Below are 72,089 nucleotides of genomic sequence, written 5' to 3'. Positions count from 1 at the left end.
GAGAGAAACATCAATGTGAGAGAACCTTTGGTTGTCTCCCATTTGCACCCTGACCAGGGATCGAAGATGGGGGTTGAACCCACAACCTGGGTATGTACCCTGACCAAGAACCAAACACGCTACCCTTCAGTGCATGAGCCACACCAGACAGGGCTGCTCTATTATGGTTCTCATTGTGTCAGTTATGGTTCTCACAGTGTCAGTTATGGTTCTCACTGTGTCAGTTATGGTACTCACTGTGTCAGTTATGGTACTCACTGTGTCAGTACCATCTTCTCCTAAACTCACTGCCATTTTTGCCACCTGATGTTGCCCTCATCAAGCCCCAAATCTGCTCTAGTGAATTGTCATCTTGACCACATTGTTGCTAAATTCAAAGGATTCTTTCTATCCTCTATATCCCTACAGCAGAATTTGGCAGATAGTTTGCACTCAGGAAATGTTTGTAAAGTGAATTAATCTTACTTAACATTAAAGATCATTTGCCATCCTCACTATAAAATTTTCTATTTCTTGCTTCTGTTAGCAAAGTTAACATAAACCAGGGTTATTTCCTTTTATATCTCTGTATACGCCTCCTTACTCTCTTCCCAGATTTTCTCTTTTTAAATGTATCCATTAGTATTGTTGCTTCCAAATAATTATTCTCTCTCTTTCTAACTAAACCCACACATTCCCTTATCTTCAGCTAACACCACATGCTGCCAGTTTTCTAGTCTTTATCTCCAACTCAGGTTTCTTTCCTGACATTTAAACTCATATATAAAACTGCCCATGTGGAGGTCCAACAGACAGCTTAAACTCACATGAGCTAAACTAAAGGCACAATTTCCCTCTCTGGAATTTGCTCTTCTTCCTAGGTTTTCTATTTCATTTCTCAGAGGTAGAATTCTTTTTTAAAAAAAAATTATTTTGTTTGAAGTATTACAAATAGTAGTACATATGTCTCCCTTTTTTCCCCCATTGACCTCCCCAACCCCTGGCACATGCCCTCCCCCACCCCCAATGTCTTGCGTCCATTAGTTATGCTTATATGCATGCATACAAGCCCTTCAGTTGATCTCTTACCTGCCCCAGCACCCCCACCAACCCTCCTCAGCCTTCCTGCTGTAGTTTGACAGTATGTTTGATGCTTCTTTGCCTCTGTATCTATTTTTGTTCATCAGTTTATAATGTTTTCTTATATTCCACTAATGAGTGAGATCACGTGGTATTGTTCTTTCGCTGACTGGCTTATTTCACTTAGCATAATGCTCTCCAGTTCCATCCATGCTGTTGCAAATGGTAAGAATTCCTTCTTTTTTTACAGCAGCGTAGTATTCCATTATGCAGATGTACCACAGTTTTCTAATCCACTCATCTGCTTATGGGCACTTAGGCTGTTTCCAAATCTTAGCTATTGTAAATTGTGCTGCTATGAACATAGGGGTGCATATATCCTTTCTGATTGGTGTTTCTGGTTTCTTGGGCTATATTCCTAGAAGTGGTATTACTGTGTCAAATGGAAATTCCATTTTTAATATTTGGAGGAAATACCATACTGTTTTCCACAGTGGCTGCACCAGTCTGCAATCCCACCAGCAGTGAAGGAGGGTTCCTTTTTCTCTGCATCCTCTCCAGCACTTGCCGTTTGTTGATTTGTTGATGATAGCCACTCTGACAAGTGTGAGGTGGTACCACATTGTCATTTTGATTTGCATCTCTCAGATGATTAGTGACTTTGAGCATGTTTTCATATGTCTCTTGGCCTTTGAGGTAGAATTCTTGATGTCATCCTTCACTAAGCCCTTTCCCTCACACTGCCCACCAACTCACGCTGAACTCCAAATCCTGTAGAATATGTCTCCTAAACAGTTCTTGAATCTGTCTTTTCCTTTCCATCTCTCTGACTATTGCTTAATTTAGATCCTTATCATTTTTTGCCCATATTATGGAAATGGCCTCATCTCCAACCTCAGGTCTTAATTTAGCTCCCCTATACTCTACCTTCAATCCATCCGCCACCCTCCTGACAATTTTATCTTAAAATTAAATCAGGTAATGACATTTTTAATATTTAAAATTCGTTGGTATCTTCTTTTCACTCTCAGGATGAAATCTACTCTCTTTAGTGTGGCATTCAAAGTCTCTGCTGATTTTTTTTCATACTCATAACTCAACACTTTCCCTTTACACTCTATAATACAGCCACACTGAACTATTTTCAATTCTATGAATGAGTACTTGCACTTATGCAGCATTCACTGGTTCACTAGCTTCTATTAGGTGCCATTATTATGGAGCACTCATCAGACTATTTCATAATTGCTCATAATTACAGACCCTATGTTATATAGGTATCCTTAGCAATTAATGTCACATTTAGCACACACTAGGACCTCAATAAATGTTAAATGAATGAATATAAATCTATATGTTGAGAGAACCAAGATGGCAGCATAGGTAAACATCTGTACTTGCTGCCTCCCACAACCACATCAAAATTACAACTAAAATACAGAACAGCCATCATTTGGAACCACTTGAAATTTGGCTGAATGGAAATCCTACAACTAGAGAAATAAAGAAGAAAGTACACCAATACTGGTAGGAGGGGTGGAGGTGCATAACAGGCTGGTCCAACACCCACATTTGGCATTTTTTCAATTGGGAGAGATATTTTAGCTACAGAGGTCTCCCATGAGGAGCAAGGGGTCCCAGCCCCACACCAGACCCCCAGCTGAGGATTCCAGGGCTGGGCAGAGAAGTCCCCCTAACTTTAGGCTGTAAAACCCAGCAGGGATTATGGCTGAGTAGCAGGAGGATACTGGAGACCCAGGCAGTTCCTCTTAAAGGACCAGTGCATGAACTTACATGGACTAACTCACTCTGAACTCCAGCACCAGGACAACAGCTCAGGGATATCCAGGGACATTTGGGGAGGAAGTGGATTCTCTGACATTGGAGCAAGAACTTGGGGACAGCTTTCTCTAAGACAAGGGTGCTCACAGGGGTCATTATTCTTACGCTGAGACCTCCCCTCCCCCATCACAGAGTTGACTGACAGTCATGTCTGAGTTTCCATAAGTTTGGATCACACTGTTCACTTAGCCCTGGTGATTCCCTGAGACCCCCACCCCATCCGATTTGCAGTCCCACCGAAGCTGTTTGCTGTGGCTTTTCCATATAAATGGCCTGCTCTGGCTCAGGCTTCAGACTTTTCTAAAATCTCTCAAACAAGCAGCAGCTGGCATCAGCGTGCCCCATACCTATCAATAACAGGCCCAAGACAGCCCGGCTAGCATGGCTCAGTGATTGAGCATTTACCTATGAACCAGAAGGTCATGGTTTGATTCCCGGTCAGGGAACATGCCTGGGTTACAGGCTTGATCCCCAATGTGGGGCATGTAGGAGGCAATCAATCAATGATTTCCTTTCATCATTGATGTTTCTCTCTCCCTCTCTTTCTCCCTTCCTCTCTGATGTCAATAAAAAATATATTTTAAAAAATATTAAAAAAAGAGGCCCAAGACAGCTTGGACTCACCTGGGCACTTCCAAGTCCAATAAAAGTAGCAGCCATCTGCAGATCACTATGTAGCTCCTGCCAGGTGGCCCCAAGGCAGTGGCTGACTTTGTACCTCCTGGGATGCCCCAGAGCAGTGGTTCTCAACCTTGGCTGCACATTAGAATCACCTGGGAATCTTTTTAAAATCCTGATTTCTGGGTCTCATCCTCCAGAAATTCTGTTTGTTTGTTATGAGGTGGGGCCACAACATTAGTAACAAAGAAAGAGAATTTTTGGAGGATGAGGCCCAAAAATCAGGATTTTAAAAAGATTCTCAGGTGATTCTAATGTGCAGCCAAGGTTGAGAACTACTGCCCCAGAGCCAGTGCACCTGGTGGACAATTTCAGATGATATCAGATTACAACTTTACACATCCATGAGCAACACACTCAAGAGGCAGATTCAGTAAGATCCAAAGTGCCACTGAAGCAAGTCCTACTCCACAGGGGTGTCTCCTGCACAGCAGTTTTTCCACTGTAGTTGCAGCTGATCCTCACAGCCAATTTGCCTGGAGGTCAATTCCTCCCAGTGATGCCAAGAGCAATCAAGGCTCAACTACAACAAGACTGTGCACACAGCCCACACAGGGGTGCACCCAGAGTACCCAGCTCAGGTGACTGGGGAGGCTGAGCCACTGGGTCCTAAAGGACACCTATTATACAAGGCTACTCTACCAATTCCAGGAGACATAGCAGCTCTACCTAATACACAGAAACAAACATAAGAAAGCAGCCAAAATGTGGAGACAAAGAAACATGTTACAAATGAAAGAACAGAATAAATCTCCAGAAAAAGAACTAAATGAAACGAAAGCAAGCAAATTACTAGAGATAGAGTTCAAAACAATGGTTATAAGGTTGCTTAAGGATATTAATCAAAGCTTCAAGGAACTTAGTGAGACTTTCTAGGATCTTAGTGAGAATTTCAAAGACAGGAAAAAGGACCAGGCAGCAATGAAGTACACACTAATTGAAATGAAGAATAATTTACAGGGATTCAACAGTATAAGTAGAGGATTCTGAGAATCAAATTAACAATTTGTAATATGAGGAAGCAAAAAACACCCAATCAAAAGAGAAAAAAGAAAAAGAATTAAAAAATATGAAGACAGTGTAAGGAGTCTCTAGGAGAAACTCAAGCATACCAATATTTCCATTATGTGGGGTGTTAGAAGGAAAAGAGAGAGAGGGCAAGAAATTGAAACCCTATTTGAATAAATAATGATAGAAAACTTCTTCTACCTGGTGAAGAAAAATAGACTTATAAGTCCAGGAAGCACAGAGTCCCTAACAAGAGGAACCCCAAGAGGCCCACACCAAGATACATCATAATTAAGATGCCAATGCTTAAAGACAAAGAGAGAATCTTAAAAGCTGTAAGAGAAAAATAGATAGGAAGAGGAAAATCAAGAAGAAGAAGAAGAAGACAAAGAAGAAGAAGAAGAAGAAGAAGAAGAAGAAGAAGAAGAAGAAGAAGAAGAAGAGTATAAACAATAAAATGGCAATAAATACATATCTATCAACAATTGAATCTAAAAATTGAAATAAATGATCAAAGAGTCTAATGAATAAAATAAACTGATGAATAAAATAGAACCAGAGGCATAGAAACATGGAACAGGCTGACAAATCTCAGAGGGAGGGGGAAGGGTGGGTGGGAAGAGATTAACCAAACAACTTATATGCATGGACACAGACAACAGGGTGTGAAGGCTTGGGGCAGGGTGGGAGCCAGGGGCAGGAGGGTCATGGGGGCAAAAATGGGGATATATGTAATACTCTTAACAACAGAGATTTTTTAAAAATTAAGAAAATAAATCCATATGTTAAGATATATTTTTCTTCTACTATCTACCATTTAATGGAGTTGTTACTAGTAATAATAAAAACACAAATATCTCTATCTCTATCTATCTATCATCTATCTATCATTCATCTATCTATAATTACCTGCTCTGGGTCAGGAACTATTTTAAGTGTTTTATAATATGTTGATTCAATTAATACTCAGAACAAACTTTGCATTCCCATTTTTCAGAAATCAAGGCACAGAGAGATTATGTGACTTGTTCAGGATGACATAGCTAATAAGTGGTGGAGCTGGGTTTCAAACCCAGGCAGTCTGTCTCCAGAATCCATAAAGGGCTATAAGGAGAGAATAAGAAGAGCATATTTTATGGATGATTCAAAATGCATTACCAAGACCTAAATTATTGATAGTTGAAGATTATGCCCTTGCAATTGCAATTTACATTTCATGTGACATATATCGAGCATACAACTTTAATATAAAAATTAACCTTGGTTTTGCCAACTTACGTTGTTGTTATTCTGTTCTTGAGTTTTCTTTCTCGGGCTTACGTTTTATTCTTTGGCTGCATCTGATCTTTTCCACGTGTGTCATTTCATCCACCATTTTATATATGAACCAGGTCAAGACAATTGATAATAGTTTTTAAAATTAAAAACATCTTGGCTTTCATGATTCCCAAGACTTAAGCTTACTTCAATTATTATTAAAGTGAATGTTTCTGTTTTTAGCTTTGGTATTCCTAAACTGAAAAGAAATGATTCCAAACTTGTCTTCTTTTTGTTTGTTTGCTTGTTTGAGACCTGAAGATGAAATGGAATAATGGAATAGCAAGATTAATTGCTTTTATAGGTACCTATAAAAATTGAGGTTTTCAGAAACATGTAATATTTTAATAGTGGTATTTCTCCCATGCCAAATACAAATTATGATTTTACACAAAATAAAACCAGAATTGTCATTTCTAAGAAATGTAATCTGATATGTATTAATTTTATGGTCAATGATGACATGTCTCTGAAGTATATACAGTAACTTCTGCAATGTCTTACTATTTGGAGATTAGATTGATATCTCTCACACCTATTCCTTCTCTAACACAAGTTGCCCATAGCTCAAAGTGACTGTCTACTAAAGACTTGTGTTAACAACCAGAAAGATACTATATACTTTGAAATTATGAACCTGCTGCACAGTAAAAGGCCATTAACTTTTCTCTCATAAAGCATTGCTGTGGCTTCCATTTCTGTTGTAAACACAAGACTGACTTTTATCACCAGGACACAAAATTGCAAGCCTTACATACTGATGGAGTGATTAAGTGCAATAAAAGTTCACTATCATTTGAAACACTATTAATATTTTTTCATTATATATAGTAAGCAAGTGCTATATATTACTTTGCTTTCCAGTTCTAGGCTCATAGAGATGATGTGGGGAAAGAATTGATTTTTTTTTTTCTTTTATGCTTGTAGCAGTTCTATTAAGTGTGTTGTTTATAGAATTATAACTTTTTTCATTCTTTTTCAGCTTTATCTTTTCCTTTCACTATTGACTTGGTTTGACATAAGGAGAGGTTAATGGAACACAGTTATTTCTTTGCTTTTTGTTGGTCTTTGACAATCATTGTATTTACAGTCTTCCTTCCGTCAATTTGGAAGGACTCTACCTGGTTTTGAATAATGCACTTCTATGACTGAACCTATATACTCTCCAAGACAGCAAATACATTTTCTATTGCTATGAGACCTGTGGAACTTGTGACTCTGTGGGTTCTTATTGGCAAGGGTAGCCTATGTCTTCTTTCTGCACCCACTGCCCAAAACTTTGGCGCTTGGCAAGAGCATCTGCATGCATGTGCTTACCCAAAGAAAATAGGCTCTCTCACCTAAGGAAATGACCTTGTTATTTATAGCTGCTGTCTGAATTCGATTCTTTTTTTGTAAAAGTAAAAAATAAAAAGTGTTCTTTACAGTTAAATCTAGGTTGTCATCCTCTTAGTGCTCTCTACCTCTTCTTAGGAATAAATTGCTTTGTTTTCTAATGTCATATTTTTTCTGGACCCAATTTTTTTTTCTTTTTTGAGTAATCTTTGTGGAATTATAAGTATCTCCTGACTCTCAAATATGTGCATAATTCCTCAGCCCATATCTAAAATATGAAAGAAAAATGTCATTGGACCAGTTCTTAGAATAAATAAAAACTGTACATATTTGTTGGAGAAAAAAGAGGTAATGAATTTTTTTAAAAATCCAATCTTGAAGGAGTCTTGTTATACAAATAAAATGTCCAAATGTTATTTATCATTTTGTAGTTTTGACTTCTTTGTTTTCAGGGCTTTGAAGTTCAGAGTCAGCCAAAAAAAGTTAGATAAGTCTTTGAAAATTGTTTCCAAAATCTCCCCAGGGAAGGCGTTGAGTCACAGAGAAAACACCTTTTTACCTTTTCATGAATCAGGATAAGTCAGTTTGACTAATTCACTCTCTGACCACTGGGCAAAGTATAAATCATGTCGGAAAATGTCAGTTGAAATGTTAGTGCACGTTAAGGTCATCTGTTGAATTTTCAGTGTGTATCTGTATCATCCTCAAAAATTCCTATCATTAATACAGTCATAAAGCAGTGAACATTTACTTTTCTTGTCTCCCTTTCAAAATGTGTAAGCTGCATCATATTCAAATCCACATCAGAACCAGTATAGTAAAAATTAATACATGGAACAAAGCAATGGAACTTCTTGCTATGTCTGTTAATCAGATGGAAGTTAACTTATCAAAGATAAAACATTTTTCCTATTCCCCCCAAAACAAACAAATAACAAACAAAAGAAAAAAAATTAAAAACAAAAGGCAACTACAAGGATTCTACAGACAGTGGCCAAAAAAATGTTAAAACTAACAGATATAAAAATAATGTCAGTTACTTGAGTGTTCATTTCCCCATAAGAACAGCTTAGATACTTCATTAATCTAGGACCGTGGTTGGCAAACTGCGGCTTATGAGCCACATGTGGCTCTTTGGCCCCTTGAGTTTGGCTCTTCCTAAGCCTTAGGAGTACCCTAATTAAGTTAATAACAATGTACCTTCCTATATAGTTTAAGTTTAAAAAATTTGGCTCTCAAAAGAAATTTCAATCATACTGTTGATATTTGGCTCTGTTGACTAATGAGTTTGCCAACCACTGACTAGGAGATCCATCATGTTTTCACAATTCAAAAGACAGTTTACTAAACATGTGCCGTATCCTTAGGAGATTTTGATTTCAACAATACATTATCAGACGATATTTCATTAGTGATGCTTGTACTGTATGGAAGGCAGGCTAGCACCAGAGTCTAAAATAATTTTCAAAAAAATGTCCAAAATCAAGTCTATGTTCTACTATCTTATAAATAAATATAAACATAAGGTAGAAATTATTATAGACTAGAGGCCAGATGCACAAAATTCATGCAAGGGGCTTGGCCCTCACATCCCTGGCTGCCTCAGCCAGCCCTCACAGCCTCGGTCAGCCCACTCAGCCCTGGCTTCATCCAGAAGGTTGTCTGGATGGTCGTTCTGCTGTTCAGTCTAATTAGCATATTAACTCTTTATTACATAGGACTAGAGGCCCGGTGCACAAAAATTTGTGCACTCTGGGGGGAGGAGGGGTCCCTCAGCCTGGCCTGTGCCTCTCGCAGTCTGGGACCCCTCATGAGATAACGACCTGCTGGCTTAGGCCTGCTCCCGGGTGGCAGAGGGCAGGCCCAATCCCTAGGTGCAGCCCCTGGTCGGGCTCAGAGCAGGGCTGATTGGGGAGTTGGGGCACCGCCCCCTGTCATGCACAGAGCAGGGCAGATCTGGAGGTTGCGATGCCACCCTCAGTCACTCTCAGGGTAGGGCCTATTGGGGGGTTGGGGCACTGCTCCCTGTCACACTCAAGGCAGGGTCGATGGGGAGGTTGTGGCACCACCCCCTGTCATGCACAGAGCAGGGCAGATCAGGGGGGTTGGGGCTCTGTACCCTGTCACGCACAGAGCAGGGCCGATCAGGGGGTTGAGGAGCTCCCCCCTGTCACTCACAGAGTAGGGGCGATAGGGGAGTTGGGGCACCGCCCCCTGTCACACACAGAGCAGAGCGGATCAGGGGGTTGGGGCGCCGCCCTCTATCACCCACAGAGCAGGGCCAATTAGGGGGTTGGGGCGCCGCCACTGTCACACTCAGGGCAGGGCCGATGGGGAGGTTATGGCTCTACCCCATCACACAAAGAGCAGGGCCAATCAGGGGGTTGGGGCGCTGCCCCTGTCACACACAGAGCAGGGCCGATCAGGAGGTTGGGGCGCCGCACCCTGTCATACACAGAGCCGCAGGGCGATCATGGGGTTGGGGAGCTCCCCCTATCAGGCACAGAGCAGGGCTGATCAGGGGGTTGGGGCGCCTTCCCCTGTCATGAACAGAGCAGGGCAGATAGGGAGGTTGTGGCCCCGCCCCCTGTCTCACACAGAGCCGCAGGGCAATCAGGGGGTTTGGGCACTGCCCCCTGTCACACTGATCCCGGTGCCGGGAGGCTTCCTGGTGCTGGGAGTCATATTACCCTTTTACTATATAGAATAGAGGCCTGGTGCACAGGTGGGGGCTGGCTGGTTTGCCCTGAAGGGTGTCCTGTATCAGGGTGGGGGTCCCCACTGGGGTACCTGGCCAGCCTGGATGAGGGGATGATGGCTGTTTGCAGCTGGTCACACACCCTTCAGGGTGGGGGTCCCCACTGAGGTGCCTGGCCAGTCTGGGTGAGGGGATGATGGCTGTTTTCAGGCTGGGGGTCACTGAAGCTCTCAACCGCTCCTTTTTTTCTTTTTTTTTTTTTATTCTGGGCCAGCTTTAGCTTTGAGGCTTGGCTCCAGCTCTTAGGCCTCCGCTGCTGAAAGCAGGTTTCTGGCCTTTGTTTACCTATTTGAAACAATGTTGCGATCCTGCTGGCTGAAGACCGACGGACTAAAGCAGGTTTCGGGGGTTTTGTTTAGCTTCTATATTTGTGACATAGTTGCTTAGAGTTGCAGCTCAGAGGCCAGCAAGGCAGGCGGGGAACGTTGGAGTCCTCCATCACTGAAGCAAGCCAGCCTCATGTTCACTTTAAGCTGCCTGGCTGCCTGCCGCCATCTTGGCTGGCAGTTAATTTGCATATCGCCCTGATTAGCCAATGGGAAGGGTAGCAGTCGTACGCTAATTACCATGTTTCTCTTTTATTAGATAAGATGGTAGTAAGTACACAAAGTAACAACTCAATGTGGTAAAAGAAAATAGTGGCAATTATTATGACTAACATTGTGGAAAATTGTTAGTGTGGCACTGCCTAACATTTTCTACCACAGCAAATTTAAGGGTCAATTTTAATAATTTATCAAGCATTTATTGGACCAATGTATACAATATACCATGCATTGTTAAATGTCATTAAAATGTAGCAGTTCAAAATATTTGGGCCTTTACAAAGATCCCGACTCTAAAAATACATTAAAGTAGCAGTATAAATCAATCCTATATTATAAAAAGCTAATATTGTCCCCTCGGCCAGGATTTCTACAGGAAGTTCAACTGGGAGTTTGACCAAGGGGCAGGAGCAGCCAGCCAACCACCTACGGCCCCTCCCCCTTGCCCAGCTCAATCGAGCCCAATCGGGGCAGGCTGGCCAGACCCCACCTGTGCACGAATTTGTGCATGGGGCCTCTAGTTATAAAATAGTTGACTATTATTTTGAAGTCATTAAGGTAGAAAATCTAGTCTTGTGAAGATAAGAAGTGAACCACTGATATTCATTGACTATTGCTACCACTTAAATACAACCTCCACTAGGAGGGGGACTTTGTGGTATTTACCACTGTAGCCTCAACATCTAGAGGAGTATCTGACACACCAGAAACACACAACCAGTAGGTGCTGAATGAAGGTATACATCTAGACTTGGCAACCAAATAAAATGAACTTTTATTCAACTCTGAAATAGGTCATTGTTAAAGGAAACACTTTGAAAGACACTGAGATGAAAATGAAACATATCTTGATCTAGAAATACTTCACAAAGTACTATATTTCTAAACCCTCATATATGATACTTATACTTTACACACAAACTAATAAACAGATGGTTAGCAGCACATGATAGATTGCCAGAGCTGCTGTAAAGTATCACAGACTAGGTGGTTTAAGCAAAGGAAAATTATTTCCTCACAGCTCTGAAGGCTAGAAGTTTAATATCAAGATGTCAGCAGAGATGGTTTCTTCTTGGGCCTCTTGCCTTGCCTTATATATTGCCTTTTTCTTCCTGTGTCTTCACATGCTTATCCTTCTGTACATGTCTTTATCCTAATCTCCTCTTTTTATAATGACACAAGTCACACTGGAGTAGGGTCTTCCCTAATGTCTTCACATGAACTTAATTGCTGCTTTAAAGATCCTGTGTGCAGATGCAGTCACATTTTGAAGCACTGCTGCTTAGTACTTCAACATATGAATTTGGGGTGGGGGTGACACTATTCAGCCATAACACTATATGACACACTAGCTGGAGTATGAGTTACATGACAAGTGAATAATATATAAAAAATCTTAAAATAGAATTTAAGGGGTGAATCATTTACTCAAATTTTCAGTTGCCATAAGATAAATAGAAAGATAACAAAAGGTAATATACAGTACAGAGTAGCAGAATGAATTATATTCACAAATGTTGAGGGAACTTGGGGGAGGAAGACATATTCAACATAGATATGAGGGAACATTTCCTGGAGTTGGTGTCTTTTGTTGTTGTTATTTTGTTTGTTTTTTAGGTCTATAATATCTTAATAAGGGTTCCAAAGGTCTGAAAGAGTTAATATTTCTATAATAATTAGTCAATTTATTTATTCTCAATCAAGACTTATCTACTTTATATTATTTATTCCCATGGAGTCATATCTATAATAATTGATATAACAGATGGCTAATATAGGAGAAACTCACAGTAGTAGCATATTAGGATTTTAAGAAATAGGTGGGTTTATTTTGGATCCCCTAATAATTTGGTACTTAATTTCATACAATAGAGCCTCATTACAAACTTGTGTTATAATGATTCTCTAGTATATGAAGTAAGTAGTTAATAAATGTAAGGGGGGAATAAAGCTAATCCTATATAATAAAAGGGTAATATGCAAATTGACCCTAATACTGGAACAACTGGGAATGACCGGTCGCTACGATGCACACTGACCACCAGGGTGCAGATGCTCAACACAGGAGCTTCCCCCTGGAGCGCACTGGTGGGTGGTAAGTGCGCTCCCACAGGGGGATCTCCGCTCAGCCATAAGCCAGGCTCATGACTGCGAGCCCAGTGGTGGTGGTGGGAGCCTCTCCCTCCTCCTCGACACACTAAGGATGTCTGACTGCGGCTTAGGCCCATACCAAGTCATATCATAATTAAAATGCCAAGGGTTAAAGACAAAGAGAGAATCTTAAAAGCAGCAAGGGAAAAGCAGCTAGTTACCTACAAGGGAGTGCCCATATGAATATCAGCTGGTTTCTCAACAGAAACTTTGCAGTGAGTGGCAAGGAATATTCAAAGTGATGAATAATAAGGACCTACAACCAAGATTACTCTACCCAGCAAAGCTCTCATTTAGAATTGAGGGTCAGATAAAGAGCTTCGCATACTAGAAAAAGCTAAATGAGTTCATCACCACCAAACCAGTATTACATGACATGTTGAAGGGTATTCAGAAGAAGAAGAAGAAGAAGAAGAAGAAGAAGAAGAAGAAGAAGAAGAAGAAGAAGAAGAAGAAGAAGAAGAAGAAGAAGAAGAAATAAAAATATGAACAAAAAAATGGCAACAAATACATATCTATCAACAATTGAATTTAAAAATCAAAATAAATGAACAAGAAATCTAATGAGCATAATAAACTGGTGAATAAAATAGAATCAGAGGCATGGAAGCATTGAACAAAGTGATGAATCTCAGAGGGAAGGGGATAGGAGGGTCAGGAAGAGATTAAACAAAGATCTTACCTATGGACACAGACAGTAGGGTGGTGAAGGCCTGGGGTGGGATGGGAACCAGGTGAAAGGCAGCAGTGGGGAAAAATGGTGGACAGCTGTAATACAATGAGTTATCACTTCACACCTGTCAGGTAAATCATCAATAAATCAGCAAACGATAAGTGTTGGTGAGGATGTGGAGAAAAGGGGACCCTTGTGCACTGCTGGTGAAAATGCACATTTGTGAAGCCACTATGGAAAACAATATGGAGATTCCTCAAAAAATTAAAAATGGAACTGCCTTATGACCCAGCAATTCCACTTCTGGGTGTATATATATGAATAAATCCAAAACAATAATTCGAAAGAATATATGCACCTCCCTATGTTCACTGCAGCATTATTTACAGTAGCCAAGTTATGTGAGAAATTCAAGTCCCCATCAATAGACAAGTGGATAATAAAGTTGAGGTACATATATACAATTTAATATTACTTGGCCATAAAAAGAGTGAAATCTTACCATTTTTGACAGCATGGATGGACCTAGAGAGTACTATGCTAAATGAAATATCAGCCCCAAAAGATAAATATCATATTATTTCACTTATATGTGGAATCCAAAGAACAAGATAAATGAACCAACAAAATAAAAGCAGATTCAGAGATACAGAGACTAGACTGATGATTACCAGAGGGAAGGGATGTTGAGGGAATGGGTGAAAAAGGTGAAGGGATTAAAAACTACAAATTGGTAGTTACAAAATACTCATTGGGATGTAAAGTACAACATATGGAATATAGTCAATAATATTATAATACTATATATGGTGCTAAGTAGGTACTGAAATGTCAGGGGGACCCCTTTATAGAGTATATGATTGTCTAATTATTATTCTGTATACTTGAAACTAATACAAAATAATATTGAATACAAACTCTATTTAAAATATGTCCAGTCGTATGGATGCATGGAACAGAATAACAGATCTCAATGGCAAGTGGAGGTTGGAGGGGAGGAGACAGGAAGAGATTAACCAAAGAACATATATGCATAACCCAGGGACACAGACAATAATATGTGGAAGGCCTGGGGTGGAGCAGGGGTTAGGTAGAGGGAAGCAAAAAGGGAGAAAATGGGAGATATCTATAATATTGTCAGTAATAATTATAATAATAAGCAAAACCCCCACAGAAATATAATTTAAAATGGGTTAAGATAAATGAGGATTAACTTTTCCTACCACTTATAACAGCTTGGACTTGCCTTTTGAGCTCTTTTTAAGAACTCAAATTTAGCCCTAGCCAGTTTTGCTCAGTGGATAGAGCATCAGCCATCAGACTGAAGGGCCCCGAGTTTGATTCTGATCAAGGGCACATACCTAGGTTGCAGGCTTGATCCAAGCCCTGGTCTGGGCGCATGCGGGGGGCAACCAATCCATGTATCCATGTGTCTCCCTCACATGGATGTTTCTCTCTCTCTGTCTCTCCCCTTCCCTTCCACTCTCCTTAAAAGTCAATGGAAAAATATCCTCAGGTGAGACTTAACAACAAAAATAAGTTAAATTTAATCCTTATATACCTAAGAGAGTTCAAAGCCATAGTAATTTTGAGTCCAAACAAAAGCAAGCTGTTACGGTAGGGCATGGAACCAAGCTTTTCACAAGCAGTTCAGCTTGCAGCATAAAGAAAGATTTCCTAGGAAGTGACTTAATAGGCCTTAATCCTTGATTAAACCTCAACCCAGTAAATCAACTATCTCCACATCCCTTGGCTGCTTAAACTAGGGCCAGTCCAAAACAATAACTTAAAAACAAAACTATACAAAAATAACATGTATTCATTAATCAGTTTGTTAGTTGGGAGCATTGAAACCTCGATTGAATGGCACATAAAACCAGTAAGCTTTAATGGGAGACCGTGATGGGGGTGGAGACCTTAGAGTATCTTTGACTCTTCTTTTTCTCTCACATTGCAAGTCTAATTCATTAGGAAATATTGTTGGTCTACTTTCAAAATGTATCTGGAACCTGACCACTTTTCACCACATCCAGTGCTACCACCCTGGTCTTTGCCACCATCATGTGCCACTCCCAACTGGTATTCCTGCTCTGTCCCTTTCCCCCCATAGTCTATTTTCAACTAAGAAATCAAAGTGATTCTATAAAAATAAAAATCTGACCACATCAGTTGTGAGTGCCAAACATTTCCCTTTCAACGAGAGTTAAAGCCAAAGTGCTCACAATAGCTCATGAGGTCCTAGGTTAGTGGTCGGCAAACTCATTAGTCAACAGAGCCAAACATCAACAGTACAACGATTGAAATTTCTTTTGAGAGCCAAATTTTTTAAACTTAAACTATATCGGTAGGTACATTGTTATTAACTTCATTAGGGTACTCCTAAGGCTTAGGAAAAGCCACACTCAAGGGGCCAAAGAGCCGCATGTGGCTCGTGAGCCGCAGTTTGCCGACCACGGTCCTAAGTGACTGAGTCCCCATGAGCTCTCTGACCTCTTCTTTTATTATTTTCCTACCCATTCTCTCAGCTGCAGGCACACTGGCCTCCCTGCCAAGCATGCTATCCCCTTAGGAGTCTGTTCCTTCTGCTTGGAGTTTTCTTTGCCCAATATCCATTTGTTTAATTCACTCATTTCCTTCAAATCTTTCCTCAAATGTTTTTCTCATTGAAGCTTGCCTTGATTATTGCAAGCCCCACCCTGCCTTGGCTCTTGTAACTCTCCTTATTCTGCTCTACGTTTTTTCCTTGATAGTGCTTATCATTTTCTGTGTACTGTGTATTATACTCATTTATATTCTTTACTAGAGGCTCAATGCAGGGAATTCGTGCAAGAGCCTTGGCCCTGGCCCCTGTCCGCCACCACTCTGGCCCCTTGCCCAACTCTGCCACAGCCAGGGACCTCTGCCTCGGCCCCTGCCCACTGCGGCTTTGTCCGGAAGGACATCTAGTCTAATTAGCATATTACACTTCTATTATTATAGATTGTTTGTGTCCCCCTACGCGATCGTAAGCTCTTCAAGGATAGTAATCTTTCTTTGCTTTGATTACCTTGATCAACGTCTTGCAGAGAGTAGACACTCAAGAAATATTGTTGAATGACTAATTGAAGAAAAAAAATAAATTATTCTGATGGAGATGGTAAATCCATGTGACATGGGGATCGTTCTAGTGAAGCATGAAGTCACTGAAGCACAACAAACCTGCAAGGTGGGTAGTAGACTCATTTTATAGAATACTCCAGAGAGATTAAGTGACTTAATCAAGGTCACTCTGCTAATTATATGCCAGAATAGAAATTTCATGTATGTCAGTAAGACTCCAAGTCAGATTGCTACGTGTCAGACGGAGCTAGAAAAAGTTATTTAAGATAACCCAGAGGAGGTGATATGACCAAGCACCTAAGATACTATTCTAATTAAAAGTAAGACCCCAAACAAATGAACAAAAGTAAGAAGAGAAAACAGCTGTCAGGCTAAAGGAAAGAGATCCTGGAAGGGAGATTTTTAGGCTTCCTGCCCATTGGTTAGAAATCCGGGGAGTCCACAGGGGAGGCGATGTCTCGGGGATCCTTGAGGAGGAGCTTTACTTCACCCTGTTTTGCCTCGACTGACCAAATTCCTTTGGAGAGCCTGAAAGTTGAAACACCGCCCTCCCCCACAATTCCCTAATGGCCCCAATAAAAGGCAGACAGAATAGCATGCCAGGATTTATCCTTCACTCAGGGAAGAGAATGTTCAGCACATCTTTAATGGAATTTGAGGTTCTTTAAGCCCTGTTAAACTACTCAGAATACATTCCCATGAAAACAGGTATTACATTTCCCCTACAATATAACTTGGAACAACTTTCTAAATCCAGTTCATCAGTATCAGATTCAAAGAATTTGGGGGGGGGGGATATATTAAAATGCTTAGACTAATATTTGACATTTAGTAAATATTCAATTACTGTCAGTTATTACATATTTTTAAATTATGCGGTAGTGTACATAGGTAGAAATATGACATAAATAAATTAAAACTAAAAATTAAGCCCTCTTCAGAGTTCCTGGGCATTTATATTTTTTGTTAAAAATTAAAACCAGAAGTGAAGTAATTTTATTCCAACCTCATTCTTATTTTATTTTCTTTACCAGTGAGACTGAGGCTCTTTTTTTATTATATATTTTTATTGATTTTAGAGAGGAACAGAGAGGGAGATAGAAACACCAATGATGAGAGAGAATGATTCATTAGCTTCCTCCCGCTCACCCCACACTGGGGATCAAGCCTGCAACCCCTGCATGTGCCCTGACTGAGAATCAAACCATGACCTCCTGGTTCATAAGTCAAGGCTCAACCAGTGAGCCACACTGGCTAGGGCCTCATTTTTATTTTCAGTGATAAAAGGATAAATGACAATTTGTTTTTATTTGTACAATATTTAGTATTTCTTAAGAATTTAATTAATAATAATCACTAAACATTTTTAAATAATGAGCTACCCATGAACATATAAAAATGAGAGAGAATTTGATAGTCAAGAGTGAAAGAATCAATTCAATACATTTCTAGAGAGAAAAAGGAGTGCACCTATAAGTTATGATACCTGAATTCTGCTCTTTTATCATGACCTTCAGAGTACCTAACATTTGGGTCTTTTGTTATAATGTAGTGTGGTTTTGAAAGGACTGAAAATATGTTTTTATTTTTTCTTAACTTTAGACAGTTTATTTTTAAAGCAATGCTACACTTTTTGTGTTTAGACATTTGTGCATAACTGAAATGTTCCCAGTTTTACTTAATTTTCACTTAGAGTAAAAATAAATGTAAAGTAAAGCTTTGTATTAAGAAAAGGGAAAACAGGTATTACGTCATGTCTGTACCCTCAATTACTTTTGGATGTATTGTTAAATGTGACTTCATGTGTTTGGGCTCCCTCATAATCACACTGTAGCTGTGGGAGCCAGTATTGCTCTGTCCCTATTTCACAGGCCATCCCATTCAAGGATTTTCACACACACGTGCTAGCATTGACTAGGTGTAACACTAGGGAGCATTCCTCCCCCCTCTAATACCCGACCATTATCCCCACAACCTCCCAGAACATGGAGGGTTGGTGACCTATAAAAATGTGATAGACTATTACAGAGGTATACAATTTGTGGAACATGAGTCATGATTCTGTTTGCTTTATGATGGGGTGGAAAATCATATATTTTTATCAAACTGGAAAAGGAAAGCAAAAAAATAAAAAGATGGTGTTAGGTTTTGCTGTATAACAAGCTGTCCTGAGACTTAGTGGCTTATATTTCTGTGGGTCAGAAATTTGGACTGGACTTAGCTGGGCTAGCTTGTCAATGCTAGGCTTCTCTTTTCATGTGTCATTCATCTGTGAGATGGCTAAAGTGGGCTTTTAAAAAAAAACAATGCTATTGATTTTGGAGGGAGACAGAGAAAGGGAGGAAAAAGAAAGAGAGAGAGAGAGAGAGAGAGAGAGAGAGAGAGAGAGAGAGAGAGAGAGAGAGAGAGATTGTTCCACTTATTTATGCATTCATTGGTTGATTCTTGTTTGTTCCCTGACTGGGGATCAAACCCTAAACCAGGGCCTAGAGCAGGCTTCTTCATGTAGCAGACACAGGCTTCCCAGAGAGCAAGAGCAGAAGAAGTTGCAAGGCTTCTGGAGGCCTAGGCTCAGAATTCACACACTCTGACATCTCTAATATTCTAGTGATGAGAGAAGTTGCAAGACCAACTCATATTCACAGGATAGGGAAATAGACTCCACTTTTTATTAGGAAGACCTAAAAAAATGCCCGTTTCAATCTAACACAAGTACCTGCCTTATTGTACTTAAACCTCAGAGGTAATAAACCAAAGTCAGACCAGGCAGGAGCTGATAAACTATATTAAGAAATGTGAACTTGACCCTGAGGGGAAAGGGAAAACATTGGAATGTTTTGAGTAGGAAATTTATATGATGAAATGTATGTACTAGAAATACCGGAACCTCTCCCGCTGCAACCAGGCCGCCCTGTGCACAGGTACCTCCTCTCCCGGGGAGCGGACAGGGGGGCGGCCAACGACGACGGCGACCTGCCCGCCGACCTCATCGACCCCGAAGCCAAGGACTTGGTGGAGCTCTTCCAGGGCCCCGGGCTGGGCTGAGCCGGCCGCTCCGCGACCATCCACGCGCGCCATATCCACGCGCGCCATATCCACGCGCGCCATATCCACGCGCCCCATCCACGTGCGCCCGCCCTTGCGCGCACCTCCCGCCCGCGGGGCCAGCCAGGCCCCCGCTCCTGGGACACCCCCCGCCCCGCGCCCCTGGCCGCCTCCTCTCCGGTGCCTTTTGTATGGTGACACTTTGTACTTTTTCAATAAACATGAGCTGAGCCAAAAAAAAAAAAAAAAAAAAAATACCACATTGACTGAAGACTAGAGAATGAATTAGAAGAGATTAAAGAAGCGCAAGTATGAAAGCAGTAGCACAGTTTGGAATTTTCTTGTTATGATTCAAGCGAAAGGTGACTTGGATTCAGTGTAGTGACTGTGAGAATGGAGGGCGATGCACAAAATTGGAAAGCTATTCGGGAGATAGAAACCGTTAGGATTCAATGAACATGAGTAAGTAAATCAAAGGGTAATAATGGAAGTTAAAATATTAATTTGGGGTTACAACTTGAGCTTGTTTGCATCTTGATTTATTTCGGACCCTATACTCATATTTGAACTGTACAGGTGGTTTCCTATTATTAAGAAACATTGCCTTGTTCAATTACAACATTTGTATCATTGCACAGTGACGGGGTCACTAATGTAGTGGGTGCTTAAAATAAAATCTTATAGCATAATATGGGTAATGTATAGCTTCTTGCTCATGTAGAAGCACAAAACAGGTATGTACTCTACTTGTTAGTATTTTCAATTAAATAGAACATTCAGGGTTTCATTAATGAGCCAACAACTAGAATTCTTCTAAAGTTTCAACTTCTCAATAAGTTAACAATATTCATCAACACAATTCAATGGTTCTGGTGCACCTATTTTCCACGGCTGTTACAATTAACATTCTGCATCCTGTTAACCTCCTGATGAAGTATATTTAGGCTCCACAACCAAGACAATGCAATTTCATTTGGAGTCACTAATTTCATCGTTTTTAGTAGTTGTAGTGTGGCGTTCTGCATAATGGTTTCTGCCAGTTCTCTTACAAGGTTTTCTGCCGTACTATAGTTTCAGAAGATAACACCAATTTATTCTGAAACCAGAGGATGACATTTTACTCTCCTCAAGGTCTTTTTCTCCCTCTTCTGTGCTTCATCTTTGCCCAAGGGAAAAACATGCATAAATGAAAGCAACTTCCACACATTAGGTATTTATTGAACAGCCCTACCTTCTGTCAGAGCATTTAGCTAAGATGTAAATCTAAGAGCAAGGTGAATACTGTATTTTGTTATGCAGTCGCCATCTAATTTCCACATAGACAGTTTTCAAGTCTAAGTAATATTCATATCACCTTTGCTTTTATTCACATTTATCATTATAAAAGGGAAGTAGGGGTTTGAAGATGTTGGTTTCAGGGAGGGAGGAGGTGTTGTGAAGCCTTATTATCTTTATATGTGCTAATATATCACTTTCCTCCATCCGAAATGTAAAAAAAATACAAAAGTAATGTCTCCTAAAGTTGAGTGGAGACTAAAGTTTCACCTTCAAACAATAATTTTATCTCATCCTAAACTTGAAATAAATCTTAGTAATGCCCTGAGTCCCTCCGACAAATTAGCTCACATTACAAAGCCAGCTAAATATAAAACAGCTGTGTGCACATCATTCTGCTTGATTGTACATTTCAGTCCGTAATATGAGTAGCCTTGTATGCATACTGAGTAATCCATACCCAGAGGGTTGTTTGGATGGTAGCTGATAGATTTATATTCTATTGATTGAGAAAGTTTGAGAAAAGTAGCTCCCCAAACTACAGTAATGAGAAACAACCATAATGTTGTACATCAATGATTATTTAGCTACAAAAGAAATATGACTTCCCAGACCTGATTTACCCTGGTACTAAAATGTATGTTTATTTCAAATGGACAAATTAAGGTTTTAGGATAAGGCTGCAAATTATTTCTTTGAGGATCAGAGGGAAATATTTCTGAATGCAACTTTATTTTTAAAATAAACTGGTATTTCTGGGCTGCCATCTTGATCTCTGTGGAATGGAAAGTTTGGAAGTCTATTGTACTTGATTTTAGCCCTTGATGTTTTTTTATTATTTTTATTTTTTTCTGTTCAGGAAACATTTTATTGTTGCTCTAAGTTTAAGAATTTTTACTGACAGAAAAATCAACACTTCCAGAAAACCTCCCACATAACTTTGCTCAGATTCTGAATCTTGGTTTCTGCAGACATAGCAACATATTTCTCCCCAATACGGACAATCATTCCACCCATGATTGACCAATCTTTTCTTCTGTTGTTGATAATTCTCACCCAAGGTTATTTTTCTCCCCCTTGATTTTTAGAGAGAGTGGAAGGGAGGGGGAGAGACAGAGCAAGAGAAACATCAATGTGTATCAATTGGTTGCCTCCTGCACACACCCTGACCAGGACTGTGGATCAGGCCTGCAACTGAGGTACATGCCCTTGACCGGGAATTGACCCTGGGACCCTTCAGTCCATGGGCCAACTCTCTATACACTGAGTCAAACCAGCCAGGGCTGACTGGTCACTCTTAACTTCCAATTGCAATATTTGGCTTTTATTAGAAAGCTATCAGGACCATTTTTAATTCAGAGAGAGTGGCTTCATCTAAAGGAGATGCAGTGGTCACTGCGCATGGGCCTTCGCCCACAGTAGACACTCATCGTGGTAGGAAAGGCAGAAATGACGCAGGGGGTATTGGTTCGGTGGCCATTTTCAGCAAACAAATTGACCATTGATCAGGTTGGACGTGAGGGGAGAAGAGCTCTCACAGTCATGCCATTCAGGCTTTGCACTTTAACGGAATGTTTTGCAAAGGGATTAAAAATCAAGCAACCATTTTGGATTCCTTCAAGATTCGTGCTACTCTCAGCAATTCTTTTTCTACTTGTTCCAGTTTATTCTGTTTAGATGCAACAGAATAAAGAGCAGTGGCATAGTGACGTTTGATACCATGTACCTGAACAGGTGGCCACACAAGCTTGGCAAACGGCCTGGCTATAGATGTGCTGAGGCATCGCACCTGCTGGGATAGCCCAAAACTGCTGGGGAGGTGATCTCCTCCCGCGGGCTGTAGGTCAAACCTGAGTTAGCAGAGAGTAGCCCTTGATTTTAGCAGTCACATCACACTTAAGTAGCAGGTTGTGAGAGGGGCTGTTTATTTATAGAGCTCGGTAATTTTGACTTTTCAACCTAGCATCTATCATAGTGTTTGGTATAGAGTAGGAGATCAAGAATTACTCATTTTATTGATCAAGCAATCCATCAATATCAGAAGATACTGGGATTTACAAAACACACAATGCCTTTGAGGAATGGTTACACCTAGCAGAAGAATTCTGCAGGTGAAGCACTGGGTAGTTAAACAAACAAAACAAATTGAAAATCAAGGCAAGACAGTGCTTTAGTAGTTAGAGCAGTGGTTCTCAACCTTTCTAATGCCACGACCCTTTAATACAGTTCCCCATGTTGTGGTGACCCCCAATTTCATCGTTACAAATTGAACATAATTAAAGCATAGTGATTAATCACAAAAACAATATGTAATTATATATGTGTTTTCCGATGGTCTTAGGCGACCCCTGTGAAAGGGTTGTTCGACCCCCAAAAGGGTCGTGACCCACAGGTTGAGAACTGCTGAGTTAGAGGATTATAATATAACTAGAGGCCTGGTGCACAAATTTGTGCACAGGTGAGGTTCCTTTGGCCTGGCGGGCAATGGAGCCCATCAGGGCTGACTGGGGGGAAGAACCGTGGAAGGTTGGCCAGGCACCGGAAGTTGGCTGTGGGGGCGCACTGACCACCAAGGGGAAGCTCCTGCATTGAGCATCTGCCCCTGGTGGTTAGTGCATGCCATAGCAACCGGTCGACCAGTAGTAATGGCCGCTTAGGTTTTTATATAGAGAGATATAGATAGTTATATAGGGCAAGTAACCTCTTTGTGCTTCAGTTTCTTCATCTGTGAAATAGAGCTGTTAATACATGAAAGGCACTTAGAATAATATTTGACATAAGTAAGCATTACATTGATATCAGTTATTATTATTATGATGATGATGCATAAATATCTCATTCTAAACTCTTGTATTAACCAGAATCTGATCAGGAAGACAGAAACAACTCAGTACTTAAAACACAGGGGATTTAATGCAGAAAAGTGTTGCACAGGTTATGGAAAGTCTCTGAGAGGACAAAAGGGAATGGGTAAGCAATTGGGAGTTTAGCAAAAGCAGGGATTTGCAACAGTGCTGCAGTAGAAGGCCAACGGGAGGAGCAGATGTGACCAGAGGCAGAACCACAGTTCAGGGCCACTAAGAGGAGCCTGGAACCATGGCAGGTTTCTGCAACTGGAGCTGGAGCCACAACGCCAAGAAGGAGGGAAACAATATTTTGGCTTCACTTTCCTATCCTCCGATATCTTACCAGTGGCTTTCATTGCTCAAACCCATGTAAAAGCTATTTGACAAAAGAACCTTAGAAATGCCACCTGTAGGGGTCACCCCTGGCAATACAGAGCAGAGCAGGGAAGTGTAAGGAATGGATTTGAGAGCCAATGGATCAAGGACTTGTGCAATCCCACGTTTCTTGTTCCCTTGACTTACTGCTTTACAAATCATCTTTCTCACGAGACTATAAATATCTTTGGCAATAGAGCCAGAGTATCATACCTTTTTGTATTTCTGACCTCCTTCCCCTGTCAATACTATGCTTGCACATTGTAGGTGTTGTTCCGTTGTAAGGATTGGCAGAAACAGATCTGAATCTCTTGACTTTCAGTACAATTAAATTTTCCCTTATGTAAACAGAGGATATTAATCGATCATGTCTGCCTTTCTCAGGTAAAGCATGCTTTTTTACTACGATGCAGAGGTGACTGCACGCTACCATAAGTGCATATCTGCGCTAAGAATGAGCACGATATGCAGACTGGCTGCCTGAAGCCCCTTGCTTAGAAACCCCACTTATTTATTGATCTCCCCAATTTACTCCAGGAAGCGAAAGGCTCCTTTACTTCGGAAATAAAGCCAATGAATGTCATAATTGATATGTTCAAGGCAGAAATTCAATGCCATAGCTTTCACACCTTCTTTACAATCAACAGTAAAATAATAATAATAATAATAATAATAATAATAATAATAACTTTATATAGTGACTCAGCACACAGCTATACATACAACTGAAACAAAAGTTTGAAAATGTACAATATACTCTATTCTAAATTTTTTAAATGCTGGTCAAACTCATTAAATTGATTTCAGAACCCACCAATAGGTTGCAATCCATAACTTGCAAAGTACGAGTTTAATAGGATTATACCCTTGTCAAAGCTTGGAAGTCTATGTCATCATAGACTTCCAGGTCCCCAGCCTCTCCATTGGTAGGGATAATAAAAGGGGCCAGAGCTTCTTCCATCTTCAGATGGAACCTGAAGAGCTAGCACACCAAGGCCCAGAGTCAGGACAACAGCTCCTCCCCTCCCCACCATCTGCCCCAAACAGCAGCTCTAAGCAGAGGGAAGAAAACACTGAAAATAACACTTAGTTATGTTTGAGACATTACATTTCTTAGGGTCTAAATCACTTTAACCAGTCTCTGTGGATCCTAAAATTTTATTTTTGTGATAAACACAACAAAGCACAGTTTGGGCTAGATTGGAGACGCATTCTTTATTCTGTCAGATCCTGGAACACAAAATGAAGGGACTAACTAGAAGTCATAAGGGAAAATGAGCTCAATACAAGGTGGCAACGTATTATTATGGAAAATCAACAAAGCATCTATTATGGTGAAATTAGGAATTCTTCCTTTGTGACTATCACCTCAGTTTCCTGGTGCTTCAAAGAAAAACCCCCATGTTTAAGTTCTGTTTTCTCACAAACTTTAGGATTTCTATCAAGCTGTCTGAAAACAAAATATTGTTGTTCCTTAAACACAGCTGGCAGGTTTGTGAGTGTTGTACACAATTGGCCATATGTCAAACAATACATAGAGTATAACACATCAGCATCATATATGGCTTTAAAATAGGATACTTAAATAAATGAAGAATCTAGCAATAGTCAGGAATATGAATGTAACTGCATAATCTTTTGGAAACTACCTCATGAATTCTCGGGGAAATTTTGTAATGGATTTTTAGTGCTGGAGCACACGTACCCACTCCTTATTGCCACCCCAGTCCACAGAATAAATATAGTCATTCTAACCACAGTGTTGGGATGAGCTACAATTCACAGTAGACAAATTCATCCCATTGGCACATGCTTACTACTTCAGCGACCTTTACATGAGTATAAAAGTTGACATACCATCTTTCAAGACAAAGTCAACTCCTGAAATAGTTATGCTTATGGAAAGAATGGATAGAGGGCATGTAGATGATCTTTAAAGATCATTTATTTCTAGCTTTGTGATACAATTAAAAGATATGTAAAAAATAAAATGCATAGCCATAGGTAGCAGCACTACATAGCTTGAGGTCTGGAGTTTGGTTCTAATTCTGGCTCTATCATTCAATCACGAACCTTTTGGAAGTTACTTAACTTCTCCGACCCTCGTTTTCCTCTATCAGTAATAATACAGTATAACTACAGAGCTATTGCAAAGATTAGATGAGATTGTATTTGGAACAGGGCATAATTCAGTGCCTAGAACATGGAAAGTACCAATAGATAGTGTCAACAGTAATAAATCTATGTGCTGTAATTAGGATGATGATCACGAATTCATGTCTCCTAACTGGGCCTTGAGCTTTTTGTCCCATCGCATGAATGTTGGTAGCCTGAGATTCTGCATCTAGATGAGGCAGTGGCATATTAATAAGAATCAAGTGTATACGCAGGTTTATATAGGATCGAGATGCCACTGTATCATTCATAGAAATTCATCCTGAAAATCTCACCTTCACCAAATAGCTACTCCCATTTTTGAGAGTAGCTTCATGGTGCAGCTGAATGACAAAGGAATGGTACATGCACTTTATTCTCTATTCATCCTTACTTGATGGGCTCAGTTCTCCAGTGCCACTCTGTGTGTACCCTGTCACATCAGGAGCCATGGAGCATGAGGACACGGCTCCTGTGGGGAAAGGCCAGTGGCGATAATGCTGAAGTGCCATATGTGAAGATGATATAAAATCAAATTTAGGAAGAACAAAGCAAACTGTGATTGTCACCTCACGCAGTGCAGTAAATGAAAACACCATTAAAATCTATAAATTAGTCCCTAAACTCCCACACTATGCAGATTAAATAAATTTCCTTACCGAGAGAGCAAATCCAAGTTTGTTGACCCAAACACAGAAGTGTGCTTCTAGATCCTTGATCCTTACAGCAGTTCAATGTTAGAGGGAATGGCACTTGAATAACGATTCTTCAGAGGCGGATAGCTAAATGATATATCCACTACTCTATGTGCTTCTACATACAAGCAAATGGAAATAACCTGGAAGTAGCGACAAAGCATCTTATCTGCAAATCACTTACAGTAGTTTTGAGAACAAAGAAACATTCCTGTATCTTGACAAGGAAAAGTCTCCACCATACACAGAGCTGTGACAGGACATTCCATCTCTGTTTTGTGTGCAGTTATCAGAGGGAAATGTTGAAGCCACATGATTTCCTCACATTTCACTTGCATTGTAGTGTTTCTTAATATAGAATCAATCTTGCTGATATTTATTGCAAAATTCCTTTGCTTTGAGTAAACAGAAGGTCATTTGAAGGGCCTAAACATTATATTTTAAGTTGCTTTCACAATATCTTGAGTTTGGGCATAACTTAAACTTTGCTATGAATGGAAATGATTTATATTTTCTACATTAGTACCCAAAGCACAGTTCTCTATATGTTCAATGGCTGAAAAGTAAATAGGAAATTACAAGGTTTAGCAAATAGATTCATGCTGAAAATAACTATTCCTAAAAATCATTAAATTTCTCAATAGCATCCCTAAAATAGACATCACAACTGTACTGGTAATATAACACATATGGAAAAAACAATATCGTTGTGATGATAAACAATAAATTGTTTGACAATTTATTAAGTGGTAAACTCTACTATGTAAATTAATGTGAGTCATCTGCTTATTAAATATTTGTATAATTCATTTCAGATTTTAATATTTATGTTTTATAATTAACAAGGTATTAATTATTCTTATACAATATATAAGTAGACCAGATATAATTTTTTTAAAAAAATAAGATAATTGCCATAGCTGGTGCCTCAGTGGATAGAGCATCAGCCTGTGAACTGAAGGGTCCTGGGTTTGATTCCAGTCAAGGGCACCTGCCTGGGTTGCCGGTTCAGCCTCCCAGTAGGGTTTGTGCAGGAGGCAGCCGATCAATGATTCTCTCTCATCACTGATATTTCTATCTCTCTTTTCCCTCTCCCTCTCTGAAATCAATAAAAATATATATTTAAAAAATTAGGATAATTATCTTGCCCCAGTTCACATTGATTTTGTAAAGTTATTTTCTTTGAGTGTTTCTAAAACTCACTCATGGCCCTTTATCCTCCCAATCTCATTTCAAAAATTAGAAGTTTTCTTCCTTAGTGCATATGCTCTTACCATGCCCTACTACATTTTGCCTTAATGCTTATCTCTGGTTTAATATGAGAATTATATTTACCATTGATAGTGTAATTCAGTATCTGTGACAATACCATCTGTTAGAATTTGAATTGAAACTCTAATTTACTTCTATTATACTGAAATGAACACCTGTCCATTAGGTTCTAGACTTGAGACCAGGGATTCATTCTGAATCATCATTGCACAGCTCTCCAATGATAGCAAACAGACCATGTTTATTGGAAAAACTAATGGCAAGCCCCCATTACCAATTCCCCAATGTGATCAACTCCCTTTTAAAATGGATAGCTAATTTTTTCATCTTGTAATGTAACCAAAGTGATTATTTTTCGAGAAATTTGAAGGATACTAAAATTATTGAGTTTGATGAGCTGCCATTGGAAATTGAGGCCAAATTATTTTAAAACATAGATTGGGGAAAGCGCAATTCTTTCTGGACACCTTCATTCCCTACGCATGTGTCTGCCTGGGCTGCCCTTAAAATGCAGGTCAGGGAACTGAGTATCAGTTACCTTTCCAGGCTTTGTCAAGCATTACATCACCTACACCAGTGGTTGGCAAATTGTGGCTCGCAAACCACATGCGGCTCTTTGGCCCCTTGAGTGTGGCTCTTCCTAAGCCTTAGGAGTACCCTAATGAAGTTAATAACAATGTACCTACCTATATAGTTTAAGTTTAAAAATTTTGGCTCTCCAAAGAAATTTCAACCGTTGTACTATTGATATTTGGCTCTGTTGCCTAATGAGTTTGCCGACCACTGAGTCCTACAGCAACTGGGCCCTTGGATACTAGTAAGAAATCTCATTCCTCACCCTCCCTGGACCAGGGACTCTACATTTGCAAATGTTAACGCCCCAACTATCAAGTGTTTAATTCTGTTCCTTCAATCAGTAGTTTACCCATTTCTCATTCCCTAAGAAAGAGGAAGAGACTTCCTTCTCCAGCAAGCCTTTATTATACCCTCTGACCAAGTAATTACTGCCAGTTTCTTCAACCTTCCAGGTGACAATTCCGACATAGAATGGGACAATATATTTATTTAAACAGTAAAACTCAAGTATTAACTCATATTTTGTACAAGGTATTTTATTTTTAAAATTCTGGTCATACAATTTTTCAAGGTAATTTGGGACATATGACTTCCTTCTAATAACATGGTAGCTCAGTATCAGTGCTCATAAACTATTTCAAAAGAAAAAAAAATTCAAGCAAGTTCTACTTGAGATTAGAAAGGGGAAATTTGTGTAAAATAAAAATGTGAAGTTAAGTCTGTTCCTAAAAACAGACTTTAAGGTTTGAAGATGGTAGTACTTTAAAGCTTAACCTTCAAAATTCTTCCATCTGCTAGATTAAAAAAAAAAAAAGCTTAAAGAAAAATAACCTGAAAGAAGTAGCACTTTTTTGCCAAGATCATTTGCGTTTTTTTTTAAATATCAAAATAATTAAAATGTTTTTTTTCTGTTCCACAGGATGCTTATTTTGACATAACAATATTTTGTGGTTTGGAATCATTTACTTAAAAAAAAAACAGTCACTTTTTAAAATACCATATTTTTCTGATAATTAATTTAGTTCAGTTTTTTGTAATGCTGATGATTAAGAACAAATGGAAAGATTAGGGACTAAGAAGTCTATTTTGAATCTTACATAACTAACTTTTAATTGATGCTTCAAGCAAGTTGGACATGGAATTTGGTCTTTTAAACCCCACTTAAAACTCACTTAAAATTTTTTTCTGCATCCTCCTTTTGGTTTTCCTTTCTCTAAAAACAAAAACAAAAACAAAAAACAAAACAAAACAAACAACAAAACAAAACCAACCCAAACCAAAAAAACAAAAAACACTTTACTATCAGGTACTTATGTCTAGAAAACATTGAACCATTAATCCCTTTTTCCCCCTCTTCAATGAAGTGACCTAAATTACCTATGTAAAAGGAAAGCTTTCTTTTTCTAGAAGTATGAAATTATTTATGTATACAATTATTATTTTTCATGATTTTACCATTTAACTATGAAGTATTTGGTTTATCTTTTACAATAGTCCTAAGACCTTTAAGTCTCAGATAGTACAAAACCCTCTATATACTATGTTTTTTCCTATCCATACATACCTATAATAAAGTTTAATTTATAAAGTAGGTACAGTAAGAGATTAACAAGCATAGCTAATAATAAAATAGAACAATTCTAAGAATATACTGTTAGAAAGTTATGTGTGCTCTATCATATCGTACAACACTCAACCTTTCACTTAAAGGAAGCGCTTTACAGCTTCTCTTAGGCACACCCCAATTGCCAGCATCACTACTTTTGCTCTTTGGGATCATTATTAAGTAAAATGAGGGTTATTTGAACACAAACACTTCAATACAGCAACAGTTGATCTGATAACTGAGACAGCTACTAAGTCAGTAACTCTCGTGTAGGTGTAGTTCATTTACAGCATGGATGTGCTGGACAAAGGGATGATTCACACAGGGGCAGAGTGAGATGGTGTGAGATTTCATTATTTGCATTCCCCATGAGCTGATCCTCAACAATGTGATGAGCTGATACTCAGAATAGTGTGCAATTTAAACTTTATGAATTGTTTATGTCAGAAATTTTCCCTTTAATATTTTTGGACCGCACGTAACTGAAACCATGGAAAAGGGAAGACAACTGTCTTTTGCTTTCATCTATCTCCCACATTGTGTCTTGTCCTTGCTACTTCATGTATTCTTTTCATTCTCTCCCTTTCATCTGGCTAATTCAGCAGCAAGTTTATGAAAGTACATTTTCCTGAGTCACAAATAAACAAATGGCTTGCAAATAGGTAGGTTGTGGTTGGGACATTGGGTACAGTTAATGTATAAACAAAATAGAAATATGAGTGGGAAGGGGCAATGAGGAAGCGGTAGCATCCATTAATCTTTAAATAGTTTACCTTTTAACTGGGTCCGTGAATATATGACCAAGACAGAAGATGTGGCACTGCATACAGCCTTTATATGGAACCTACACAGAGTAGGAGAAGCGATCCCAATGTAAGGAAGCCCAATTATTAATGCATCACACAATAGGTTTTTGGTATCTAAAGGTGAGAGCTTAGAACTTGTTGCTATTTTTCCTGGGATCCTGCTATGAGATTTCTTGGGACAGCAAAAAGAGGCAAAGGTTTAATTCATTTGCTTCCATCTGTGCTGTCTCAGAGGCAGTGCTGTTAAACTTCCTGAGGTGGGCCATGCAAGATATCAGTAAGCTGCTTCTAGGATACTGCATATCAATTCATATGCAATGCTGGCTGTGGCTGCCTCAAGGGTTTAGGGGAGGATCTAGGAAAATTTTGTTTGACTCACTGCTGCCCACAGCTGACCCAGGGGACTTTAAAATGCATAAGAAGGAGGAAACCTGCTTGAGATATCCATGTCTTTAATTACAAGGGTCCCACTTTACTTAGATGCTCCCTGGAGAGACTGGCAGAGAATTCAGTATCATGTCCTGTCAGGTCCACTTTGGCAGGCATGGGGCTCCTGGAGAAGGCTTCCTGGTGGTGGCAGGGGCCTGATCCTTCTGTAAGTCTCCACCTGCTCTCCTAAATTTCTGTTACTGCTCTAGATTTTGGCACATAGGCTCCTGAAACAGCAATGAAGTGGGTGATGCACGATAATGAAAGTGAGGACGGCAGCATGAAAACCAAAGAAGCAACGAGAGGCATTTGCATTCCTCATGAGCTGATCCTCATCGATGTATTTCTCAATGTTACTTCTTCAAGTGGTGTGGACCCAGAGACTAAAGAACTTTACCTCCTGTGGGATGAAAAGTCAAAGATGCAAATGTCATAGTTTCACTTTCAGAACACTGTGCTGGCTGGATCCTTAAAAACATGTTAAAGGCCTAGTGATGTTTCTCTGTTTACTCTGTCAACCAGTATTCCATGCAGACCCACACATCATGCTCTAGTACAAAGGACCACAGATCAATGATTCTCTATTATTTATTCTAAATCCACAGAGACCCAGCTCAAGATATAAAGACTAGAATAAGAGCGGCTTGATTTTCCATCCACAATGTAGAGTATTAACAAGAAAATTACCCACATTTTCTGAGTATCTTTCAAGGTGCAATAATTCTGCATTTAGTCAAGGCCATCATCCTGTTCCAGATCACCAGGTTTAAGTAGCCCCCAATGGCAGAACTTCTGCATTTTTCTAATAAAGCAGAACTTTTATTTTATCTGAGTCACATTTATTTTCCATTTGCGTTGCTGTAACTAAGAGAAAACACACTGGGCTGCCGAAGTTCACTGGCCTCTTCCTAATACTAGCCCTTGATTTCTGTCCACTTCTCACATGAAATGACTTTTGAGCTGGCCTATGAGAGGCTGTAACTTCTTAGTTTGTATTTCTTTTGATTCTTCTCATTCTAATAACTCATGTCTGGATTTTATACAATAAAGCCAAACTGCTTCATTGGCACATCCTAGAGGAAGAATACCATCAGTCCAGTATCCGCTTCACTTGAATGAAGCATTCATTCTGCTGGTTTAGTTATTCAGCTCGCCACAAATTTCTCAAGTGCCGCTATGTACTTAGTATCCTTAGGATAACCTGTTAATATTAACTAGCATATTCAGTACCTAGGGTTCACTTAGTTCTAGTAAATTTTTAAATTAAGTTTTAAATAACGAATTTATGACCATGTTTTGTTTTTTTTTAAATAAAAACACTTATTCTTTGATAACATGTTTGTTCTTATATTATCTGATTTTTTAGCAATTGGAATATTAAGTTCTTTTTTGTTACTGTTACTGATTTGTCATAGTGTAATGAAATGATATGAATTTAAGATAAAGAAATCAATTTATTAATAAATTCTCACTCATTAATTGAACAAGTATTTATTGACCTACCATATACCAGAAACGTATTGAATAAGGTACTAGGAATATAGTATTTCCTGCCCTGTTTGAGCTTTTAGGCACTGAGGAATGCGGAAGAGTAAACAGATAGTTGCAACATAATGAAGTCCATGAAGAGGAAAAAAGTCTCTATAAGAGTACACAGGGTGGACCTCTCACTTACCCACAAGACAGTCAGAGATGATTTCCTGCAGGAATCTAAATGATATAAAAACTGAGACCTGAAGAATGATTATGAGACGTTGGGTCAAAGGGGTATTATTCTAAGCAGAAAAATAGTAGTGTGCTGAGGGAATTTTGCAAACCAATTATTAAGCCATTTTTAGCGTAGTGCAGGCCATGGTAGTAGTTATCCGCAGAAATCAAAAAATGCTACAAATAAGGGCCTTCCCTCCTATATCTCTACCCCCACCTCCCAGCTAATTTACTAGCACTTCACAGGAAGTGAGTAAGAGCATAGTAAATTAAGGGACTGAAAATAGTCTGCATTGCTGGAGTGGTAAAAAAAGGATGTTGGAAAAGTAAGGAGGAGCCAGATCTTAAAGCACTTTGTAATCCATAATAAGGAGTTTTGAATTTTTTAGGATGAGGAAGGGAAAGAAATGAAGACATTTAAAGAGAGGAAGTCTTTATTGTGTTTTTATTTTTAAATGCAAAATGTGATAGTATTATGGAGAATATACTGGACAAATACCATGTGTACTTTCTCAGAAACAAAATGAAGGACATCCGGTGGTTTGAAAAATATAGGAAAAGTTTTCTCACTATGACAAGAGTACATTGAAGTCAGATTTCCTGCCATAGCATATTGTGATAGTGTGTGATAGTGTGTGCTCTAACAGGTGAGAAAAGAAGGTAAAATAGATTATGACAACTATTTCAACTGCTTTCAAATGTAAGACAAAAGCCATAAATGGAAGTTATGTTGCACTTGTAGGGGAACAGAATTTGTCACCCCAACATATGTCTTAGACATAAAGATTAATTTAAGCTGCTTATTTTTAATAAACAGCAAACCAGGGAGAAGCTCTGAAAACCAAGTAGAAGTTACCCCTTGTGACAGATATTTACATTGTAAAGGAAATCTTCAGTTGTGAGGGTGTATCTCTAGAAACCTTAACAATGGAGAAGGCCATGAGGTAAATCTGCACAACCTGACCCTTATTTATGACTTTTCCCTGGTAACTTCCCATAACTGATTTTCTTGACCCCCAACATCTGATTTTAGATGAGGACAGTATTTAAAGCGCTGGCTTTAGCCATTTTGAAGAGATACTCAGTTTTCCTGGCTTTCTCCCATGTATACAGAAAGTATACATGTTATTGAATTTTGTTTGTTTTTCTCCTATCAATCTTTTACTACAGGGATTTCTCAGCTAAGAACCCAGAAGGGTAAAAGGAAAATTATTCTTTTACACCCTGCACATTAACCACAATATCAGTTTGCACGTTGAGGTCAAAGAGAAAACCAGCCAAAACATCATCCATTCACCTTGTGTGTGAAAAAAGGGGTTCTGTAATAAAACTGCCAAGTCCAGTAAGAGTAAGTAATCTACACGGTAATCTGGTCATGAATTCTTAACTGGGCAGATCATGGTAGGTAATCACATTCTAGGGCTTATAACTTTTTTTAAAAGATTTATCTTTGCCTTAAGCAGGCCATGTCCACTGCTCATGTGCATCTAGGTTACCCACCTTTGAAGTGACAGAGTAGTGTGTTTTTTTTCCCAGACCCCTGGGAGGTGTAACTGTTAGCGCTGAAATGGCATCAGAATATTACCAACAATTGAACCTCAGTTTAGCAATTTTGGTACATGAGTTCTGACTAAGAAAGAATTCAGAGGCAAGACTCAGATACAAGCAAAAGTTTATTTAGAAAATCACAGAGGTAGAAGAAGTGAGCTGTGGAAGAAGTGAGCCAGCTGGGTTGTATGGGCTCTTGAAACAAGTTACAGAGCCAAAGAAAGGGACCTTGGAGCTTAGGAGAAAGAAAGCAAAGACACGCTTAAAGGAGAAGATGAGAGAGAGAGAGAGAGAGAGAGAGAGAGAGAGAGAGAGAGAGAGAGCTGAGTCCTTTGTCTTAAGAGGTATTATCTCCTCTCTAAAGGTGGGGAATCTTAGGGGAGGTCCCAGGGGAGGATCTCAATAGAATATTCATCAGCTTTCAGGGTCATAGTCTATAGTGATTTCTCTATGGCAGGGCAGGGGTTCACTAGTCATCAAAGCTGGTCTAAATATCACCCATTGTGTCACCCCACTTGACCTTGCTGCTTTTCTGGGCCTGAAGCTGAAACACAACTGAGGCCTAGATGTTATCTCTAGTTTGACCAAAACCCTGTCTCTGTGGTCAACAGACCTGAGGTTTTGATCCAAAGGTTACTTTTATTTGGCTCAGAACCTCATTGTCTTGAGGACTTAATACTTAAGGGAGTGGTCATGCAAGGGCTGGTATGAGAGTCATATGAGGCTATTCTCCAGCCCCCTTGTTTGTCTTCTAAGGGGGTCTACCACATACTACTGACATACCAGGGGAGCAAAGTTCAGGAAAGGGTCCAACAGCATGGCCAGCCATATGAAAGGTCAAAGGAAAGGTCACCCTAATGGCGAGGTCTTTGTTTTGCCTGCTTCTAGGTACCCAGAGTTTTCTGCCCTGGTGATATTCCATACTTGGCCTAGTGTTCCTACTCTAGTCATGTCTGTCTAGCTGCTTATTATAACCACCCTCAAAGGATCACATAATCTTGTTAATTGTTCTGTACCTTGCTTTTACCCACATTCATATAATATTCCTTACCCTCCCTCCTTAACTTCAAATGTATGAAAGAAACTGCAAAACTCATTCTTGGGAGCATTTGAGATCTTGTATCTCAGAAATTGTCAGTTTGACTCAAATAAATTCTTACGAAAATTATAAGTTTGGACGTTTCTTACACCAGCAACCTACTGTGAATATAATTCATTAACAATTACTAATTAACTGGCAAACACACCTATAAAGTTAATTTGAGAAGCCTTTATTGGTAGTATTTGACAATAAAATTTGAAATAATGTTCAAAACAATGTGAATCATTTCACTGTAATTATTTATGATTTTGATTTACAGTATTTATGATTTAGTAACTTTCCTGGCTAAAAAGGAAAATGTATGACTGATTTTAGAATAGAGCCTTAGCATTTACAAATTTAACATGTCCATTATCTAGAGTCATTTAAAATTTTGCTAAAGCCCAAATATGAAATGCACATAATGCTGAGCTGGTTTCGATGTTGGAATCAGTCATTTACCTAGTGATTTAGCCCCACATCTGCATCTCAGTAAAGTTTTCTTGTTGGTCACTTTGCCACTGACAGACTTAACAGAAGAATTAAATAAATGGAAGGCACCGTATTCTTGGCTAAGAAGTCTCAACATTTTAAAGATATCAGTGCTCTAAAAATGAATCTATAAATTCCCAATAAAATTTTTTCAAACTAGATATGCTTACTCAAAACTATATATGGAGAAATAAATGTGTAAGAAGAGGCAGGGAAATTCTTTTTAAAATATGATGAATGAGTGGAATCTAGCACCATCAAATAATACTACATCTTAAGAGATGGATTAATGAAACAGAATAGAGAAGCTCGAAATAGACCAGCCGTGGGCAAACTATGGCCCGCGGGCCGGATCCGGCCCGTTTGAAATGAATAAAACTAAAAAAAAAAAAAGACCGTACCCTTTTATGTAATGATGTTTACTTTGAATTTATATTAGTTCACACAAACATTCCGTCCATGCTTTTGTTCCGGCCCTCCGGTCCAGTTTAAGAACCCATTGTGGCCCTCGAGTCAAAAAGTTTGCCCACCCCTGAAATAGAGTACACTAGGAAATTTAGTATGCACTAAGGTAACATTGCAAATTGTAGATAAAAATATTTAACATTAAAATAAAGCCATATTTTTAAAAATAAAATAAAGCCAAAAAAGTAGTAGGAGAGAATATGGTACAATTTTAAAAATAATAGGTATAAGGAAGGACTTTAGAAACACAACACAGAATATAAAAACCACAGGAAATAAAACATGCAAACTTGAATGGCTACAACAAAATTTTTCTACAAGATAAAGCATCTAAATAATGTAGAAAACAAATAAATATGCTGGTAATAAAATATTTGTGACATGAAAAAGGGAATTTTTTATTACTATATAAAGAACAAATCAATAGAAAAAATAACAACAATCCAATAGAAAGTAGGCAAAGATCATAAAGGCAGACATCACAGAAGAGGAATAAAAATGTCTTTTAAAGATGTGAAAAGATACTCAACTTTATTCATTACAAATAAATGCAAATTTAAACTTCAAAGAGATAGAAATTTTCACCTTCAGATTGGCATAGTATCAGTGTATGACACTCATATATTTGGTATGAGGGTAAATTGGTATGATTTTTTTACAATGCCATTTGACAATTTATATCCAAATTTTAAATGTAGATATATTTTCACCCATCAGTTCTACTTTGAATAATTCACTCCTCACACACAATTGTTCAGATAAACACTAAAATATTTATTGTATCATTACTTTCAATAGCAAAATAATTTAAAACAAATTGAATGTTTATTAGTAGAAAATTAAGTTATTGTGCATCCATGTAATGGCACACTGTGACACCATCATTTAGAAGTAAAGCATATATGTCAGGACTGAATAGAAGAGTGGCCAAGATATAGTATTAAAAGTATAGGAAGATATAGAATTAAAGGAATAAAGCGGTACAGAATAGTCTGTACATTGTATTACTATTTTGTGAAAGGCACATATGCACAGAAATATACATGCAGGTATATGTATAGAACACATCTGAAAGGACACAATAAAGGAGTAGGGACAGATCAGATAAATAAAGGACAGCTTTATTGTTTATTTTAAATATATACCTTTTATAGTATTTATGAGGGGATCAAAGTCAGGTCTGGCTGGAATCAATTACAGAAAGATTATGAGAAGATTTTAGGGAGTGCTTTAGCAAATGCAAAATGTGTTCATTTAGTGAAAGATACAACTTAAATAAAAGTTGGAAAGACTTTCAATATAGTACATTTCATCATCTTCATTTATGATATATCTACTGGACAATAGTATATTAGTCATAGGGTTCTCTAGAGAAACAGAACCAGTAGGATATAACCCAATGTAGAGAAAGACATATCATGTGCCAGTTAGAAGCCCAGGAAACCAATGGTGTAGCTTCAGTCCAAACTCAAAGGCCTGAGGACCAAGGAGCCAATGATTTAAGTCATAATCAGAGTCTAAAGACCCAAGGAATGGGGGCCAAAGATCTAAGTCCCAGTCCAAGCTGAAAGGTCTGAGAACCAGAGCTTTTATTTATGAGGGCAGGAGATGGATGTTCCAGCTCAGCAAGAGAGCAAATTCTCCCATCCTCTGCCTTTTTGTTCTATTCAGGCCCTGAAGGGATTAAATGATGCCCACCAGCACCGGTGAGGGTGATCTTCCCAGCCTACAGGCTTCAATGATAATCTTTTCTGGAGACATCCTCACAAACATATCCAGAAATAATGTTTTACCCACTGTCTGGACATTTTTTAGCCCCATCAAGCTGACAATAAAATGAACCATCACAGGCAGGAATCATCATTATTTAGAGCTATCACTATGAGTGCCTTCTATGAGGGCTAGGACCACATCCTATCTTCATCTCCATTTAATTCATTGAGATAGTCACAATGCCTAGCACATAGTAAGCACTCAATAAGTATCTATGGAATGAACCTATGAAAATTACGTTAGAGTTATATGACATAATAGATACCTTTTCTTTTAAAGGCACAACTTCTATTTTTAGTTTTATAAATAACTTTGCTCATATTTTCTTGACATTATATGTAGAGTTGACCCTTGAACAATGCTAAGGTTAGGGGAGCCCTCTGCACAGTTGAAAATATAGGTAGAGTTTTTGACTCTCTCTCAAAACTTAACTACTAACAACCAACTCTTGACCAGAAGCCTTACCAATAACATATACGGTCAATTAATCCATGTTTTATATATTATATATTGCATTCTTACAATAAAGTAAGCTAGAGAAAAGAAAACATTATTAAAATCATAAGGGAAACACATTTACAGTACTGTATATATTTATTGGGAAAAAAAAATCCATGTATAAGGGGACTTGCACAGTTCAAATCCATGTTGTTCAAGGGTCAACTGTATATAGTCAGTTTCCTTGTTTTCAGTTAGCCTTATAATGTAGTCCAAAAGAGAAAATATCATAATATTCAGATATCTATGTATTTATGATAATCTTAATATGGTTCCCTTTAGCCAGTCAAGGCTGTTCTATAGTGCTTACCCTAGATGGTTCAGAGACCACCTGAGATGCTTGCTTAAGATGCTAGACTCTACTCTGAGAGAGCCTGATATAGTAGGCCTGATTGATGCTAAAGGATATTTTAAAATTTTCTCTATGCCTAAGGATATTTTAAAATTTTCTCAGGTAATTTTTATGGCCATTAAAATTGGAAAATCATCAGTTATCTTTTTTTTTTTTTACTTAGGGACCTGATAAAAAAGACTTTTGGTAGAACAACATATTCAGTGTATTTTTAAAAAACTTATTTAATAAGGATTCCTAATTTTCTTACCTTGTACCAGTCATTGACCAAGTATTTTACAAACTCATTTATCTCCTCAACAATACTTTGAAGTAGGTACTATTTATCTTTTCATTTTACAGAGGAGATAGCCGAGTCATAGAGATGCTTAAACAAAAAAATAAGATAAAAACAGAAAAAAACTTGCCCAAGTTCATATAGCTAGTAAACCAGGTCTAAGAAACCCCAGTCTGTATTTACTGCTTTCTTCTACAAACACCTTATGACACCTAAATTCTTCCAATATTGTTTGGCCCTCTAATAAATATACATTCAGTGACATTGGATCACTCATAAAACAAAACAAAAATTTAAAACTAACATCAAAATAAGAATTAGAAATTGGGCACTGAAAATATTCAGCCAGAAGTTTTTAGATTAAGTTTCATAGTTGGTTCTCTTCTCTTCAAATATGACATGTCCTAATTCAGCATCACAGATTTTGTTCAGACATAATAATTCTTGAGAAATGAACTGGCAAAGTTGAGCAATACATAGCAAGATCAAAGAAAAATAAGACACCTGTTTTTCAAATAAAAATTCAAATAGATTCTGGCCATATTTCCATGGCCTGTATTTGGACATTTAGGACTGTGGCCTTTCAAACTTTAATAATAATCCTTGTCTTAGTGTTTGTCTGTGTGCAGTGGCCAGATATGTGAAATCCAGAGTTTAAATGCTATTGTGCTTCTGCTGTCATGCCTGATGATACAACAATTGATCATCCAACTCAAAGAATAAGAAAAAGGCCTGATGCCTATAGAGATCAAAACAACTACCATCAAAAGCACGTTACATCATCATGACCCGACAAATAGTGGTACAGATCTGGATTGATCAAGTCCCCAGAAGATAATGGTTTGTCCTTCAGTTTCGGTTGAAGAATGACCAGAGAAGGGTGGGAAGAGGAGATCATTAAAATGAAAAATGGTCCTGCTAGCTGCTAGGCTATGAGGGGTAACTGAAAAATAAAAGACAGAAAACACACCTGAAAAACTATACAATGACTCACAAAACAAACTCTTCCCAACCAAACCATAATCACAAACTAGTGAAGCATTAACAAGAGCTCTTTCAAACCCATGTTTTCTAGGGGAGACCACAGATAAACCAATGTAACATGAACAGATGTGTATGCTCTAAAGATAAGTTCACTGACTGTTGCAACTACACTTTAGTTTATAGATTTGGTCCAATTCGTGCCAAAATCATCCTTTTCCTAACTTCAGCCTTCAAAAGCCACTAAGTCCTCCTCCCTAAATCCTTTCTTTCAAGACACCCATGGTGCCCTTTTATGTACTCTCTCTTGCTGAAGAGCCTAATATACCTGAATTTGACTACTGTTGTGCTCCTGATAGTCTTTGGCAAGCTGTATTTAACACATTTGTTAACAGAAAATAAGATGCTCTCTGACAGAAAGGGGTCCTCCAGTCATTCTCATTTGTGGAAGCTACAGAGAGGGATGTGCATTATATTATCCAAGTACATTTTGTACTCCTGTACTAACTACTCTACTAATGGTACTATTCTATGGTACTGACTTGATTGCTACTAAAGTGGTGATTATATGTTTCTACACATTATACAAATTAGCATAGTTAATATGCCTTTTATGGGGATGCGAGTTTGACCACATTCTTTAATATTATTAGTATATTACTATTGAGTCAGACACTCTATACTCAACAATGACTAATCCATCATTTTTCAGAATGTTTTAAGTACTTAGAGATCTATAACTGCGCAGCACCTTGCATGAGAAATGTGCAGTCTCTTTGCCTTACCTCACTAGACAGTCACTGATAGAGAACTTCAGTGTCCAGTGCTGTCATTTTGATATCTTCCCTCAGAGCTAAATTAACTTTTAATAACAAAACTGTAAGAAATAATTCTTCAAAGTTTATGTAACAGGACTTCCAGTCCAGATGAAGTACGTAAGTGTGATACTTGCATCCTACCACAACTACATAAAAATTATGACTAAACTATAGAACAACCATCATTCAGAATCACCTGAAATCTAGCTGAACAGAAGTCTGAAAACTAAGGATATAAAGAAGAAGCCACATTAAGACTGGTAGGAGGGACGGAGATGTGGAATGAGCTGGTCCCACACCTACATTTGTCAGTTAAAAATTGGAAAGGTTATCTTGGCTGCAGAGGTATTCCCTGAGAAGCGAGAGGTTCCAGCCCCACACCAGGCCTCAAGCCCAAAATTCCAGTGCTGGGAAAAAGAGAATTTCCCATAATTTCTAGCTGTGAAACTTAGCAGGGATTGTGGCTCAGTGAGATGGAAGGCTTCTGGTGTCCCAGACATTTTCCTTAAAGGGCCCACAACTTACTCAGACTCACTCATTCTGATCTCCAGCAGCATGAAAGGTGCCAGAGACATATGGGGAGGAATTGAATTGTCTATCATTATGACGAGGGCTGGTAGGGCAACTTTCTCTCAGACAGAAGTGACGGCAGAGGCCATTGCTCCCTTGTTGAGCCTTCACCCCTCAAATCCAGCAGGCAAATACTATATCTGAGTCTCTATCAACCTGTCTAACACTGTTCACCCTGCTCTGACAATTCCCTGAGACCCAGTCTCACCCAAGTTGCTGGCCATCCCAAGTCGTTTCCAGTAGTTTTTGTTGTTGTTGTTTTGGTTTTTTGTTTGTTTTGTTTGTTTGTTTTTAATACAAATGGCCTGTCTTGTCGCATATTTCAACTTTGCTAAAATCTTTCAAATAACCAGCATTGACTTAAGCGTGCCCCCTACCTCTTGTTAAGTGGCCTCAGGCCCAACACTAGAAGCAGTCAGCTTTGGTTTAGTTTGGCTTCTCCACAGCACCTTTAAGCCTAGTACAAGTAGAATCTATTGGCAGATTGCTTTGTAGCTCATTCAGGTGGCCCTGGGCTGGGTGGAGACAGCTGATAACCTTAGTCTTCCAGGAGGTCACAGAACCAGTGAACTGGATGGAAAGCTTCAGACTATGCCAAAGCACCACCCAACCATCTCCACAAGTGACACACTCAAGGGATAACTCATCAGGTACCAGAGCCCTACTGAAGCAAGTCCTGCTCCCTGGGGTCAGCCCCTGCACAACAGATCCTCCATGGTGGTCTCAGTAAGTCCTCACTCCCTATTGGCCTGCATGCATATCACTCCCCTTGACATGCACACAGCCCACATGGGGGGCACACCTAGAGCACCCAGATGCAATGACCAGGAAGGCTGTGCTCCTAGACCTTACAAAACACCTATTACATAAGGCCATTCTACCAAGACCAGGAGACATAGCAGTTTTACCTAATATGTGGAAACAAACACAGGGAAGTAGCCAAAATAAGACAAAGAAACATATTTCAAATGAAAGAGAAGGACAAAAATCCAGAAAAAGAAAACTAAACAAAATGGAAACAAGCAATCTATCTGATGCAGAGTTCAAAACACTGTTTATAAGGATGCTCAGTGAGCTAAGTGAGAACTTCAACAAAGAGAAAGAAAAAAATTAAATTGGAGATGGAAAAAAATCTGTCAGAAATGAAAAATACAATAATTGAAATGAAGAATAATTTACAGGGACTCAATAGTAGAGTATATCAGTGATTTGAAATATAAGGAAGCAAAAAAACACCCAATCAGAACTGCAAAAAGAAAAAAAGAATCCAAACAAGTGAGGGTAGCTTAAGGAACCTCTGGGATAACTTTAAGCCTACCAATATTCACATCATGGGGATGCCAAAAGGAATAGAGAGAGATCAAGGAATTGAAAACCTATTTGAAAAAAATGGCAGAAAACTTCCCCAACCTGGTGAAGGAAATAGACAGACAAGTCTAGGAAGTGCAGAGAGTCTGAAACAAAGAGGCCCACACCAAGACACATAATTAAAATGTAAAAGGCTAAAGATATAGAGACAATCTTAAAAGCAGAAAGAGAAAAGGACGTAGTTACTACAAGGGAGCTCCCATTGGACTGTCAGCTAATTTTTCAACAGAAGCTTTGCAGACCAGAAGAGAGTGGTATGAAATATTCAAAGTAGTGAAAAGCAAGGGCCAACAACCAAGATTACCCAGCAAAGCCATCATTTAGAATCAAAGGACATATATTAGTGACTTTACCATATAGTCAGGAAAGGAAGGCTTTAGTTCCCCCAAAATGCTCAATAAAAATACCAGTAGCAATTCAAGAAATTACTCAATGTTTAACAAAGCAAACATGAAGAACAAACATGCCATCCTATCTAATAAAAGAGAAACATGGTAATTAGCTGTACCTCCGCTACTCTTCCCATTGGCTAATCAGGGTGATATGCAAATTAACTGTCAGCCAAGATGGCGGCCAGCAGCCAGGCAGCTTGAAGCGAACATGAGGCTTGCTTGCTTCAGTGATGGAGGACTCCAACGTTCCCCACCTGCCGCTGCTGGGCTCTGAGCTTGCAGTTTGAAACATTGTTATAATATAGAAGCTAAACAAAACCCCAGAAACCTGCTTTCAGCCAGCCAGGATCTCAGAGCTGGAGTTGAAACAGTGTTTTGATTATAGAACCCAAACAAACCAGATACCTGCTTTTAGCAGCCAAGGCCTAAGAGCTGGAGCCAAGCCTCAGAGCTAAAGCTGGCCCAGAATTAAAAAAAAAAAAAGAAAAAAAGGAGCGGTTGGGAGCTTCAGTCACCCGCCAGCCTGAAAACGGCCCTCAGCCCCTCACCCAGACTGGCCAGGCACCCCAGTGGGAACCTCCACCCTGAAGGGTGTGTGACCAGCTGCAAACAGCCATCATCCCCTCATCCAGGCTGGCCAGGCACCCCAGTGGGGACCCCCACCCTGATCCAGGACACACTTCAGGGCAAACCAGCCTGCCCCCACCCGTGCACCAGGCCTCTATCCTATATAGTAAAAGGGTAATATGCCTCCCGGCACCAGGATCAGCATGACAGGGGGCAGCGCCCAAACCCCCTGATCGCCCTGCGGCTCTGTGTGTGACAGGGGGCGGGGCCACAACCTCCCTATCCGCCCTGCTCTGTTCGTGACAGGGGAAGGCTCCCCAACCCACCCCCCACGGGCCCGGCTCTGTGCCTGATAGGGGGGAGCTCCCCAACACCCTAATCGGCCTGCAGCTATGTGTGTGACAGGGTGTGGCGCCCCAACCCCCCTGATTGGCCCTGCTCTGTGTGTGACAGGGTGTGGTGCCCCAACCCCGCCCCCCACGGGCCCTGCTCTGTGTGTGATGGGGTAGAGCCATAACCTCCCCATTGGCCCTTCCCTGAGTGTGACAATGGTGGTGCCCCAACCCCCTGATTGGCCCTGCTCTGTGGGTGATAGAGCTCGGCTCCCTAACAGCCCCCCACGGTCCCTGCTCTGTGTGTGACGGGGTAGAGCCATAACCTCCCCATCGGCCCTTCCCTGAGTGTGACAATGGTGGTGCCCCAACCCCCTGATTGGCCCTGCTCTGTGGGTGATAGAGGTCAGCTCCCTAACAGCCCCCCATGGTCCCTGCTCTGTGTGTGACGGGGTAGAGCCATAACCTCCCCATCGGCCCTGCCCTGAGTGTGACAGGGTGCGGCGCCCTAGCCCCCTGATCCGCCCTGCTCTGTGTGTGACAGGGGGCGGTGCCCCAACTTCCCTATCGGCCCTACTCTGTGAGTGACAGGGGGTGGCCCCGCAACCTCCCCATCGACCCTGCCTTGAGTGTGACAGGGGGCGGCGCCCCAACCCTCCAATCGGCCCTACCCTGAGCGTTACTGAGAGTGGCATCGCAACCTCCAGATCTGCCCTGCTCTGTGCATGACAGGGGGCAGCGCCCCAACTCCCCAATCGGCCTGCTCTGAGCCCAACCAGGGGCTGCACCTAGGGATTGGGCCTGCCCTCTGCCACCCGGGAGCAGGCCTAAGCCAGCAGGTTGTTATCTCATGAGCGGTCCCAGACTGCGAGAGGCACAGGCCAGGCTGAGGGACCCTCCCCCCCCCCCCCGAGTACCCAAATTTTTGTGCACCGGGCCTCTAGTCCTATATAATAAAAGTCCAGCAACCATAATGGTAGAATTGCCAGAACAACCGGCAAACCAGTCACTATGATGCACACTGACCACCAGGGGCCAGATGCTCAAAGCAAGACGAGGGGGAGCGGGGTGCATTAAGGCCTGGAGGCACATGCTATGGCCCAGGGATTCCACGAACCACAAGCCCAGAGCTTCCTTTCCAATAAAAAATAAATTGGAGCGGGGGCAGTGGAAGCAGCTGACTCTGCCACTCTGGGAAGAATGGCTCCAGGAGGGAAAGTCCTCCCAGGCCCTGCCTGGCCCAGCTGGCACGCCTTGGACTCACGGGGACTCACCAGAGATGTGCAGGAAGCACAGCCCCTCTGACTCCAAAGCTGGTTGCACCGACATCTGCTCCCCATCCAGTTCCATGGCAGATGCAGCGCTGCCAGGCCACCTCAGCTCCGGCTTCCAGCTTTTGGCTTCCTGCCTACTTCTTAGCATACTATGTGCACTTAGGGACATGGCTTGGCCCCCCCTCCCCGCCCCCCCCCCCCCAGCCAATAGTGCCACAGCACAGCCAGAGAGTGGCAGGACACAGCCACCAGGGCTGGCTGGGCATTGATTTGGCCATGTGACTGACATCCATGTGCAGTTACACGGCATGTTTACATTTGTAGGGAAGTAGAGAAGCCTGCTCCTGACGCCCGTGTCACATTCTAGGCTAAGAAAGGCCTGTTGATCTCCATGTTCCTCCTCCGTCTGGAATGAAAACCTCTTGGGGATGAATAATTCCAGCAATGGCCCCAACACATGCTCGGTGTCACTGTCACAGAAATTCTGTCATTACATCCCGTCCCTCAGCCCGCAGTGCCCTGCTCCACCCACTGCCACTCCTCACCTGTAACCCCCTGAGGACCACCTTATGTTATCCTATCTGAAATGTGAGCAAGATCTCAAATGCCCCCCTGTCAATAGCTCTCTTGCCTTACCTTTCTTCCTCTAAAATCCTTGCATTTTAAAAATATATATTTGATTGATTTTGGAGAGGGAAATAGAGATAGAAATATCAATGATGATAGAGCATCATTGATTGGCTGCCTCCTGCACATTCCAAACTGAGGATCAAAACCTCCCCAGCCCCTCCCTTCATCCCTCCCCCAGCCAGCAGGCCCCCAGTGGCAGCGCAGAACTGAGGGAAGGACGGGGGGAGGCGGGGAACAGTGGGGTGGTGGGGCACTGAGGGTAGTGTTGGTGTATGGTTTCTGTTCTTTCCTCACCCAGCCCAGCCACTGTCATCTCCTCTCCCGACCCCGCTGGGCCTTCAGGCCCTGATCAGCCTGGCACTGATTGGCCCTGATCGTCCACAAGGCCTATGGACCCCACCTGTGCATGAATTTCATGCACTTGGCCTCTAGTCTATAATAATAAAAGGGTAATATTCTAATTAGACTGGATATACCAGACATCTTCCAGACGTCATTCCGAACATCCTTCCTGACAAAGCCAGGGCCCGGGCAAAGCCTCCCAGGATCCCAGGTGCCTGCGACTCACCAGAGGGAGGGAAGCCTGGGTCCCTGGTGTGGGGGCCGAGGTAGAGGTGGTTAGGGATATGCAGGCAAGCAGTTAGGGGCGATCAGGTGAGCAGGCAAGCAGTTAAGGGTGATCAGGCAGGCAGGTGAGTGGTTAGGGGTAATCAGGCAGGCAGGCAGGTGAGCGGTTAGGAGCCAGCAGTTCCGGATTTGTGAGAGGGATGTCTGACTGCCAGCAATCAGACATCCTCCAAGGGGTCCTGGATTGTGAAAGGGTGCAGACCAGGCTGAGGGATGCCCACCCCCCCCCAGTACATGAATTTTGTGCACCAGGCCTCTAGTTTTTTATAAAAGATAAACAAAGCATATAACTAGTCTTCTTGAAGAAGAAGTAAAAAGAAAGATAAAAAACATGAATAATAAAATGGCAATAAATACATATTTATCAAAAATTGAACCTAAAAATAATAATAAACTAACCAGGAATCTAATAAACAAAATAAACTAATGAATAAAATAGAACCAGAGGCTTGGAAACATGGAACAGACTGAAAAATCTCAGAGGGAAGGGGGAGGAGGATTGGAAGAGATTAACCAAAGAACATATTCATATATGCATAACCCATTGATACAGACAATAGCGGGTGAAGGCCTGGTGTGGGGTGGGACACAGGTGGAGAGGGGAAGTGAGGGGGAAAAGAGGGATACCTGTAATACAACAATAAAGATTATTTAAAAATAAAAAATAAAATTAAAATTAAAAAAAAATACTCTAGCCTAATTTCAAGGGGCATTGATATGGTTTAAAACCAATATTTGGGAGGATTGATGGGAAATGGCTGGATCAGTTTTCCATTAATGATTGATTAAAAACATGTACTTATATGTTTATTTGACAAACAAGTAAGAAATGTTTACTATAGTCTAAGAACAGTGGCACTAGAGATGCAAAATATGTTTCCTGACCTAGAGATGCATATAGACAACCTGGAGAATTTGTCTCCCAAGTGGAATGCACAACACGTAGAAGGGACAGTGTTAGCAATAAAGGCAGGGTTCTTAGGGGCAGCAAAGGCCTTATAAAAGTATGACCAATTAGGCCTTTTTGACAGAAACTATAGTCCTTATATATTTTTAATTATTAAAGCATGCTTTTGAGATAGAACTTATCCTCATTTTATAGGAAAGAAGTTTAGAGTCAAATTACTTGCCTCAGGTCACTGAATTTGTAAATACTCAATTATGAATTTGATCCATGCACTCCTATTTCTAAAACCTAGCTATTTCTCTCAGTCCTACATGGCATCCCTTCAAGCTGTTTATAATCAAGTTATGCTATTATCCAGTGTCTTATTTACCCCCACCATCGCATGTAAGTTCAAGAATAGGAATGTCTTACTCATTGCTGTATCTCCAGTGTCTAGATGAGTCTATAACATGCAGTTGAAATTAACATTTGTTGAATTAATGTAATTTATACATTAAAACTTATTTTATTATCATTGTTATTATTATAAGCTAGTTCAAAGAGGGGTACACATACTCAGCAAGGGCTATGGAAAAGAATCCATTAGGTTGCAAGAAAAAAAGACTTAGAAGCTTCATTTATATTTCATTTATCTTTCTATAATTCTATTTTTGTGTTTTATAGGTGCATAAAATATTGGCATAGTAATACCCTGTGAACCCTGAGGGCTAAGAAAGACTCCTGGTGCTCAAAAAGAAAAAGAAAAAGCAGAGGCTAGCAGCCATTTCTGCACAGGGGCCTCTCATGCAAACTTAATGGAGAAGCCTCAGTGCTACACTGCCTGCTTGCACTATTTCTTCCATCGGTGCCAACTACTTATAAAGGAGTTCCAAGAATTCTATTTCAACCAATAGGACTGAGACTTTCACCACCCAATCACAACTGCACAGCCCCAACCAATCAGAGCAGCCCTTTTCTGACCAATCAGGGGACAGGGGGCGGGGACTTTCATCTATATAAGCCAGCTCCCCTGTGGCTACAGAGCTGCAGTTTCCTGAAAGACTGGGTTTCCCTGGCTGAAGCACTGAAGACGTTGTTCTGGAGTCGAAAGGAGCAGCGTGGACTAGACTGGACCCAAGCAGAGCTGCCTAGCTGAAGAGGTGCCTTGGAAGCAGCAGAGGCAGCGGAGGCAGACCTACCGCCAAGGTGTCCTCAACCAGGCCCTGCTGTTTCCACAGCAACTGCTCAAGCACCAAGGAGCTGTAATGCGGCCGTTTTTATTTTTCTCTTACCGAACCAGCCATGTTTTCATGGCAGCCGTTCTTAAGCACTAAGGGGCTGTACGCCGGCCATGCTGTGCTCAAGCACTACTACGGCGCTTTAAGGCAACCATGTTTTTGTAGGTTTTTTTTGGTCATGGTGTTTTCATAGCAGCCCTGCTCAAGTATTACGGTGTCCTGGCTGAGGACACCTTGGCGGTAGACTCATCCGCTGCCTGTGCGGCCTGCGCTGCCTCCGCTCCGCCGCCTCTTCAGCTAGGCAGCTCTGCTCAAGTCCGGTCAGGTCCCATCTGGTCCCATGCAGTTCTTATTTTTAATTTTTTTTTTTTTTTTCAGGCCAGCCATGCTGGTTTTTGTTGACAGTATTGCAAAAGTTCCCCCATTTTCTCTGTGTGTTTTATAGGTACATAAAGTATTGGCACAGTAGTACTTTGTGGACCTTGAGGGCTAAGAAGAGCTCCTGCTGGCTAATAGGGCTCAAAAAGATTTAAAAAATAAAAAGCCTCTCAGCTTTTTCTGCACAGGGTCCTCTCTTAATGGAGAAGCCTCTGCTAAACTGCCTGCCTGCACTGTGTTTCTGCTCTCTGTGCCAAACCTTATAAAGGAGTTCCTAGAATTCTATTGCAACCAATAGGACTGAAGCTTTCCCATCCAATCACAACTGCACAGCTCTGACCAATCAGAGTGGTCCTTTTCTGACCAATCAGGGACCAGGGGCGGGGACTTTGGTCTATATAAGCCAGCTCCCTTCTAGCCCAGGAGCTGCGGTTTCCCTGAAGACTGAGTTTTTGCACCTGAAGCTGAAGCACTGAAGACGTTGTTCCAGAGCAGGTTGTGGACCATCTGGGACCTGACTGGACTTGAGCAGAGCTGCCTAGCTGAGGAGGCAGAGGAAGAGGAGGCAGCACAGGCCATACAGGCAGCGGAGCGTCTACCGCCAAGGTGTCCTCAGCCAGGTCATGCTGTTTTCACAGCATCTGTGCTCAAGCACTAAGGAGCTGTAATGCGGCCATTTTTTTCTCTTACCGAGCCAGCCATGTTGTTTTCATGGCAGAGGTGCTCAAGCACCAAGGGGCTGTACGCCGGCCATGCTGTGCTCAAGCACTACCATGCTCATCTCAGGCAGCCTTGTGTTTTTTTTATTTTTTGTTTTGTCTTGTTTTGTTTTTCTTGGTCATGGTGTTTTCATACCAGCTATGCTCAGGCATTAGGGTGGCCGTGCAGGTCTTTTTTTTTTTTCCCTTCATGCCAGCTATGCTGGATTTTGTTGGCAGTATTGCAGAAGTTCCCCCATTTTATCTTTTTGTTTTATATGTACATAAACTATTGGCACTGCCTCCTCTCCTCTCTGCTCCGCCATTGGCGAGTAGTACTTTGTGGACCCTGAGGGCTAAAAAGAGCTCCTGCTGGCTAATAGGGCTCAAAAAGATAAAAAAAATAAAAAGCCTCTCAGCGTTTTCTGCACAGGGTCCTCTCTTAACTTAATGGAGAAGCCTCTGTGCTAAACTGCCTGCCTGCACTGTGTTTCTGCTCTCTGTGCCAAACCTTATAAAGGAGTCCCAAGAATGCTATTGCAACCAATAGGACTGAAGCTTTCCCCATCCAATCACAACTGCACAGCCCTGGCCAATCAGAGAGGACCATTTCTGACCAATCAGGGACCAGGGGCGGGGACTTTGGTCTATATAAGCCAGCTCCCTTCCAGCTCACAGGCTGCCGTTTCCCTGAAGACCGAATTTCTGAAGCTAAAGTACTGAAGACGTTGTTCCAGAGCAGACTGTGGACCAGCTGGGACCTGACTGTACTTGAGCGGAGCTGCCTAGCTAAGGAGGCAGCGGAGAGCGGAAGCAGCGTCTACCTTCAAGGTGTCCTCAGCCAGCTCGTGCCGTTTTCACGGCAGCCGAGCTCAAGCTCTAAGGAGCTATGAGGTGGCCATTTTTTTTTTCTTTCCCAAGCCTCATGGCAGCTGGGCTCAAGCAGTATGGAGCTGACCTGGCTGGCCATGCTGGGTTTTGTTTTGTTTTGTTTTCCAGGCCAGCCTTGCTGTTTTTATGTTCTTGAGAGAATTGCAGGTCTCCCATTTTCTCTTAGTCCCCTTCTACTCACCCTCTCCCCACCCCAGGTTTTCGTGCTGTCGTCCGTTTCCAGGGGTTATGCATGTATGTTTTATGGTTAATCTCTTCCTCTCCCCACCCCACTAAGGTCTGTTACTCCGCTCCGTGCCTCCGTGCTGTTTTCACAGCAGCCGATCTGGAGCACTGTGGAGCTGTTCCACAGCAGTGGTATTTCCATGACCATGCAGCGTTATCATGAAGCTGTTTGCACTAAAGTTTCCTCCTTCACTGCACCTCAGGTTGGAGATTCCTGTTTGAATTGGCGCCAATGACCATTGGTTGACAACCTCTATGCAGTTTGTGTATCAACAAATATATATACATTTGGGGCACGTGATTTAAAATCATTACTGGTAGGTGTGTGTTAACAAAATGTTTGGAGAAACATCCAAAGGAAAAAGTAGCACTGGCGGGGTAGCTCAGATGCTTAGAACATCTTCCTGATACACCAGTGTTGCAGGTTGATCCCTGGTCAGGGCACACACAAGAAGCAACCATTGAGTTAAAGGTCAGATAATGAGCTTCCCAGACAAAAGGCAAAAGGAGTTCACCACCAAAGCAGTATTAGATGACATAGTGAAGGGTGTTCTTGAAGAAAAAATATTAAAAATAGTGGACAATAAAATGGCAATAAATAACATCAACAATTGAATCTAAAAATAAGGAACCTAATGAACAAAAACTGATGAATAAAATAGAAGCAGAGGCATGGAAACATGAAACAGACTGATGAGTCGCAGAGATCAGTGTGGAAGGGGCTGATAAAGATTAACCAAAGAACTTATATGCATTACCTATGGAGATAAACAATAGGGTGGTGAAGACCTGGTGTGGGGGCAGGAACCAAATGGGGGGAATAATGGGGGACAAGGGACATCTGTAATAATCTTAACAATATAGATTGAATAAATAAAATTTAAAAATGAATGGGAGAAAATATCCACATATCATTTAGCTGATACGAGAATTGTATCCAGATTATAAGAACTCTTGCAATTCAGAAACTTAAAGGTGAATGACTCAATTTTAAAATTGGCAAAGAAGCTGAATAGACATTTCTTCAAAGAAGATAATTAAATAACCAATAAACACATGAAAAGATGCTCAATATCATTATGGTAACTGTATGTTTTAACTTTAACCAGTAGGGGGTGAGCAGGAGGCAGCTAATCAATGTTTCTCTCTATCCCTCTCCCTTCCTCTCTGTAAAAAATAAATTTAAAAAATCAATTATATATATATATATTTTTTAAAAAAAAACATATGTGCAAAACAAAAACATGTATACAAATGTCACAATAGTATTATTCATAATAGCCCCAAAGTAAAAACAATTCAAATGTCCATCAATGGATGAATGAACAAAAATGGGTATATCCGTAAATGGAATAATATTCTGCAATAAAAGATATGAAATATTTATATATGTTAGTACATGGATGAGCCTTAAACATATTATACTAACTGAAAGAAGCCAGGCCTAAAAGTTCCCATATTACATACTTTTATTTATATAAAATGTCCAGGGCCCTGGCTGGTATAGCTCAATGGATAGAGTATCAGCCTGCGGACTGAAGGGTCTTGAGTTCAATTCCAGCCAGGGGCACATGCCCGGGTTGGGGACTCGATCCCCAGTAGGGGGCGTGCAGGAGGCAGCCAATCAATGATTCTCTCTCGTCATTAATGTTTCTCTCTCTCTCCCTCTCCCTTCCTCTCTGAAATCAATAAAAAATATATTTAAAATTTTTTTAAAAAATAAAATTTCCACGATAGGCAAATCTATAATAACAGGAAGTAAATTAGTGGTTGCCTAGTGATGAGAGAAGAGAGAGGAAAATGTTGAGTAGGAGTTTATTTTTTGGTGATGAAACTGTTCCGATATTGATTCGGTAATGCTTGCACAACTGTGAGCATATACTAAATACTATACACATGAAATGGGTGAATTGTATGGTATGTGAAGTATATATCTATAAAGCAGCTATTAAAAATATAATAATTAACTTGCATAAGCCATTCTTAAGTTATATTGAACTAAACTTTCTTGGCACTCCGAGACTTCATTCAATTGGGTATATGCACATTTATTGAATGCTTCTGTTATAAGGTCTACAAAGATGAATAAGTCCCAGTCTTTGTCCTTAGGGTAATCTTAATCTAATAGTGAGACAAATAAATATTTATAATATAACACAATATATGGTATATTAGTTAGGGTCATACTAACTGCTTTAACAAATACATTCCACTATTTCCTTGGCTTTACAAAATTATGTCTGCTTATATAATAATCCAGTGCAGGTATTGGCCTTCCATAGGACAATTCAAGTGCTCTGCAACCTTTCACTTTGTGGTTCTATTATCTTCTAGGGCCCCAGAATCATCTGTATCCAGCTGACAAAAGGTAAGAGCGAACAAGCAGAGAAGGCATTTCTGTTTTTTTTTCACTGCTTTGGCCCTGCTTCATTCCTTCCATTAACAATAACTGGTCCCAAGACCCCATCTAGGTGCTGGAGTAGCCTGGGAATATAGTTTCTAAATGGGCAGTCACTCCCAAGTTATAATTGTATGCAATGTAAAAGTTTAATCCTGCTGAGATTAAAAAGGGTATTTACTGGCCTATATAATAAAAATGTATTAGAATAAACCTCACTTCAGGCATGGCTGGATCCCAGGTGCTCCAGCAATAAATCAAGACTCAATGTCTATCTTTTCCTTCTCTGATTAACTCTGCATTAGATTCATTTTGAGGTAGATTTTCTTCGCAATATGGCAAAGATGTTCTCTTGCAGCTCCTGACTTAACATCTTTTATAATACCATCATTGAAAGCTAGAGATCCATTTTAGAGCCCTGTTTTCTGTCAAAATTCATATTAATCCCTATAAATGATGCTGATTGGCTTGGTTTGCATCACATGAACCAATCTTGAATTAATTACCTTTTCTGTGGTAAGAAATGATCTGATTGGCCAGGTCTGGCTCATGTGTGCACCCCCATGGCAGGAAGGGGGAAAATAAAAATACTAAAATAAATTCCCGTATTGACAATTCTACCAGTGAACTTTTTATGAATTTTCATTCCTAAAAATAAAAGAGGTCCATTACCAAGAAAAAGGGGAAAAACATGTGGGCAGATAAAATTATGTATCCACTTTAGGTAGATATTCTGAAACTGTATGTGAGGTCCTTGGCAGGATTAACTGGAATCTATCTTTTAAAGCCAAGTAAAACATGAAGATATAACTTTCAACGTGTAGAGACTTACAAAGCAGACCATGAAAAAGTTTTAAAGTTTTCAAAAGACAAAGACCACCCGGGCTAGTTTTTTAAATTGGCTTTAAAGAGAGGAAGAGAGAAGGAAAGAGAGAGAGAGAAAAAAAAATGTCCATCAGTTGCCTCCCACAACAGGGAATCAAACCCACGACCCTGTGGTCCAGCAGGCAACACTCCAACCAACTGAGCCACACTGGCTAGGGCCATTTAGACTAACACTAAAGACATTACTATGTTATCTGGCTCAGAGAGAACAGTCATTGACTTTTCTACATAACAGCGGCCTTCAAAGTGCTGTGTAAAATAATCCTCTGGGATGTGAGAAGAAAAATCATTTGCTTATAATTTATAGGATGTCATCAACGTAGTTTTACAAAAACCAGACCATTAACTAATGGAATCTCTAAAATATAGATATGGAGAGTGACTCAGAAACTATTGTGTATTTTACAGAGGTTCTTTTATTATCTTGTGACAAAGTACTTAAGGACTTGTAGAACTTGAAGATACATTAGATATTATTATTATTATTTTTTACTAAAAGGTAAGTGTTCCAAGTGTGCCAACCTTTATTCTGATGACAAAAGGCTCTCAGTAATGTGTTACCTAGAATGTACTTTAAAAATAATAAACACTTCATCAACACCTTCAAAGGAAAAGTGGTATTTTAACAACAATGAAAAGGGCATCTTATTCTCAAAAGAAACTCACACTATGGGGAGATAATCATCTTAAAAAGAAATGTTTGGAAATATCTTCAACATTATGTGACTTTATGGCTGAAACTATGTACAGCACCTATAAAAGCAAACAAAACATATATATTTGTGCCCTTTAAAATTTGAAAACATGATAGAAAAATAAAAGACAAACTCTTCACAGAAGAAGAAAAACAAATGGTCTTAAAATGTGTAAAAAAAGTTCTCTTATATTTAATAAGGTATTAAAATTAAAACAACACTGAGATAATATTTCTCATATATGCTGACAACTAAAGGTGTTAGCTTAGTACGGAGAAACAGGGACTCAAATGTCTACTTTCAGGTGGGTACTGGAAATATCGGGTGGGGGGGACACTTTGTAAAGTATGTGATTATATAACCACTGTGATGTACACCTGAAACTAATACAAAATAATGTTGAATGTAAACTGTAATTAAAAAACAAAAATAATAAAATAAATTCCCTGGTGACTGCGAAATGTCACAACACCCAAGGAGGGTTATTTGGCAATATCTAGTGAAATTATTGTACATATTTTTATTTTTTGATTCAGCTATTCAACTTCTACAAATCTACTCTGAAGATATAATTCCAACAATAGAAAACATATGCACAAGGTTATTCATTGCAGCATTCTTTGTAATTATTTTTAAAAGGAAACAACCTAGCTATCCATTCATAGGACACTGGTTGAATAATCTATACATTCACCACAATAAGGTACATGCAATCTTCAACATAAAGGGAGGTGGGTTTACTCTTTTTTGCAAAAACAAATATGAGAACGATGAAAAGATTAACTAGAAACTTATCTCAAGCTTTAAAAAAAGTGGGTGGGGGAGAATGAGGTGGAGGTAATAAAGATAATTGTAAGTCTTCTTGAGTATATTTTTTATATAGTGTTTGCTTTTTGGCATGCAAATGTTAATAAAATTGAATCAAAAGAATAAAACATAAACCTTCAAACAAAATAGAAACAAATGAGCATAAATGTGTATCAAACATAATCATACAGAGAAAATGATTATTTAAAGTATTTTTAACAGTACTCTGACTTTACATCTTTAATTATATGTATTCCAAAAACAAAAAGAACTTCAAAGAAAGCCCAGTAGGTTTCTTATTATATTAATTGTTATTTTAAAACTCATTTAGGTATATTATAGAATAAAGTAAATAAGTGTACATGCATGTATAGATGTGGTTAGGCATCAATATCTTCAGAATAAGGAAAAGAGATGCAAGAGAAAACTACAATATAATAAAATGAACTGAAAGCTGCTATGGAAAAACAGTATGGTGGTTCCTCAAAAAACTAAACATAGAATTACTATATGATCCAGCAATCTCACTTCCGGGTATATATCCAAAAGAATTGAAAGCAGGATCTCAAAGACAATTCATGTTCATAGCAGCATTATTCACAGTAGCCAAGATGTAAAAACAATGCAAATGTTGATCAGCAGATGAATGGATAAAGGAAATGTGGTATATCCATACAATGGAATATTATTCAGCCTTAAAAAGAAGTAAATCCTGTCACCCTATAAGATGGATGAAGCTTGAGGACAATAAGCCAGACACAAAAGGACAAATACTGTATGGTTCCATTTACATGAAATATCTATAGTAGTGAAAATCACAGAAATAGAAAGGAGAATGGTGGTTGCCATGGGCTGCAGAGTGGAAAACCAGGAGAAGTTTTTCAATGGGTGTAGTAGAGTTTCAGTTTTGCAAGATGAAAAAGTTTTAGAGGTCTGTTACACAACAATGTAAATACAGCTAATGCAACTGAACTGTGCAATTAAAAATGAGTCAAAGGGTAAATTTTATGGTTTTTATCACAAATTTTTGTAATAAAATGAAATGAAAATATCACTATGAACCATAATTTTAAAAGTCATTCTCCCTAGCTCTGACTATAAATAAATAGTACTAGAAGCAATGACCCACAGAAGCATTAATACACCTACCGCACTACTAAATTCAATTCCTCCATAAAAGGAACCAGGGCTTCTTTGAGAAATGGTGATTGCAGATTTGATGCAGGGGAAGTACAAGGAGAGACTGAGGCATCTTATGCCATAGAGAGCAAGGATGTGCTCTAAATCTAATAGGGACATGTTGCCTCACAAGGTTACAAGATCCAGCTTGAATAAGCTCCCACCCACTGGCCACATTTTAAACAATTTGAGCTTTCAAAAGAATAACTGGAACACACTAAGTTCAAATTCATTAGTCTGCCCCCCTACACACACACACAAAAAGAAAAAGTTGAATAAAAGGACAACTCCTCTTTATAGAATGTCAGTTAAATTAAACATAAAATAAAAACCACTACTTGGTAACCTCCAAAGTAATAATTAGCTAAGGCAAGGATCACTGATGAATGTTAAAGTGATTAGGTGAAAGGTTGTTGTAGAAAAGAATACTGGCCCTGTGGAAGTGCACCTAGGAGAAAGTACATTTACCATGGCAGGACTTGAAGGTCACCACCTTAAGTACCTGATCCAACTTAGTATAAATGCAGCCAGACCTAACATGTCTTGCAATATCATGCAAATAGAAATGAACAATATTACCTTTGAAACATCCTGCCAAAATATTTTCTCTTAATTTAATTGAGCCGATAGAGCCCTTACTTGTAGTTTATAAGAAATATATGAGATTTTTAGCAGGAGGAAACCATCAGACAAATCCAGAATTCAAGGACATTCTACAGGACAAATAGTCCTAAGCTCTTGAAAAAAAGTAAATGTCATAAAAAAAATTTGAGATAAGAAAGAGGTAGTCTTTCTTATAAGAGGCTTAAGAAACTCACAAAAATTGGAATATATGAACCTAGTTTGCACATTAGTTTAAAAAAAACCATACAATACATTCTTGGGGAAAATGAGAAAAAAATTAATATGGACTACATATTAGATGATATTAAGGAATTATTGCCATTTTTCTTAGGTGTGATAGTATAGTGAGATGCAAACTGAGCATATAAGAACAATGCACTATGATGTCTATAATTTACTTCCAAATACTTAAAAACAAAAATAAATGTACCAAACTAATTCAACAAAAACCTTTAAGAAACTGGTGGTTGGAACTCAGTACTGAGTATCAGTATTTAGTAAATGCAACCAACAGTTCACTCTTTTCATTTGTATCTGTATATTTTTGTCAAATACATTTTCAACTGTGACAACCATTGAAACCAGGTATGAAAAAACACTGAATTTAGAACCAGACCATTAAATCATTGTATCATAAACTATTAAACCAAGAATTTAAAGTAATGAACTAAATCCAGTGACATTTCTCTCACTAAAACATAATTATGTGTAACATTTATAATAACATATGAGTGAGAACAAAAGGCGTTTTGTAACATTCAAAATAAAATATAGAGTATTTTCAAGTATTTTTATTTCAACTTTATCCCTGTTTTCATTTTTATTTGGAGAGTATGCATTAGAATATGCATAAATTGTTATTAAACTAGTACATATACATTCCTGAGAATCATTCCAATAAAAACCCATCTAATCTATTAATGATTTTTATTTTTCTTGAAGGTTTGACTGGCTTGAGTAGTGAATATGAGTCAATGTGTAAAGAAGGCTTAGCCCTTTGTGTGAACACATCTTGAAACATAAAGTTTTGAGAAACTTTGGTGGCTTAATACAGTAGAAACTCATTATTTCACAGTTCTGGAGGTTAGAAATCCAAAATCAAGGTGTCAGCAGGTATGTTTCCTTACAAGGGCACTGAGGGAAAATCTGTTCCATGCCTCTATCCTCTCTTCTGATCATGGTGGGCAATCCTGAACTCGTGGCATTCCTTCGTTTGTAGATGCATCATTCCAATCTCTGTGTCTGTCTTCACGTGGTTTCTCTTTAGGTGTCTGTATCCCATCTCCTCTTTTCATAAGGACACCAATCATGTTGGATTAAAGGCCTGGCCTAATCCAGTATGAACTCATCTACACTAATAAAAGAGAAACATGCAAATTAACCATCACTCTGCCACTCTGCTACACCCACCAGCCAATCAGGAGTGAGTATGCAAATTAACCCAACTAGAATGGCAGCGGCCATGGAGCTGGAGTGAGCAGGAGGCTTGGTTGCCCCTGGCAATGGAGGAAGCCAATTTTCCTGCCTTCCCTGGCCGGCCCTGGGCTCCGCTCAAGGCTACAAAGTTTTGCCCTAACCAGTTTGGCTCAGGGGATAGAGCATTGGCATACGAACTGAAGGGTCCCAGGTTTGATTCTGGTCAAGGGCATGTACCTTGGTTGCAAGCACATCCCCAGTAAGGGGTGTTCAGGAGGCAGCTGATCAATGTCTCTCTCTCATCGATGTTTCTGACTCTCTATCCCTCTCCCTTCCTCTCTGTAAAAAAATCAATAAAAAAAATAAAATGAAAAAAGGTTACAAAGCTTCAATTATAGAAGATAAATAAATCCCAGGTACTTGCTTCCAGCCTGCCCTAGCCTCCCCTCAAGGAGGCGCTGAAAAAAAAAAGAAAGAAAAAAAGGAGAGGCTGGGAGCTCGGTTCGCCGGGGGGTGTGGCCAGCAGGACCCTCCACCCTGAAGAGGGTGTGGCCAGCCTGAAAACTGCCCTCAGCCCCTCACCCAGACTGGCTAGGCACCCCAGCGGGGACCTGAAGGGGGTGAGGGACCCCGCTGGGGGGTTTGGCCAGATTGCAAAGAGCCATCAGCCCCTCACACAGGCTGGCCAGGCACCCCAGTGGGGACCCCCACCCTGAAGGGGGTGTGGCCATCCTGAAAACGGCCCTCAGCCCCTCACCCAGGCAGGCCAGGCACCCCAGAGGGACCCCCACCCTGATCCAGGACACCCTTCAGGGCAAACCAGCTGGCCTCCACCCATGCAGCAGGCCTCTATCTATACTAATAAAAGGATAATATGCTAATTAACTGGGAGACCTTCCAGGAGACCTTCCAGTCATTCTTCTGGACAAAGTCATGGTGGCGGGGCTGAGGTAGAGGTGGTTAGAGTCCAAGAGAGGAGGGCAGTTGTGGGTGATCAGGCTGATGGGGGCGGGGCCGTTAGGGGTAAGCAGACCAACAGGGGTGCCAGTTTGGAGCGAGCAGGCCATCAGTGGGGGCCAGTCGGAGGTGATCAGGACAGCAGAGAGGGGCAATTTGGAGTGAGCAGGCCAGCAGGGGGGCAGTTGGGGGCGAGCAGGCCAGTAGGAAGGGAAGGTGGGGGAAAACAGGCCAGCAGGGGGGGCAGTTGAGGGTGAGCACACTGGCACGGGGGACAGTTAAGGATGATCAGGCTGGTGGGGGGGGCATTTGGGGGCAAGCAGGCCGGTGGCAGGGGGCAGTTTGGGGTGAGCAGGCCAGCAGGCACAGTGGTTAGGGGCAATCAGGCAGGCAGGCAGGCAGGTGAGTAGTTAGGAGCCAGCAGTCCCGGATTGTGAGAGGGATGTCCGACTGCCGGTTTAGGCCCAATCCCTGTAAACCGGCAGTAGGACATCCATACGAGGGGTCCCAGATTGGAGAGGGTGCAGGCCAGGCTGAGGGACACCCCCCGCCCCAGCACATGAATTTCATGCACCAGGCCACTAGTCTTTAATAATAAAAGCACAATATGCTAATTAGACCAGACATCCTTCCAGATGACCTTCTGGATGAAGCCAGGGCTGGGAGGGAAGCCCGAGTCCCGGGTGCCAGAGGGAAGCTGGTGCTGGCAGCTGCGGGGAGGAAGGCCTACTCTTGTACAAATTTTGTGCATCAGGCCTCTAGTCTTAAATAATTTTATCCTGCAACAAACCTATTTCATTTTTTTAAACCTTTATATTTTATCTTATTTTATTTTAATTAGATCCTATAACAAACCTATTTCTAAATAGGTTTCTGAAGTGCTAAAAGTTAGGGCTTCAGCATATCTTTGGGGAGGGCAGCACAATTCAACTGTAACAGAACACAATTGATGATTTCCCCATCTTGTTCTATGTGGTGATTCTCTTAGTCCTGTCTTCCATAAATTTTGCATCCACACATTTGATAGAGATCAGAGGAGAAAGGGTTGTGTGTGTGTGTGGGGGGGGGGGGATATGTTTAATGACATATTTTGTGTTGTGATTCACTTGAAAATATTTAAACTAGAAATGATTATTTTGAGATTGCTAGAATTATCATATCATGAGATAGATTTTTCTTTTATATATATATATATATATATATATATATATATATATATTTATTGATTTTTTACAGAGAGGAAGGAAGAGAGATAGTTAGAAACACTGATGAGAGAGAAACATCGATCAGCTGCCTCCTGCACATCTCCTACTGGGGAAGTGCCCGCAACCCAGGTACATGCCCTTGACCGGAATCGAACCTAGGACCTTTCAGTCCGCAGGCTGACGCTCTATCCACTGAGCCAAACCGGTTTCGGCTAGATTTTTCTTCTTCCAAATAACAGAAATAAGGGCTATGAGTTCTAACCTTGCAGTTTTCCTAATCCATATTATAAAGCATGATTCTTTTTTATTAAATTTCTTGTAGTCTTTAAATTCTCAGCTCCCCCCCTTTCACACTATTATAATTTGTGTTCTCTTCCAGTGACCTGATCCAACATGTACAGTGTCTCTTTAAAATGACTTTTCGGCAGATTATTACCATCAAGGTCTGATTTATCTTCCTTTAAACTATGGGTCCTACTTCCTTTGACATGATATGTTCCTACATTTCACTTCTAACCAATAAATCTTAAGGCTCATCAGTGAGTTTAATTGATTGGATGCATTTATAACTGCATTCCTAATAGATACATTAGGCTCAAGCTAAAGGGAGGAAATGTTTGGTTTGTTGTCCTCGGTTTTTCTAAATGCAAAAATGTGGGCATTGATTCCTATACCCTAGTCTGCTTCAAGTTGTTTCTGTTGTTTAATACAGTTTCAATTTGATAGGCAGCAGGAAAATCCTATTTAGCACACAAATGTAAGGAAGAAAAATCACTACTGTGGCTACCTAATAAATATTAAATAATAACAGCAGTACTCATGGGGGAAATAGCACAAAATAGTCTCTTATTGTTGGACCAGAAAAGCAATCACACTTTTTAAAGGCCAGATGACTTGGGAAAGTATGCTATATTTATAAACCGTTGAATAAGCATTTATCCTATTTATCGAAATTCCCCTTTTAAGGTGTAAAGAATACTGTATTTAGAAAGTTCTATTTTCTATTCCCAAGGTGAGTGTGCTGTGTCAATTCCACAAGTACACATTACATTTCCAAGATTTCTGCTCACTAATTCAGGCTTCAGAGAATGTGGAAAGTGTAACTGGTCTTACAGCTATTCTTCTCCCTTTTTCTTTCTTCCTGCTTCCTTTCCTGCTCTTAGGCTCTCTCCCTTTAGCCCCCATAATCTGCCCTCAGGAAATTATCTGTAAATTTGTTTACAGTAAACCAGTGATTCTCAAAAAAAAGTGTGATCCCCAGGCCAGAAACATCAGCAAAGCTGAGAACTTGTTAGGGATGCACATTCTCAGGCCCCTCCCCAGACCAATTGAACCAACTCTGAGAGTGCAGCCCTGGAGTCAAGTTTGTAACATGACCTCCAGGCCATATTAATGCACCCTGATGTTTGAGAACCACTGCATTTAACCATAAACAACTGAATGGTTTTTTTAAAAAATTCTTTATTGTTTAAAGTATTACATATGTCTCATTTTTCCCCCATTGACCTCTCCCTATTTGTTCCCACACCCCTCCTCCAGCACATGCCCTCACCCCCCTAGTGTCTGTCTCTCCATGGGTTGTGCTTATATGCATGCATACAAGTCCTTTGGTTGATCTCTCACCCCCCACCACCCACCCCACCTTCCCTCTGAGGCTGGATGATCTGTTCAATGCTTTTCTGTCTCTGGCTCTATTTTAGTTCATCAGTTTATGTTGTTCATTATATTCCACATGAGTGAGATCATGTGATATTTATCTTTCTCTGACTGGCTTATTTTGCTTAGCATAATGCTCTCTAGGTCCATCCATGCTGTTGCAAATGGTAAGACCGACTGCTTTTTATATGCTAGCCACACCAACAATACCTGAATTATTTACTTATTTTTTAAGGGAGAGAACAGCATTTCTAATTAAGGAATTTTAGTCACTAGCTGTCTTAGTCTGTTTGAGCTGCTATAACAAACTACTATAGACTGGGCGGTTTATAAACAATAGAAATTTATTTCTCACAGCCCCGGAAGCTAGAAGTCTGGTGAAGTTTGGGTGAGGACCCTCTTACAGGTTGTAGGCTGCCCAGTTTGCATTGTATCCTAACATGACAGAGAGCAGAGAAGGGAAGCAAGTTCTCTTGTGACTCTTAAAAGGGCACAAATCCTATTCATAAGAGCTAATGACCTCATCTAATTCTAATTACCTCCTAAAACTATCTCATTGAGGGGTAGGGTGTCAACTTATGAATTTAGGGGGAAACAAACATTTAGTCCATAACACCAGCCAATCCGTGGGGAAGGTAAAGTTTAAAAAAAGTTTTGCCTGGTTCTCTGGCACCATCTTGATTCCTTTTTCTTTTTAAATGTATCTTTATTGCTGAAAGTATTACAGATATACCCTATTTTTTCCCATTGACCCCGTCCACCCCACACCCACTCCTCCCAGTTCTTCACTACACTGTCTGTGTCGATGGGCTATGCATATATACATATAAGTTCCCCGATTATTCTCTCCCCACCCCCCACTCCCATCTTCCCTCTGAGATTCATCAGTTTGTTCCATGCTTCTATGTCTTTGGATCTATTTTATTCATCAATTTATGTTGTTCATTAGACTCCACATAGAGTGAGATCATGTGATATTTATCTTTCTCTGACTGGCTTGCATAATACTCTCCATGCTGCCTCAAATGGTAGGAGATCCTTCTTTTTTATAGCTGCATAGTATTCTATGGTGTAAATGTACCACAGCTTTTTTATCCACTCGTCTACTGATGGGCACTAGGGCTGTTTTCAAATCTTAGCTATTGTAAATTGTGCTGCTATGAACATAGGGGTGCATATATTCTTTTTGATTGATGATTCGGGTTTCTTAGAATATATTCCTAGAAGTGGGATCACTGGGTCAAATGGCAGTTCCATTTTTAATTTTTTTAGGAAAGTCCATACTGTTTTCCTTAGTGGCTGCACCAGTCTTAAGGCAGCTCTGCATAACATTTGCAAATTGTTCATTCATGTAGCCATTAAATATACTTAAGGATTTAGCCAGACATTATTTTAGTTACTTGGGAAATAAGGACTCAGCCTTTCCCTTCAAGACATATCTCACTTAATGGCAGAAATTGGCAATTAGATCATCAGAATGCAAAAATATAAGTGCACTTATAGTGGTATATGCATGGTACTATGCACACCTCCAGTTACTCTCACGTGGGAGAGCAGAGTTTGAACACATGAATTTGGGAGTACACATTTAGTCCATAACACCAGGCAATCTGTAGGGAAGGCAAAGTTTGCCTCCATCAGGGGTGATCAGGGAGGGGTGCACTGAAGGCCAATGACAGTAACACTTTGTTGACAGCCCTGCTGCCTACCTGACTACATTACAGTTGCCCATTCCCAGGATTCTCTACTGGGCTTGCCAGGGCCCCTGGGTCAAGTGATCCTGAAATTAGCAAATGTCACATGAGAATTTATGATTTTTTAATGTTTTATTTTGATGAAGTGGTGAGGATTATCCCAGATAACCCAGAAGAGCAATCCTTAAAGTGATCAGGATTGTTTAGACTCAAATACAGGAGTTTTCTAAGAAATACTATACTTTTTTGTTGGCTTCCTCTACATTGCTGTTTATATTATTTGTACGTATCGTGCTAGAACTCCACTAATTTCTGTTAGAGAGTTACATTTGTCTTTTGTGCCATTAGAATTAATGTTTTAACAGCAAGAGCAAATTCCCTGGGCCCATAAACCATTTCACCATAATAGTAAAATTAATCAGGAGCGTTTTCTATTCTGAGTGGTTGATTTAATCTTGAGACCATGATTCTATAACATGTAAATTATGAAGTAAACATTTGTTCCCATTCATGGATTGAAACAACAACAAACAAAAAAATTTAATAAATACAACAATATTTTAAAGGCTTTAAAATATCTGTTATTATCAACTTTCATTGACTTTATGGTGCCTTAAGCTTTCTTGTGGATTATAAATATTACACCTATGAATCTTATAGACCTTTATATTCACCATGAGGTACTTTTAAATATAAACATAGTATTTACTTTTTACTTATGGGCTTATTCATTTCAATAGAGACCAGTAAATACATCAATTATGATTAATGCTCATTCAACAAATATTTGAAGGCATACTATGTGTACTTACTGTATTCCATATTCTCTATGAATGCAGGCACCATCTTCCTTTCGTTTGTTGCTGTTGCATAAATAAATGACTGGATGAAGGAATAAAGGCTAGGAGCTGTGGATATAGAAAGGTAAGTGCCAAGTGGTCCCTGTCCTCAAGAGGTGTATAGGCTTATTATGAAGTAGGTGAAACATGGCTCATTAACCACAAAGTAATAATCACTATGAGAAAAAGAAATAATTTCAATTAGATTTCTGAGGACTGAGAGATTACATTAGGCTAAGGAATCAGAAAAGTCTTCCTGGAGGAGATGAGTTTGCCTTTGGACTTGAAGAATAAGACTATGTGCAAGTGGGATACACAGGCATCTGGGGCAAAGGAAGCAATTTAGACAAAGCAACTGAAGCAGGAAATGCAAAGTATGTGTGGAATGCAGGGTGTTAAGAAGGGAACAGTGAGAAATAAAAGTGAAAGGGTTGGCTGCAGTCAAGCAAAGTACTTTAAATGCTTTCAATCATCAGCAGGAAGCAGGTGAAGTTATCTGACCAGAAAATGGGAACTATTACAATAACCTGATGAGAGATAATGTCCCAGACTAGAATGAAAATGGAAAAAGAAAAACAACAAAAAAAGACTGATTGTATTAATTTTTCTCTGATGAAGATTTTGCAAGGTCCTCGTGCCCCTACATTGTCAACTAGCTTTCTACTAAAGCCAGGCTTTTGAGGATTAAAATGTACAGAGAACACTGCAACCAAATGCACACATAACTCCTATTCAGAGTTTTCACCCCAAAACTCCTTCCCTGGTGTCAGGAATGAGCCGTATGTGAATCTTAAATGGTTTGGTACGTGTATTATGAGCACTCTTTATGAGACAGAATCAGCAATAAAATGTTCCAAAGATGGTTAAAACATGGAAACAAACTTAGGTACACTACAAGAAAAAAGAAACATAAGCAAACAATCTATCCTATCTAATAAAAGAGAAACATGGTAATTAGCCGTACATCCGCTACCCTTCCCATTGGCTAATCAGGGTGATATGCAAATTAACTGCCAGCGAAGATGGCTGCCGGCAGCCAGGCTACTAACACAAACATGAGGCTTGCTTGCTTCAGTGACGGAGGACTCCAACGTTCCCCGCCTGCCGCTGCTGGGCTCTGAGCTGCTAAGAAACATTGTTACAAATATAGAAGCTAAACAAAACCCCAGAAACCTGTTTTCAGTCAGCCAGGATCTCAGAGCTGGAGTCGCAACAAAGTTTCAAATACAGAAAGTAAACAAAGCCAGAAACCTGCTTTCAGTAGTGAGGTCTCACAGCTAAAGCCGGCTCTCAGCTCCAGTGACAGCCATAAATCTAAGAATAAAAAAAAAAAAAGAAAAAAGGAGCAGTTGGGAGCTTCAGTCACCCACCAGCCTGAAAACGGCCCTCAGCCCCTCATCCAGGCTGGCCAGGCACCTCAGTGAGGACCCCCACCCTGATCCAGGACACCCTTCAGGGCAAACCAGCTGGCCCCCACCAGTGCACCAGGCCCCTATCCTATATAGTAAAAGGGTAATATGCCTCCCGGCACCGGGATCAGCATGACAGGGGGCAGCGCCCAAACCCCCTGATCGCCCTGCGGCTCTGTGTGTGACAGGGGGCGGGGCCACAACCTCCCTATCTGCCCTGCTCTGTTCATGACAGGGGAAGGTGCCCCAACACCCTGATCAGCCCTGCTCTGTGCCTGATAGGGGGGAGCTCCCCAACCCCCTGATCGCCCTGCGGCTCTGTGTGACAGGGTGCGGTGCCCCAAGCCCCTGATCGGCCCTGCTCTGTGTGTGACAGGGTGCGGCCCCCCAACCCCTCCATGGGCCCTGCTCTGTGTGTGACAGGGGGGAGCTCCCCAACCCCCTGATCTTCCCTGCTCTGTGCGTGACAGGGGCTGGCGCCACAACCTCCCCATCGACCCTGCCTTGAGTGTGACAGGGGGCGGCGCCCCAACTCCCCAATTGGTCCTGCTCTGAGCCCGACCAGGGGCTGCGGGGCAGGCACCTAGGGATTGGCCTTGCCCTCTGCCACCCGGGAGTGGGCCTAAGCCAGCAGGTCGTTATCTCCTGAGGGGTCCCAGACTGCGAGAGGGCACAGGCCGGGCTGAGGGACCCCCCCCCCAAGTGCACAAATATTTCTGCACCGGGCCTCTAGTATATATATAAAAAGCCAGCATCCATAATGACTGATGGATGCCCACTGTGGCCAGCAAACTAGCCTGATTAGAGGGTGGGGCCCACCAGCCAGCCTCCTGCAGCCCCTCCCCCCAGCTGGCCACCCCTGACCAGCTGCCCCACCACAGTAGGCCCTCAGCCCCTCCCCCAAGCCAGCCCCACCCCTAATTGCACCCACCACCCAAATAGGGGGCGGGATTGGCCGGCCAACCTCCATTAGCCCCTCCCCCGGCCATCCTGCCCCTATGTGCCCTCACCACCCTGATTGGCCCGTAGCCCCTTCCCCTGGCCGCCCCCCCACCCCCGCTGATAGCCTCCCCCACCCCAATAGGGGCTTGGATGGCCGCCAACCTCCTGCAGCCCCTCCCCCCACCTCAAATCAGCCCCCCACCCCGATCAGGGGCAGGGTCGACTGGCTAACTACCCATGGCCCCTCCCCAAGGCCACTGGTCCCTGGTAGGCACCCCCCACCCCATTTGGGGGTGGGGTCGGCTGGTCCACTGCCCACAGGCCCTCCCCATGGCTGGCCCCGCCTCCAATCAGCACACCAACCCCAATTGGGGGCGTGGCTCACTGGCCAATCACCCGTGGCCCCTCCTGATTGGTCCCCAACTGGGGTGGGCTAGCTGGCCAACCTTCTACCATCTCTTCCTCCTGATAGGCCCAGCCCTGATCTTCCCCGATTGGGTCTGGGCCGGCAGGACCCCACTCATGCACGAATTCATGCACTGGGCCTCTAGTTAGTTAATAAGAGGTTACTTGAGCAAAATTGGACATGAAATGCAAAGAATTGATATAGATCTCAAAGGTCATATGATGCATGCATTCAAGTTTCAGTAGGAAATGAGAGATGGAGGTTCTTGTTAATATAAGGTTGATAAAGATTAAAGAAGAAATTAAGGATTGAGAAGTAGGTATGAGAGTTAAATGAGATGCCCAGAAAGTAATTTGCTCTGCAAGGCTAGAGAAAGGAAAACACTGTGAGAGTGGGGTGTGTGTGTGTGTGTGTGTGTGTGTGTAAGAGAAGGAAAGGGAAAATGGGAGAGAGGGAGCGAGAATAACAGCATTTGGCAGTTCAGTTAGTAAGGGAAATAAAATCCAGTAGAGTCAAAAATCACAAAGAATTTACAAGATTGTAGATAAAATAAAGTATTACTATTATAGCCAATACATTTGGAAATGTTGCAAACTTCGCCATATGAAGAAGATGGAAAGGAATTCCAGTTAAGTTTTCTTGAGACAGAGCTTCAGAACAGGCCTGTGGGACAGAAGCTGAGGCTGGTGATTGCTCTTAAAGACTAAACTTTTATTTACTCAATGCCTGCACCTTCCATTAAATTTAATCACCTCCTTTACAATGCTAATATATTATTATTTATAAATGTATTCAACTTGCATTTACTCTCTGCTGCTAGAAACAGTAATTTTATACAATATGATAAAATGCTTTTTTGTGGCACCCTAAGAAACTTTGGGGGAATCATTATGCAACAGAGCTACAATTCCTTGCATCAGTCACAATTACCCCAGGGCTTCCCCTATAGTAAGCAATGAATTGATAACTGTTGAGTGTATGAAAGAATTATAGTTGCACCCTGCTGTTTACTGTGGGGTAGTCATTTGAATGACTGGTGAATCCAGCAGTTGTACTTCTCTGGGCCTTAGCCTCCTCAGTAGTTAAATGTAAAGTAAGATATTCAGGATCCTTTTTGAAGGACTGATGAGAAATAAGAAATGAAAATGTCAAAGAATTTGTATCTATAACAGTTGATGACTTGTTTGGAAGTAAATTAATTCAGTGATCTTTTCAGCTAAGCAGCTATGGTTTTCAAATCTTAGTGGTTACTATTTAAATAAAAATCTAAAGTAGTATCTTTGTAGAATCATCTTAGATCTGTGTGATATCGAACACCTCAATGAAAACTGAAAATACTGAGCAATATCTAGATATTTTCATGTACTCAGAAAACCACTACCATATATACAAAATAACTGGGTATTTTAACCATAAAAAACAGACTTCCAATTATATTGCCACAAACTGACAGCTGGAATATAAAAGAAGTTGTTGAACTTGGCAGAACATTTAAGTTTTCACGTAAGGACTTGGCATAATAAAAGTTTAGCTGTAACAAGCAAAGATGACCACTATAGATGCTATAGAAGTTGATTTCTCCATGACTTTGCAAATATTTTCTGCTTTTACATAATGCATTTATTTCTTTATACTGGTAAAACAAAAAACACCAAAGCAATTCCATATTTTTAAGCTGCAATTTCACACATATATAGTAAAGCATAACTATTCCTGACAGTTTTAGAAGTTTTGAAAGCATCATTATCAAACAAAGCTCTAAAAGATAGGGAAGTGTTTTTTATTTTAGTCTTTTGTTTCTGTATTTTTGTTGTATCCAAGTCACTGCAGTTAACTGAGAACAACGTTTAACAAGGTCCCTAGCACATTCAAACATATGCTTTTGGAATATCAAACAACTTATATGCACTCACAGAAAGTAACAACCAAAGGCTAAGAGGGGTGGTGGTGAAGGGTTGCAGTTAAAATTAGACTCTCCACTCACATTAAAATTGCTAATCTTACCACAACATAATTTCCTGGCTATCAAAAGATTAATTGACTTTCTTTTAACAAGATTCCTTAAATTATGTATGCATCACTGAAAATAGTACCGATAGTTCAATATATTTGGAAAATTATCATCTAACATGAATAAAACTGATAAGATATTTAATAGGATGATGCCATCACCTATTGCACTATTAGATCAGGGCCAGCCAAGTGGAATTCTTTCTAGGACCTTTTAGATTATTTAAATCCAAACATTTTTGGTCATTTTCCCCCATAACTAGTCTTTAATATGCACAGCTTATGGTAGGTTCTAATATATTTAAAATGTTTCAGGCATTGAGTATACCGTGTCACAAAGCCATTTTCTTCAAATTAATAATGCAAAGCATTCAACTTTGTTTAATTTGGCATGTAGCTAACAGTACTGAGGGATCGCATAAGGCACACTAACTGCAGTCCTTTCTCCACCCTTCAAGCCAGGCAAACTTGCAAGCCGTTCAGAGTTTCTTAGAACTAATTGCTAAGCAGCATAGATATCACTTAATTAGAGAAAACTGGGAGGAAGCAGTAATCTAGAAACCACAATTTGATTGGAAGTAGGAGCATCATTAATGGACACAGTTCCCTTACTGCACATTACTAAGGCCCTGTAAAGCACAGGGAGAGGACCTGCTTCTGAAAGAGAAATCTGTGATTCCTCTGAGAAAGCAAACCAGCGCAGTAGGAGTTTTGTATAGTTTAGCAACATTTTACTCCCTTCTATCTTAAGTAGGATGTTAGTTGCAGAATCATGGTTTTCTCTTGGCTATCTTTATGTTGCATATGAAGAAGTCTCCTGTGTGTCTGCTTTGGCTGATTTTTTTTCCAGTGTGTTCTTTAAAAATGTTGTTCAGTGGTACAGAACAAGCGATTTTGTTTGCCTAGAGGACTGACTTTCTACCTCTATCAGCTCAGGCTTTCACCCTTTTCCTCCAGTATCTCCTGATAATGTGCTTGAAAGAAACCCCCGAATACCCTTGGTACCGGATTGCCTGTCTTGTCTAGCCAGAGGTATGTGGTTTTTCAAGATAAACTATAATATAATAGCATTGTCACATTGAAATCTCAGGCTGTGGAGTCTAGGGGTAAAAGCACATCAAATCTGGGCATTATACAAGATGTTGGCAATATGTAAGATGCTGTCTTGCATCCATCAGGGAAGCAGTGCACAGACTGGTGGGACTTGAGATGAATAACCAAATTGCAGTTGGGCATGGAGGGTGAATGGGTGTGCAGAATCAGCACAATCCCCACGAACAGAGCTTAGCTCTCATCGACTGATGTCTGTACCAGTGTTTCAGTGCATGTTGGTTAAAAACACTGTCAAGACTGAT

General features: G+C 40.4%; 1 pseudogene; it reads right to left on the bottom strand.

Annotated features, from left to right (window-relative positions):
* Positions 1–20,479: 20,479 nt before the first annotated feature.
* Positions 20,480–27,019, bottom strand: LOC118653431 (annotated as a pseudogene).
* Between the last annotated feature and the right edge of the window lie 45,070 nt (positions 27,020–72,089).

This window comes from Myotis myotis, unplaced genomic scaffold (assembly GCF_014108235.1).
Source record: "Myotis myotis isolate mMyoMyo1 unplaced genomic scaffold, mMyoMyo1.p scaffold_m19_p_4, whole genome shotgun sequence".
NCBI lineage: Eukaryota > Metazoa > Chordata > Mammalia > Chiroptera > Vespertilionidae > Myotis > Myotis myotis.
This window is presented reverse-complemented; position numbering and strand designations above follow the sequence as displayed.